The sequence below is a fragment of the Nothoprocta perdicaria genome, unplaced genomic scaffold (genome assembly GCF_003342845.1).
Source record: "Nothoprocta perdicaria isolate Ctin4 unplaced genomic scaffold, notPer1 scaffold_5, whole genome shotgun sequence".
Classification (NCBI taxonomy): domain Eukaryota; kingdom Metazoa; phylum Chordata; class Aves; order Tinamiformes; family Tinamidae; genus Nothoprocta; species Nothoprocta perdicaria.
In genome coordinates this window covers 3,423,662-3,492,549 of record NW_020455754.1, presented here as the reverse complement: position 1 = coordinate 3,492,549, position 68,888 = coordinate 3,423,662, and the positions used below count along the sequence as shown (strand labels likewise).

General features: G+C 56.4%; 2 protein-coding genes across 2 annotated transcripts in view; both read left to right on the top strand.

Annotated features, from left to right (window-relative positions):
- Nucleotides 1–27,822: 27,822 nt before the first annotated feature.
- Nucleotides 27,823–49,779, top strand: PPARGC1B (PPARG coactivator 1 beta). The gene is made up of 12 exons (XM_026047501.1): nt 27,823–27,858; nt 34,785–34,958; nt 37,145–37,357; nt 39,248–39,364; nt 40,740–41,886; nt 42,274–42,310; nt 42,770–42,834; nt 43,640–44,423; nt 45,390–45,465; nt 46,421–46,542; nt 46,986–47,137; nt 49,053–49,779. The coding sequence occupies exons 1-12, from the start codon at nt 27,823–27,825 to the stop codon at nt 49,154–49,156; spliced, it is 3,027 nt and encodes a 1,008-aa protein (XP_025903286.1). The 3' UTR covers nt 49,157–49,779.
- A 14,560-nt stretch (nt 49,780–64,339) lies between these two features.
- LOC112954524 (E3 ubiquitin/ISG15 ligase TRIM25-like) overlaps nt 64,340–68,888 on the top strand; it is a 6,583-nt gene continuing 2,034 nt past the window's right edge. Inside the window, exons 1-5 of the mRNA XM_026047712.1 lie at nt 64,340–64,981; nt 66,530–66,625; nt 67,526–67,759; nt 67,918–67,940; nt 68,762–68,888. The exon at nt 68,762–68,888 is cut by the window's right edge and continues 10 nt beyond it. Of these exons, the coding sequence (XP_025903497.1) occupies nt 64,361–64,981; nt 66,530–66,625; nt 67,526–67,759; nt 67,918–67,940; nt 68,762–68,888 (1,101 nt within the window). The 5' untranslated portion in view covers nt 64,340–64,360. The remainder of the gene's footprint in view (nt 64,982–66,529; nt 66,626–67,525; nt 67,760–67,917; nt 67,941–68,761) is intronic.

The following is a 68,888-nucleotide window of genomic DNA, read 5'->3' as shown; positions in this document are numbered from 1 at the left end:
CACCAGCTGGATGGCTGTGGCCCCAGCGCCTCTCCCTGCACAGCCCGGCTCTGGAGCGCTCCGGCTTGGCATAGGACGCGGTCAGTTTGCCAGGGGCAGAGAAGGGGGAGGCGGCAACTTCGGCTGTTAACTAAGAGCTGCTGACAGGTTGATTACAGAAGAAGGCTCAGGGAAGGTGAGAAGTGGTGAGAAGATTTTGTAAGCAGTTYGTGCTTTCTCATATGGAAGGATTTATTATTATTGTTGTTATTACTGGGGGGAATTGCTGGCCAGGGAATAGGAGGCTGCTCTTGTGGGATGTCGTCCTGACAGAGTGTTTCAGGAAAGCTTCGCTTCCCACCGGCCTCGTCGCTCTCCGGGCAGGTGAAAGTTCCTGGCTCTGTGTCCTGGTGATAGCATGTATGTTCCTTGGGTGTTTGGCACCAAATGAAAAGCTTGTGGGATTGCAGCACACGTCTGAAGAGTTGTTTCATTTTGCTGCTTTCTTTTGGAATCTGATGCATCAGTTCAAAATCTTTTTTTCTGCAAGGGAGCAGAAGGAAAAAAAAATCCTCAAAACCATCATCCTTCCTTGGTGCAAAACCACCATATTGTGAACATCTCCTGCAAAACTGGGGACCATGAAATGGCCTGTGCTGAAATAAAGCCATTTTTTGTGGCGTCTCTTGAAATAAGGTTTGCAAGGTTTGTCCCCTCTCCTCCTCTCCTGTCCATGCGGTAGCTTAGAGGGAATGCTGCATGCACAGGCACAGGGCTAGTGCTAGTCTGACGTCTGCTGGGTGTTTAACGTTGAGAGCAGCACACGGATCGGTGCAGCCTGCCGCAGGTTTCCTCAGAAGTGCTGGGCAGCCCCTGTTTGTTTTACGGCACGGAGCTTGCTCTGGATAATTGCGTTTCGTCTCTGCCCCCACGTGCACAGAAGGGTTAAGGGCTGGTGCAAGAAGAAAAGAAAAAGAGAGGGAGGAAGGAAAAAAAAAAAAAGGTCCTCCAGCTATGATTTGCATGCCTTTGCTTAAGAAATGATTGAAGTTGTAAGTGTGTTGGGCTTGTACCTTAACCTCTGATGAAACTGCAGTGGAGGCTCCAGTCCTGGCTGCTGTCACATGCTTTCTTTATAACTATAAACGGGAGGCGGGTCCCAAGCCCGTGCTGACGTTTCTCCCCATTACTACCGTACTAGCCTCTGCTTACAACTGGGTTACTGACTTCTCAATGAAGCCTGAAAGCTGCTTCCGCAAAGGCCCCAGCGCTCCGGCGCGGGATCAGATTATCTGGAGAGGCTACAATGTCAGGAGGCCATGAGATGATGAATATTATCCATTTCCTTTGCGGAAATCTTGAAGAACTTGGTTCTTCCCCGCTGTCTTTCCTCTTCTCTCCCTGTGCTCCTCCCCTCTCTTTCCTTTGCAGCAGACTTATGGAAAGGCACAGTTAGGGACACGCGGGTGCCAGTGATCCTGGCCTCGCTGTCGGAGTCCTCCGGAAGGCTCATGGGGAGGTGCGGAGCGAAGGTTTAGCGTGAGCATTTGCACTGGGCTCTTGACTATTCAGGGCTGCGCTGAGGATGCCTGCTATCCCCTATTTACATATTGAGGACAGTCATGATTCACGTGGTATCTGCATTGCTACAGAAAAAAATCCTTTTTTTTTTTTTTTTTTTTTTTTTTCCACTTGAAACGCGCCTTCCTCCTGCCACCCCTTTTTCCTTTTTATCCAGAGCAGGGCTTTACTTCACAGCGTGTCCAAACATGCGATCCCGGGGCCTGCTTGCTCCCTTCCATGCCCGGTGCAGCTCCCGGGGGCAGCGCGGGCTGCAGCTGCCTTTGCAGCCACCCAAGCTCGTGCTCCTGCGCGCGTCGCGGCGCCCACGTCCCTCCGCAGCCCTGCGAGCGTGAGCAGCGGTTGACGCTTCTGACTTCCATTTGTTAGAAACCCCCAAGCGAAGTGCAGGGGGGCCGGGAAAACGGGGCCGCTTCGCAGAGAGATGCTTGAGGATCGCATGTGCTGAAATGCAGTATGGCCTCGTGTGCCTCTCAGCCTCCTCAGCCCACCGAGGAAMTGAGAATGAACTGAAATGCCACGTGCCATGTGGATTGTCACCCTGGTAAATGAGGTGGACACCCACCCCTAACTCCAGCTCCTCCCCACCAAGGTCCCAGGGCCGCGTTCTGTCTCCCCGTTGTTCCCGCTCTGGCAGGGCCTTGGTGCCGGCACCGCGATGGGGACCCCCTCGGTGCCACGATGGGGCCCTGGTGCCTGCACTGCCATGGAACTCCCCTCAGCTCCATGATGGGGCTCCCCTCGGCTCTGCCCGCACACCCACTTGGCGCCGCGTGGAAAGGCCCCTCTCCAACAGGTGAATAATTAAGGTCTTAACCTGCCGCCTCCAGCAAAGGGAGCTTTGTGAAGGAGATGGATTTCTCTCCCACATTAACCTTTCCAATGTCAAAAGCCTCTTTGTGGCTGGAAACTTGGCTTGCTCCGGCACTTAATGCGCTGTCCGATGTGCCATGAAAAATGCCCCAGGGCCTGAGGAAGCCTGTGTGCCTCCCCTGTGCCTTATGCCCCCGAGGAGAGGGTGCATGCGCAGCAGCAAGGGACTGTCCCTGGAGCTGAGGCCGTGCGGGCCCGCCGCGCGTGCAGCTCCCGCCTGCCGCGCTGGGACAGCCAGGCCACGTGAGCCCCGCTGTCCCTGCACCTGGGCACCTTGCAGCGCCAGGAACCCCGGTGGGTAAATGCATTTTTCAGAGGAATCCGCTTCAAGGCTCCGCTGCCGTGGCTTAGCCTCGCTCCATGGCAACCCCGCACAGCTTACATTGCTCGTGATTGTTGGCAGCACGAAGTGGTTTAGCGGGAGGGCTGGAAGCCCCGCGCGGCTGCCGGGACGGCGCCGGGGCCGGTGGCTGCACCGCCTGGCCGGGCAGCACCGGGTCCTCGCGGCGTGTGCGAGCGCTCGCGCCCCGCTCAGCAGCCCTCCCTGCCCCAGGGCTGGAGCAGTGCCCGCCCGCAACCTGGGCGCCAGGGGGAATGTGCTTCAAACCGCCTCTGCCTGCAGGAAGGAGCCAAAGACTAAAGGTTAAAGTTAATGGCGCAGATGGTCAGGTGAGGCAAACTGACCTACTTTTGGGGACAGCAGCGCCGCTGTGCCAGGGGCACCAGGGAATGGGCTGCCCAGTGTGCTTTCCCCTGCTTATCACGGGGCTGTTCTGCTCTTCAGCACCTTTTTTTTTTTTTTTTTTTTTTTTTTTTTTCCTCTGGGCTCTGGCCATGAGACCACACTACTTATTTATCTAATTTATAATGGGAACTTCCAAGAAATGCCAAGGACTTTGCACAGATCTGGCTCTGCTCGCAGTCCCTCCAGCCCCATCCCTGCTTCTCCGTTTCCTTGCGCCTCCCCGGGCAGAAGGCGCTGGGTTTGAACTGCTATCAGTAATCTTGGGTTAAAGCAGTTTGCTTTAGAATTGAGRCAAGGCAAAATAAAAGCTGGGAATCTCTCCATATGCCTTTGGCCCTGTAGGAGAGGGAGAAATCCATGGAGGAGCAGCTTCCCCCATGAGTGCTGGATGGCATGCAGGTGGAGGGGCCGGGAGAAGGTGCCATAGCCCTCGGGGCTTGCGGGATGACCCCATCTAGCAGCCGGGTAACCTTTGATCCTTGTGGCCCTGCAGGACTTAGGGAAGCCGTTTTCCTTATCTTGCTCCCGCTGTGTCCGAAGACCAAGCGGTGGGCGCTGCATGGTGGGCACCTCCCGGCGCAGGGCTGTGCTGGGGGGAGACCTGCGACAGGAGCTTCTCCTTGTGTGTGACAGACCACAATGAGGGCCCTTCCGCCCGCACTCTGCTCCGCACGGGCCGCGCGGAGCCGCCAGCTCCCGCGGCCGAGGCGTTCCCGAGGTCTGCCTCCGTGCCGCCTCTGCRCTGGGGCTTTGCCGCCCGTGGTGCTGCCGGGCTCAACGGGCCGYGAGGCGGCCGCGCTGGCCGGACACCTCAGTTCCTGTGGCAGTTTGTGGCGGGGCCGCCGCCGCTTCCCCGGCCATTGTGTGGCGGCCGGAGGCGGCTGCGTGCGCGAGGGGCGGGAGCGCGCGGTGTCCTTTCGCAGCCCCCAAATCTGCCCTCCTGCCTCATTCCCGCGGAGCCCTCGTTTCCGAATTTTCGTGCACATCAAGAGCAAGGAAATCCTGTGGCGGGGGGAGCCGGAGGGCAGGGGCAGAGCGCTGTGGGGCCGGCCGGCTGTGCGCTCGGGGCAGGCGCAAGCCCGGCTGCCTCCGGTCGCCGTTTTTTGCCCGCTTGCAGACTCGTGGGGCTCATTGCCCAGAAGGGCTCCCGGCTGTGCCCTGTGGAGCGGGGATGTGTCAGGAAYGAGCCAAACCTGGTGGCTGAAGCGAGGGTGGCCTCAGACCCAGCAGGCATCTTGGGGACCTTTTTTGCAGTGTTTTCAATCGAGGTGCCCCACCGGAGTGAGTTGCGCTGCTCTCTTCCGACAAAAGCGCAAAGGGGACCGGAAAGCGGGACATCGCCACAGCCCTTGCGCGCATGCAAGGCGAGCGGGGCTGGGTTAGCACAAGCAGCAGCCGGGATCCAGCAGGAGTGACGGCTGGGTACACATGCGGATAACACTAACGAGCCGAGGGTTTAAAGCGTCGTCCTGCTCACAACTACAGTTGGAGGCCGGCGCGTGCGGAGACTGCGGCTCTGCCTCCTCCCCAGGGCAGCCCCTCGCTGGGTGCTGGCCCGGGACGCGCTGCTCCATGTGGCCCTCCGCTCCCCAGCMCGGGAAGGAGGCGCCGTCCCCGAGCCCGCGCAGGGACATGGCRCCGTACGGGGTGATTTAAGACTCTGCAATGAGGGCTCGCCTCTGCTCGCTCCCATTGAGCGCCCGCTCGGGGGCAAACGAGGACAGCGCGGAGCGCGGCGGGTGATTTGTGCCGGCGCAGCTGCCGGTGCCCTTTCCTGCCACGCAGAGGTTGCTCACCTGGCACCGCGCGCCCGGCCTGAACTTTGTTCCAGCTCCAGTCTCTTGCTCCTGTTTTCCTGGGACTCGCACAGCCTCAATGCAAATGTTTGCGACTTTCGTGGTCCTTTGATTTGAGCTAATAAAACTTTGTATTGCTGTCAGCTGCCTTTAAACTGCATCTCCCGAGCTGCTTTCGCCGCCGCTCGGTGCTCGGGCCTGCAGCCCTGTCTGCAAGCTGCACGTTTTGCAGAGGCACGCTCTGGCATCCTAATGGCAGGAGGGTTTTTAAACCTACCTTTGAAAAATGTAAACCACAGAGCTCTGCTGAGCTGGAGCTGGAGGCTTGAACCCACTCGCATCATATCTGCTTGCGAGCGGGCTTGTGTGCAGGTAGCCACAGCCTGACCGTGCTAATAGTGAAAAGAGAGAAATTGCAAATGCCTTTCTTGAAAAGACAGCTTCTGCGTGCCTGCAGGTCCCACCCGGAGACTGGCACACGTGTTTTGTTGTGTGCTGTAACCCATTTCCCAGGTAGCGGAGCTCGGGCCTATGAAAACTGCGTCATTTGAGTAGCTGAAACTGTTGGATGTTGCTAAAGCTTTTTCTTTTTCTTTTTTTTTTTTTTTTGAGTCATGTCCTTTTAGGAAGGACTATGTATGTCTATTTATATGTGTTTTGAAAATGAAAGCACTTTGTACGTGTCCCCAGAAACTGCTGCTATGAGTGTCAGCTGTAGAGAAGAAGTTGCCTTTCTAGTGGCTGGGCACCCAGCTCCAGCAGCTCACGGGTGGGCACCCTGCACCCGGCTGCTCTGGAGCAGGGACGGCCCCGTCACCCATGGATTTAGGAGCAGGAGCTCTAGGCATACGGGAGAAGCTGGTGTGTGTGTCCCTTCTCCTTGGTGGGCCCGGAGGTTTCCAGAAACTCGATGCAAGAGGAAGGAAGTTTGTAGTCGCGCTGAGGGGTGTGTGGGGGAGCTGCTGGGGCAGTGCAGCACAGAGGCTTGCGTTTGTTCTCTGCCTGGTCTTTAGCAGTGCCCCGAGTGCCTCTCCGGCTCCGTGCCCTCCTCCTCCTCTTGCTTTGAGGCAGTCTGTGGCTATAAGTTTGCAGCTTCTGACTCTTCTTTGCCCGGTTTGTGCCTGTGTGGGGACAGGGCAGCAGCTCGCAGTACTCTGCTGCACACGCGGCCCTTGTGCATGTGTGAGCTGAGCCCGAGCGGTGGGGCTGCCGGGGATGGGGTGAGAGGGGTCATCTCTATCCCCCCAGCCCTCACGTGGTTCCGCGATGGGCCCYGGGTGCGAGCAGCCGGAGCAGCGCCGCAGGCACCACGAGTTCCCTCGCCGCTTCCCGCGGGGCCGCGTGGCGACCTGGGCACAGAGGAGGGTCCAAGCGGGATGGTCGCCCTGCCCAGGCGCCYGCGCTGCCACCGCCACCCTGTCCTGCACGGGACTGGGGTGGCTGAGGAGCAGGAACCCACCTCGCTTGAGAGCTAAAGCAAACTGAAGCAGCTCTTCGAGGGACCACCCCATTTCTGCTGCTCTCTCATGACAGTCCAAGGACCTGAAAACACGGCCTTTAAGTGCCTCTCTATTTACATAACCCACACTAACTTTTTTTGGAAAGGACCATTCTGTCTCATTTATATACCTAAATATAGACGCTGTTCTTGAGAGAGGATTAGCCYGGGAGTGCACTGGAGGATATGGGACCTTTGTGGAGGGGCGTTAATGGAGTTTAAACCGCTTTCAGTCAAACCCTTTGGAGTTAGTCCCTTGTCGTGAGCAGGGCCTGCTTGCAGCTGAGCTGAGCTCAGCTGTAGGGCAGAATCTCCCAGTCCTGTCCAGGGGGSCTCTGGTGACACTGTGACATCTTGGGAGGATATTTCAGGCTCCTGGGATAGAGCTGCTGTGTGTGACATTGGTTGGGCAAGGAAGAAGGAAAGGCAAGGAAAAGCCAAGGTGCTTCTTTTCTTCGGTACACGGGGTACTGAGCATGCATCAAAGTACACGGAGTGCATCTGATGAAAAATGTGTGATTTTTCCCTTTCATCTTGGCATTTTCAAGGGGCACCTTTTTAAAAGTGCAGTTTCCCTCTGTCATGGATGTCCTGCAACACCTTGGCCCACAAGAGCAGACCACAGCTCTCCTTGAACCCTGGATTCACCACCAGAAGGTGGTGCTTGAAACGCAGGGCTCTGCCACCTGCCGCTGAGAGGCTCTTTGAACCCCTCCTGTAGCCAGGCCGGTTCCCTGCCCCACCAGCCCTGCTCCTGCCCCAGCTCTGCGTGCCTGGGAGCATCCTGCACGCCCGGCAAGGACGTACGTTGTGTCAGGATCTGGGCRCTTAGCAGAGCTCATGGACCAGCTGCTTGAGATGATCCATTGCTGCCTTCTGGGTGAGCACAAGCAGAGGCTCGGAGGTGGGTTTGGCAYGAGCAGCCCGATCATCTCACTAGCTTGCCTAGTGTCTCTCATTGCCTGGGCATCCAGAAGGGTTTGTGGATTGCACCAAATATCAATGGAACTGGAATTTCTTGGAGCAGCACAGAGCTGCCCTTGCTTTTGCTTCTTGTCCTCCCTGCACTGGTGTGTGATGTGGGAGCCAGGGTTGCTCCATGGGCTCCTTCAGAARAGAGGGGCTGCCAGTTGTGTCCCTGTGTGCGGGAACTTGAGGCATGAGGCACGTGGTGCGTTGCTGGAGGCTGCGGCGGCTATTTATAAGTATAGGGAGAGGGACACCCTCACGCGCCCGCTCCCCTCTGCCACACTTCACAGTGCTGGCACTGRAGCCCAGTGCTGGCGCTCAGCAGAGCTGCTCCATGTGCTAACGGAGCTGTCCCGTGATTCTGCTTCCAATGGGGGCGGCGTGGGGTGAGCCTGCCGGACGTTTTCTGCAGGAAGGTGCAGGGTCCCTCCGCTGCTCGGCTGTTTCCCTGCCCGGAGCCCTCCCTGCTGCCCCATGCTCTCCCTGCTGTGCCCCTGGGGCTGGAGCAGTCGCACGCCTCCAGGGCATGTTGTGCACCTTGGTTTTGTGCAGCACCCTCTGTAACCTTGCAGCGCCCCTGCCCTGGTGTCCCCTCGGCTTTCAGATGTGCGCAGGTTTGGCCATGCCCCGTGGCACCTCACAGCTCCTCGGTAGGCTGAGGTGGCCTAGGCCTGGGGAAGGACCCTACATTTTGGGTGACGCTCTCCCCAGGCCCATGTCACCAGCCCCACGGAGGCTTGGCCAGAGCACCCCAGGGAAGGCAGAAGCTGCATGTTGTGGGAGGTAGCAGCAAGATGRGGATCCAACCTGGTAGTTAGCGGCTCCCCTGGACCCTCATGTTGTGCAGCCAGGTGACTGAAACCACTGCGCTCTTCTCTAGGGAACGCAGATGTGCACCAGGGACAGCTGCCCATCCCCAGGGCAGCGTTCGTTCGCTCTGGATCAGTGTCGCAGCCCGAGCGTGCGCGGGCAGCGCTCAGGTGGCAGCCCAGGCAGCTGCCAGGGCTGTGCCGGGCGCCGGGGCCACCTGCCCGTCTGTCTGTCCGCCCCGGAGCGCAGACGGAGCCCGCGCCGGCCGCGGCGCCTGCGCCGCCTCGCCGGCTCCGTCAGGCGTAAAATGTAATAAATAGGGCCATAAGCCTTTTACGAAGTCTATTTCCACTCTTGGATCTGGGATTTAATGCATGGCTGCTTAGAGCGGCTGAGGATTTCAGAGGTCAGCAGGGCTAATTGCGCTGCTGTAATGAAAGGGCTGCAGGACGGTGCCGGAGGCAGGGGCTGCACGGGCGCTGCTGCGGCGCTGCCCGGCACGCGGGCGCCCGGGAAGGGAAAGCCTCGCGTGAAACGCGGGCTGGGCGAGGGATGGCTCCTGGCTAGGGGTGCACAGAGCTCCGAGGGATTTTAAGCTGGGAGGCTGTGCTGCCTTTGAAGGGTGTTTGGTTCCCCCTCGCGTGCAGGTGGCTGGGAATCACTTTGAGAGCGTCTTGCTGGAGCTCTTGGTCTTGGGTTAATGGCAATCTGGGGAAAGTCTCCGTGGGATCCTGTGCAGGGCTATGGGATGGCAGGATCAGGGCTCTCGTGAGCTGCGAGCATCCCACCCCTGTGCCTCTTCCCACATGCTCCCTTGGTGCAAAGGCYCAGCTGGGGCACAGGGCAGAGCATCCCTCATGTGGGAAGGGGAATTGGTGCCCAGCCAGCTGAGCTCTGTCTTTCCTGGGCTCTGGCATCCTGCCTTTTTCCCTTCCCAGGGCAGCCTGGAGCCGCTCCTCTCCGTGATCCCGCGATGCCGGGTGCTGCACGTGGCAGGAGCGGGCGGCCGGGCCCGCTGTGGGCAGCGGCCGTGCCGAGCACCGGCCCCRCGCTGAGGCCGGCGGCAGACACGGCTCTGCTCCGCCGCTTCCCTCACCGATCCCATCATCCCCATCTTGGAGCGGTGCTGTCGCCATGGCAACGGGTGCAGCTGCAGCGGTGCCGGGCGCGCGGGGCCAGCGGCTCCGGAGGCGCTTGCCGGTGTTGGGGTGATTGGTGGTGGGACCGGTGAGGGCAGCAGGTGGCTGGGAGCAGGGTGGCACTTGCTCCCACGACCTGCTCCGTGTTGGAGTCCGCCAGCCTCAGTTTCCTTAGCAGCTCCGAGGAGCGATGCTGCCCCCGCACACGCGCCCGCTTCCTTGGAGTTGTAGCAGGCCCTAATCCATCAGCGTTTGCCAATCCCAGGGAGAGCCTCGCAGAGAGCAGCTCAAAAAAAGCATAGTATTGCTATTAATAGCGCCTTTGCACAGTTATCTTTAGCAGCACTGTTCCCACCTTCATTCATACTGGCGCTCACGCGGGTCTGATCCTGCTCCTGTGGAGAAACCCCGGTGCCATGACACGAGCTTGCCCRGGTGCGGATCCCCTGCTCACCAGGCTCGCTTCATGCTGCAGCCTCTGGCTTCCTTGTGTGGGAAGAGAGGCCTAGATGTGAGGGGCCTTTGAGGATTCCTGTCATTCACCCCATAAAATTTAAGGCAGGAGCTCGTAATATCTGTAGAAAGATTGCTTATCTTTTATATACTTGGACTCTGTAGTCATAGAGGTTCCTAGGCTGATCCATTTGTGGGTTTAACAAGCTGCATCATTAGACTGTTTTTCCCTAAGAACCAACCCTCCAGGCTGTCCTAAAGGCTGGGGATATTAGAYTGAAGGACAGCTGGAACCTGCAAATTGCAAAACTGGCCTATTCTATCCCCTTTAGAGTCAGGGGTGAACATCCCATCATGTTGACCTGCATGATGCTAGTGGTGCTTGCTCCACACAGAGCGGGCCAGGTCCTCTACCAGCGATGGGCTCCTTTCCAGCGTAGTCACAGGGGTGGTGGGGATGCTGTTCTGCAGCACAGGACAAAGTGCTCCCTATGTGATGCCTGTCTTGGTCTCTAGTCATGGAGCTGGTCCCTGGAGAATCTGCCAGCACCCAGGCTGCAACCAAATGTTGGGTCCGACCAAAACTGCAGGTCAGCTGTGGAGGAGGAGGTGAGGATGGGGGATGGATAATCGAGGGCAAGGAGCATCATGCCTGGAGGTGGAGCACACGGGGGATACTGGACCAGAACTGTTCTGCTGCCCATTGGGCACGTTGGGCCACAGCTTCTTGCAAAGTGTCCTTATCCACTGAAGTAGCACATTCAGATGATTGACGTGACCTTCCATCAGAACCTACTGGTGTGCGTCCCAGAACGGGCGTGTGGGGGTGTCAGGCCCTGAGCTGGTCTGTCAAATCTTAATGATGCATTTTGAGCTTGTTGCTTGTTTGCTTAGGAGCTTAGGCAGCTCACTCGTTTCAGTAAATGGAAATTTAAATCCCTTTCCTTGGGGCCGGTGCTGTGCTGAAGAGTCCACAAATGGTTTGGTTTATTCCCAGCGTTGGCCTCATGGGAATGTCTGTCTTGTAGATGTCAGTCCCATCTTGGCCGCCACTGCCAAGCTGGGTGTGCGGGGCTGAAAGCCTTTGGGATGATTGCTCTGGAGGAGCAGCTTGAGCGGCTCCGAGGCCCCAGCAGCGTTTCATGTTTGCCCCAGCACAGGCTGAACCAGCCTCCGTCTCGAGGCCGTGGTTTTTAGGGTGGCAATGATGCAAGGCAGAAAGCGGCCTGGTGCCCAGAGTGCTCCGGCTGCTCTGTTTATATTTAGCCGACCCACTTGCAGAGGCTGTGCCTGCGCGGGGGGCTGCCGGCGAGGCGGCGTGGAGAGAGGAGGGCCCGGCAGAAGCTGGYGCTTCTCAGCAGCCCCRGGGCCTGCTGGAGGCCGGGCCTGCTGGAGGCCGGGCCTCGCTGAGCCARGYCTGCTGGAGGCCAGGTCTGCTGGAGGCCAGGTCTGCTGGAGGCCGGGCCTCGCTGCTGAGGGGAGCAGCGCGCGAGTCCCATCCACGCTGCTCCTGTCACTGCAGCCCGTGTCCCGCCGTGGCTGCTCTCCCAGGGCCTGCTGAGACACAAGCCGGTGGGGCCGGCCCTGTCTGTTTGTCCCGTCTGTGCCGGGGCAGCAGCCGCCTCTGTCCCCCAGGAGGGGCAGGCGGCTCCTGGCGCGGTGCCGTCAGGCCGCGCGCTGCTCTGCGCCTCCCGGAACAGCAGCTTGGGCCAGAGGCGGCGCGGGGGCCTGGGCTGCGTCTGCGGCGGCCGCCCCAGCGCGCTGGGGCTCTCTGGAGCTCTCTGCTCCGCAGGGCAGCCTGGTTTCCCACCCGCTGGGCTCCTCTCTGCCCCTCCAGGCCAGCCCGGCCGTGGCGGCTGCGAGGCCGGGGCTCGGAGCCGGGCTGGGGTCACACTGTGYGAGGCACCAGGCTCGAAGGCGAGTCTTTGCATGCACGTGCAAGACAGGAGCTGTACGGGAAGGCCCTCTCCTGCGTGCTGGGAGCCGCGCTTCCCGACACACGCGGAGTGGGTGTGCAATTAAACATGCCCTCCGGCCACCCTCCTGACACACGCAGCCCAACCCGCTCATCTTCCTGCTCTGCCCCTTGGCAAGGGTGAGGGATCCTCCCAGCCGTGGTCCTCTCTGCAGCCCGGCCTGGCGAGCAGGCAGGAGGGCAGGGATGGATGAAATGGAGAGGAAGAGGCACGAGTACCTTGGTTGTCTCTTGCATCATCCCTTGGAGGTCTTTGGCTTGCCGCCCTCCTTTGGCATCCTCTAGCGATGTGTCCTGGCCTCGGGAATGCCGTGCTGTGTGCTGAGGGTCACATCATCTCAAAGGCACAGCCTTGTAGCRCGCCGTGGCGGCACCCACGGATCGGATTCCCAGAGAGGATAGATTACAAAGACGAGGACTAGCAGAGTGATTGGAAACAGGAGGGTGGCCTGTAACTAAGAGGTGGGATGGATGCCCTGCTCTGGGGCTCAYGTTTCCTTGGGCTGCTAATGACCCAGGAGGTAGGGGAGCAATAACCTTGTGAAATTCATGCCCTTGACAACTCCCAGGACTGCTGCCTTGTCTGTTCTCCTGCATGTTGCTCACAGTGTTGTTTGGTCACTGGGAATCCCTCCTGGCCCCTAACTCATCGCTTCTTCCTCCTAGCTGCCACTCTGCCTCTCCCATCAGTACCAGGAGCTCCCTGTCTTCTCTCCCATCCGAAGGTGTTGGGACTATCTTTGAAAAACACTTGGTTTCCAAACCAAGTTTGTCGGTGACAAGTTTTTGGAAGTTACCCGTTTTCCCATCACTGAATGGAGTTATAATGAAAATCTACTTTAAAGTAATTCGTGGAACTCCCTGCCACAGGTTAGGTGCAGCTTGTGGGTTGCCGAGCCAAGGGATGGGTAGGACACCATGCTCACGAAGGAGAGACTGTTCTAAAATGTGTGTTTTCCTGGGTGTTGGCTGGTGTCTTCCGAACGAGAAGTGGCTTGCCCTTGTGCAGAAAGTTCCCTGGGGTGTGTGACAGTCCTCCCRTTCTGTGACTTTCTTGGTCTGTGCAGGACAAGATGTGAAGTCTGGGCGAACTCATGCCGCCAAGCAGTGCAGAAGGAGGCCCTGGGCACGCTGGGTTCTTTGCCTTGCCCAGTCTTCACCCGCTGTCCTGGGGCGTAGGAAAGAGCCAGGACACGTCTGCTGGAGCAGGGATGAGAAAGCGTCTGCCAGGCGGGATGCGGTTTGGTAGGAGAAGGCTGGGCCCTTCCCCTGCGGAATTTTCTGCCTTCCATCTTTCTTGTGGAGAATTCAGAAACTATTTGGGTGTGAGCTAAAGACAGCTCTGCCCTGGAAGCAGCACCAAGGCAGGACAGGGTGTGAGGAGACCCCAAGGCAAAGGCTTCTGAGCTGCTCTTGGCTGCTGGGCAGCAGCATCTCCTGTGCAGCCCCAGGGGACTTCGCAGCGCCAGTCCCAGGCTTAAGGACAAGTGCAGGACCTGCTGGAGGAGCCCTTAGGTGCTGAGCGCCAGTGTGCAGAGCAGCTCCCTGCTGTGATAGGGTTCACTGGGGCTGTGCACGACGGCGCCATCCCCATAGCTTCCTCCCACCCCCTTGGCTGTGGGGCTCCTGCGTGCTTCCCCAAAGGAATGAGCTCCTCAGATGTGGCTAGTCCCGTCTGGCGGGCCAGAGGGGACATTGTGTTCTGCAGACCTGGCTGACGCCTCCTTGAATACCCTTCGGCTCTGTGTTTTTGGAGCTGTTGTTGGCACACCTGGAGAAAGGGAAGTCCCTAAGGTAGGTCAAAGTAAAATGTTTGCTGCGGAAAAGGAAATTAATTATAGGAACTTTGCTTCACTCTGAGCGATTGGAAGGCCGATGTTTTTACTGTTGGCTGATAAAATAATTGCAATGACAAAACCTCAACAAAAGCAAYGCTCTTAAGTACCTTCTTAATTAATAATTCTTAATAATTATTTGACGTCAATAACCAATAAACATTTCAGAGAAAGGAAGCTGCAGTTAAATATCCAGTAACTTTGCTCCTGCTGTCACTGTGTTTGAATTCCTGGAGCTCTGATGAATCCAAGAAAACATCTAGGAGAGGCCAAGACTGATTAAGCAGGAAAAAGCACGTGATAAATGTTCCCGTCCGTGGTGAGGAGAGCTGGGGAGCTGGGGAAGCACACTGCGCTCTGTTGGGCAGCTCGGGAGGGACAGCAGTGTCCAAAGGTCCTTCTGGAGGGCTTCCAGGGACATGATTGGGTGGCACGGGCCACTGTGCCCTCCTCCAGGCCACGCTTCCCTCCTCCCGCTGTTGTCCTGGCTGGAGGTGGCCCTGGCCGTAGGTGCTGGGTGGCAGCTGTGCCCTTCAGCTGCCACCCAGGCCCCGAGTGGGCACTTGGGAAGCTCTCCTGGGAGCTGGTGCTGAGGGTGGGTTTGGGGCCATGGAGGTCCCTTTGCCCTCACCAGGCTGCCTTTGCTTGGGAGGGCTCTACCTCCAAAGGTGGGGCCTCCAAGGGCTGCGGCGGGGCAGCCGTGCGCAGCGGGGACTCCCTGTGCCCAGCGCGCGCGGAGCGGCCGGCAGGCGGGATGCGGTTCCCGCTGGTGTTCCCGCCGTGCAGCGGGAGCAGCTCTGCCCRCCGGCGCTGCCGCTCGCCCCCTCTGCTGCTTCCTGCCGCCCGTCGCAGCGSCTCGGCGCCCGGCTTGGCACCCAAACGTGCGGCTGCCACGAGGCGCTTTGCGGCGCGGGAGTCGGGGCCGCCGCGGGGCTTGCCTGGAGCTCGGGAGCGCCCTGCCCGGCGTGCCGGCAGCAGCAGCGCAGCCTCTGCAGGGTTAACTGCCTCCTCCTCCTCCTGCTCTCTGCTTCCCAGCCATCTTGCAGCAGCCCCAGCGGAGCACGCAGCCCCGTTCCCGCTCCTTTTACAGTATGGGCCGGCCGGCCGGCGGGCAGMGCGGCCGTCTCCTTGTCCCGCTCCTTTCCTTCTTTGGTTGTCCTCGGCGCGCRGGGCCTCTTCTCGCCCGTGCCGGCCGCGCCGTGGCCAGGGCCCTGCACTGGGGCTGTGCCCACAGCCAGGCTGGGCTCGGCGCTGGCGGCCGCGCGGGCAGYGGCGGCGGGAGGGGGATGACCATGGTGCAATTCCCGAGGAGGTTCCATGAGGACGGCTCATGGAGCCAAGATGGAGGCTCCGAGCCGGCTCCCCGGCACTTAGCAAGCCTGTTATAGCTGCAAATCCCTTGACAGGCATTAGCGAAATCCTCCTGCTGGGAAAGGTGGGAGAGGGCCRCTGTCACGAGCAGGGGTCTGAGAAGGGGAAACCGAGGCCCGGACAGGCAATGGGATCTGCTCGCGCCTGGATGGGGCTGCCATGGGAGGGTGCGCGGGGATGAGGAGCAGGCGAAGTCGTGGCCGCCRGTAGTGCCAGGCAGAAGGGGGACGCTGGGACCCGAGGCAGCAGCGCGGGACACAGGCGGCCGAGCTGCAGAGCCCTCCCTGGGGAGGGCAGAGACGGCGCCTTCCAGCAGGGAAGAAGCAAAGCAAATGTCAGCGTCCGAAATAGACTGCGCTGGGGCCCGGCTTGGAGGGCAGCAGCGGCCGATCCGCGGGAGCCCCTCGGAGCAGCCAGCACGTGGGCACGGGGCCTGGGACGCTGCTGCCCGCCGGGGCCCTCGCTCCTTCCCAGCCTCCTCCCGCCCCCCGAGCATCTGGCTCGCCGGGCGTCCGGGGATGTTTACGCTGGCCGGCCGTGGGAGCGTTGCTGGCGCATGCGCTGCCGCTGCGGCCCGTGGCCCTGCGGGTGTCCCCCCAGCCCGGCTCCGCTCCGGGGCCTCGCCTGCCTCCGGAGCCCTCCAGAGGCCTGGGCAGGGAGAGGAGGGAGCCCCGTGGCGGGCAGCGCAGCGAGAGGAGCTGCGGGCAACGGCCCCGCCGYGCGTTCGGCCCTGTCCCCTGGCCACAGCCGAGCTGGACCTGCCTCCTGCCAACTCTTATTTCAGAGTGTTGCTTCCCAGCTGCTGCTGGCTCTGTGTGCTTGGTGGCCTGCTACCCACATACCAGTGGTCACGCAAGGGTTTATGCCCCTGCAAGCAGGAGGACAGCAGGGGAAAGGCCTTGGGGGCCTTTGTGGGTGGGTAGGAACACGGACCTCGCTCCCCAGAGCACCACTCGGCCCGCTGGGTGCCACGTCCTTCGCTTTGCTGCTTCAAGCAGATGTTGGTTCAGGGAGAGGAGAGGCGCCCAGCTCAGTGTCCCTTGCGTTGTTGCAAAGCTTTTGGCTTGGGATCGCGAGCACGGGCAGAGGGGCAGCAGCCCGGAGCCCGAGGAGGCGCGGGGAGGTCTCCTGCTGCGTGGGGGCTCAGCCAGTTCCTCCTCCTCAGCCTCGTTCTGCTGCATCCGCTACCTCAGTGATGGCCAGCAGCCAGCTGCACCGTGTGGCTGAGGAACATGACTTCTGAGCCCTCGCCTTGGCCCAGGGGCAGAGGGGCAGGAAGAACCTCATTGAACGTTTCCGTGCAAGCTGGAGAACAAACAGTGCTCTGGCTTGTGAGAAGATTGCAGGATGAGGGGGAAAAGGGCCAAAAACCTATCCCCTCCCTCTACTTCTGAAATGGGGACTCAAATGGAGTTTCAGCACTGGGAAAAATCCTGCTCCTCAGCAAGGTCTCTTGGTCCCAGAGGTGCTGTGAGCTTGCCGTGGTTACAGTGGTTACAGGCTAACGGCTTGGCCTTGTGCAGCGGCTGAAGCGCGGGCAGGCTCTGCTGCGGTCGGCACGGAGCGGGAAGCAGCCCCGTGTGTCCCCGGGAACAGGGAGCTGCAGAGCTCCAGGTGTCCCTGGCCGCCYTTGTCTGGACAGCGTGACGGGAGGGCTGTGTCCATGGTGGGAGAGGACTGGGGTCCCCAGCTCCCTGCGGACACTATTTCCAGTGTGAGATGGGAACGGGGAGGCGTCACTTGCAACTCCTGCCGCTGCCCTGGGACACTCYGTGGCCTCTGTGGGCTCGGGATGCACAAGGGAGAGGAGCCGTTGGTGGCTGCGGAGATGGGGAGGCAAAGGAGGCCAGCGAGGGACACGCGGTGCGGGGGCTGAGCAACAGGAGGTGTGGGTGGTGGGAGGGCTGTGCCATGGGACGGGTGTGCAGTGAGGGGTTGTGCCACAGCGGGAGCGCGGCAGTGCCGGGTGATGGGCCGGGTGCGCGGTGGGAGCGGGAGCAGCAGCGTCGCGCGGCCGGCACGGAGAGCATTGGAGCAGCGGGAGGCCGGGCAGCCTCTCCGAGGCCGGTCCYGGTGCTGCGCCCGGTGCAGCGTGGGCGCCGGTGCTGCCTTCGCGGCCGCTCTGCAAGGAGGCAGTGGAGCCGGGGGGCGCGTGGCGGCCGGCACGGGGGCTGCGGGCACTGGCTCCGCTCCTTGGTGTGGGGCTGCCCRTGCGGGACGCGGCCCGGAGCCGGAGCAGCCGGCAGGGCGGCCAYGCGGCCCCGCTCACTCTTTGCCCATGTAGGTGGCCCTGGCGCCGGTCCCCAGCTGGCCACGGCCCTGCCAGCCGCTCCTCCAGACCTCCTGGTGGGGTGGCAGGGGCTACACGACCTGCCCTCTGGCACCCTTGGGCTGCCTGGGTGCAGCAGAGGTGGCGAATCCACCCACACCTGCCCTCCCTCCGCATTCCCRATCCGGGGCGGCGCTGGGGGAGAGAGCGGGCGCGCTGGGCAGCCGAGGGCGGTTTCCCTTGGGCGGGCAGCCCTGGCCGCTGCCCTGGTCACGAGGCAGGTGTCCCGGGAGCGGAGCCGTGCGTGGGGCGCAGGTGTCCCGGCGTGACCCGGCCGTCTGGGAGCGCCGGCATTCGGAGGCAGGATGCCTGGAGTTCCCGTCCTCCTTGGCCCCGTCTCAATGGCGCTCGGCGCCAAGCACAGCACGCGCGTTTGCTCCCAGCGCCGCTTCCAGCCCAGGTTTCACGGCCGCGGTGCAGGGATAGGGGCTGCCATGCTGGGGATCCCGGGAATAGGGGTCCCCGGCAGCAGATGGGGTCAGGACAGTCTCATGGGGTCGTGGGACCAGCTTGGGGTGGCATTTAGTCCTAGTCCCCTCTAWATGTAATTTTGCTTGGCTTTAAAAAAAGCCCTGCACGGTGACAGGGAGGCAGTGTGGGGACAATGTGGGGAGGATGATGCTCTGCTGCCCTGCATGAAAGCACAGGCAAAAAGCAGCATTTTAAGACATCCAGGTCTGGATCTGTCCTTCCTCCCACTTATTCCTTGGCCTCAGGGCAGCTTGTTCTGAGGCTCTCTGTCCTCTCCTGCCTTCCTTCTTGGCTCAGCCTTGAGGACTGACCCCTTCCCATAGGACAACCATCTCTCCGCAGAAAGTCGTGACAAGGGCTCCAGGAGGATGCAGTCTCCAGCAAACTGGGCAGCGCTTCCTTCCCCTCAGGGAATGTGGAACAGGGCGGCAAATCCTTGTGTGACCTGAGGGTTTGGCGCAAATGGTCCCTCGCCTGTAGTGCCAGAGAGGCAGTAAGTGCAGCCACATTGATCCCTGGCACCCTTTGTGGTTCTGGCTCGTGCTGAATACCTGCATTTCATCAGCAGGAAAGCTCCAGCAAGCTCCATCTCTCTGGCACTGGCTCAGCATCCTTGCTTAGATTTAATGGATGCTACGGTTTGTCTCATGAAGAGCAAAGGGAATCCCTTTGCACCAAGGGAGCGCTTGCTCACTACAGGCATCCCTAGAAATCCGCTGGGATGCACGACTGGAGGATACAGAGCCACCAGCACCGCGGCGCCTTTCCTGTTTCTTGGGATGCATTCAAAAAGAGTAATTTCATAGTAAATTTTGTTTTGCATCTCATTGAAACCAATGCAAGCAGAAGAAGGAGACTGAGGGATCCCACACTAATGAAATGCTGAGCACGAGGAGGAGGCTGCCTGGCTGCACCGAGGCGTTTGCATTCAGTGAGCTTTTTTAAGAAAGCTGAGCTTGGTTTCAGCATTCCCTATGGGATCCGACTGTAATCCAGGCCGGTGCTCTCAGCAGGGATGAGGCAGAGCTGATTTTGCCCGCCCGTCTGGTGGACGGTGGCAGGTCCGATGCAGGCGCAGGAGGCCGGCAGCTCCTGCTTGCTGGGCGCTCTCCTTTGCTACATCAGCGAGGTGCTGCGCAGGCTGTGCCGGCGTCGCCCCTTTGCGCTCACATGCTCTGGAGTAGCCGTGCGGCTCCTTCCGCAGCTGCTGCACCTGCTGGAAGCTGCTTTCTGCAGGGCTGGTAAAAAGCAGAGACAAATGACCAGCCTGCACAGTGGACTGCATCCCTCCCAGCTGGGACTGGCTTCTCTACCCTGCTGTCACTGTGACCTGGGGCGTGATGCCCTTCTGGTTACTGAGACATCTTCAAAGAAAGCAGGAGCTCTGTCTGATGTCTCTCATGAGCATGTGGGTTTGTGGTTGAAGGGCCAAGTGGTCAAAGGCTTCTGAAAATGGGCTTGTGGAGATAGCAAACGGCTCCTTCCTGAACCCTCGCTGAGGAGGCCGGTTATCCTCCAAAGCCTTTTCCCATCCTGCTTAACTGTCCTTCAGGTTAGACCAACACCAYGCTCTCTGTGTGCAAACCTCAGATCCTGTTTCCAGCAAAATTTGGGCAGCTTTGCAGAGCCCTCAGCTTCCCCCTGGTACAGCTGGAATGCTGGAGAAGCACATGGCCACAGGGGGATATTGCAGCCGCCGACCTGCCCCTCTTCCCCGTCCGCTCCATGCGCTCCAGGCTGCCCCGGGGGAGCAGAGCAGCRCGGCCGCCCTGTGCCCATCGAGTGCCTGGTGCCGGGGGTCTGGCAGGGGCTGCGGGCAGGGCAGGCACCCTGGCTCCCCTCGCACCAAATCCAGCAGCAGGTGACGGAGGAGCGGTCTATATTTAGATGCAGCGTCTGGAGAAGTGTCAGCGTTGCCAGCGTATTTTACTATTCCGTGCAGGCAGGCTTCCCTGCTCCTCCAGCTTGAGGCCACCTTTGCGGAGAAGCTGGTCAAGGRCATCCAGCACCGGCTGGAAAATCCCCCCARCAGCAGCAGCAGCAGCCGCACGGAAAGGAGGAGCCGGGCAGCGGCCGAAGGGACTGCGGAGCAGAGGCTGGCGGGGAACTCGGCAGCGTGCGGCGCCGAGCCTCTGGTTTGGCAACAGCCTCCTCTGGTTGCACGCAAGTTTCTCGTACAGAAACACGTTCCAGGGACGGAGCCATCCTCTGTGTCATCCCAGCCCGGTGTGAGCTCCTCTCCTGGCAGGGGCAGCGGCGCAGCGGGGTGTAGCCGTCGCCCTCCCCGCGCTCTGCCACGAGCTTTGCTGGCTGCTGCSTCTCTCTGTTCCCAAGAGCAGTGCGGAGGCTGCGCGTGCAGCGCAGAGCCCTCCTCGTGCTCCAGCTTCCCGCTGGGCCGCCCCGCAGCTGCGGGGGAGCCGCGGGGGCCCCGGCGTTCTGCGGCATTCGGGGCGCTGCGCAGAGCTGAGCGCAGCCTCGGGGTGTTCGGCTGCCCGCAGCCGCCCCGCCGAAGCGCTGCAGCCCGCGGGCGCTCAGGCAAAATTCCCCTCTTGGAGCTGGGGCTGCCAAGGCCCCCACTGACTCAAACRGGGGCATGGGAACTTCCCTGCAGTCCGTGTTGAAATTTAAGGAGAGGCAGAAGTGTTGTGCAAAGGAGGAAGCTGGCGGCTCGCACAGAAGCTGCACGTGGCTTGGGCTGCAGCTTTCCTACTGGCCCCGGCCAAAGGGAGACTGGCACTGGCATGGGTGGGATGGGATTTGCATGATGATGCATGGGGCTCAGTTCCTGGGTTTTTCCCCTGTTCTGCAATGCATCCATCGGAGGCTGTTTGGAACATATGTTCCGCTGTGCTGGATCCTCTCACCTCTGAGAAACTTGGGAAGTATTTCTGCAGGGAAAACCAAATGCTGAGGCACAGCCTGCAGAACTAAGCGTGGCTGAAGAGGCCAGTGGCCTGTCTGGCCTGTGACAGCTCTTACAGATACCTCCCTTGCAGCGCAGAGCACCTCAGCAATTCCTTTACCCTCGCTGCTCTGCCCATACCCCACACGCTCTTGCACCCCTCCAATTTTGATCGCACCAGATTGCAAGAAGGTTCCTGCAACCTGCCAAGAGTGCAGACAGAGTGGAAAATCCCAGCGTGGCTGCAGTGACGGAGGCTTCATTGGGCACATGGCAGAGAGCCCCCTTCCCGCCCGGGCTGCCCAGCGGGGTTTGCGTGGCCCTGGCTCTGCTCGCGGCCGGGCGCGGCGAGGGGTGAGTCTGCAGCTCGCCGAGGAGGCGGCTGCGCGAGGCGGCCCTGCAAGCGGCTGCTGCGGCTCAGCCCGGCTCGGCCTCCTGCACGGCGAGGGCTGCAAGCCACGTTTCGGGAGGCACCAGGGCTGCGGGGGTGCCCGGCGGGGTCCGACCTGCTCCGGGTTGGCTGCAGCAGGGCGCGAGGGCGACAGGCTGCCCCCGGCTCCGCGCCAGGCGCCGCGGCCGCCGCGCTTCTCACCAAGGTGACATTGGAGCCGCCGCCTCTGCCCAAGGACAGCCGGCCGCATTCCCGCCCCGCATGTCCCCGACACGGAGAGCGGAGGCAACCGAGGGAGACTGATGGCCTCCTTTGAGCGGGGAGATGGATCGGATAAAAGCGAGGCAAAGGCGCAGCGCTGCCGCGTCCCGAGGGAGCGGAGCTGCTCACATGACGGGAGCCGCTGCCAGGCRTGGGAGCCCGTTGGAGTTTACGGAGCTGGCACGTTGGGCAGTGACCTTACCCCGTCCCATGCTCGGGCCCGGGCGGGAAGCGCAGCCGGCAGCGCCTGTTGCCTCCCGCATGTGGCCCCGCTGCCAGGGTGGCGCTCGGCGCTCACTCCCTCTATCCCGCAGCGCCGGAGCCTGTGTCCGGAACGAGGCGGCGTCCCGGGGTGTGAGGCTGCAGGGCCGGGCTGCGGGTCTGGGTTTGCAGGGCAGCCTGGCCCGGTGAGCGAGACGCGGTGTCAGAGCTGACCGCGTGGGTGGGAACGGGGGCCGCTGGGGCTGGGTGATCCCCCAGGTCCCCTTTGCCTCGGACACTGGGCAAGGACGCCTTGGCAGGGGGCATCACAGCGGGGAGCTGCCACCACATAAAGGGGGCACTGAGGCACAGGGGATGCCCCGCAGAGCCCCGCTGGGCCYCGCGCTCCCATCGTGGCCCTCGCCGCCCTGGCGCCTCCCCAGCGGTGCCTCCTCGGCTGGGGTTTTTGGGGAGAGAGGTGTGGTTCCTCACAGGGGATAATTGCGGACAGCGCGAGGCTTTGTGTGCGTGTGATCGCCCTGGTTTGCATGTTCTCCCAAATTAGTGTTTTACCCTCAGAGGGATTTCGCTATCTGGAGATCTCGGAGCGCTTGTTTTCTGGGGTGAGTCACTTCTGTGGAGAGGAGCGCGTGGGACGGCRGCCCCACTCCGACAGGGCACGAGCGGGGCGCCCTGCTCGGCGCTGGTGCCCGCTCTGAGCCCTGCTCCCTTGCTCAGTCCTGCAGTGGCTCCCCGCAGAGCGGAGCCTGCAGGACCCCGCGTATCCCCTGGGCACCTTGGTGCAGCGCTGGGAAATCCCTGCTCCCCTGGAACGGGTTGTGCGGGTGGAACGCAGCGCGCGCGGCGCTGGAGCTGCTGCTCGGGGATGCGGCCTCCAGCACCGGCCTCGCGGGGCTGTGTGCGCAGCTGGGGCCAGGAGGCCCTCTTAGAACCTGCTCTCCTGTCACCTTAGCTCCCCCCGGACACCTGGACAGTACCATAGGTCAGTAGAGCTGATGAGTTCACACCATGGGCTTCTCAGTTTGGATTATCCCAGCCTGGAAAGCACAAAGCCATGTGGCATCTCCTCTCCCTAGGGCTTTTCGATGCGCCCTGAGCCAGCGCTTTAGGAAAGGGAGATGCTGTGGACTGGCAGCAGGCGGGGATGCCAGAGGGGTGCAGGGCATGTGCAGCACGGCTGGCGTCTGGTCCTCCCACGTGTCCCTGCATGGAAAAGCAGGCAGCAGAGGGGCTTTTTGTCCTCCCCTGCGAGCCCCTTCCATGGCAAAGCAGGCTGCAGGATAGGGGGAACGGTCCCGATAGTCCTTGCTCCATGCAGGAGAAACGGCGGGATCAGGGAAGGCGCCAATTGCTCAGGGGAGTCAAAAGCTTCGTGTAGACGGCAGCCCTAGACCTAACAAGTGATAGCGCCGGGCTTTGCTGTGCAGCACTCAGCAGATCGTGTCCCCTTCTCCCGTCAGAAATGTATGTGAAGGGGCAGCTTTAACCTCAGCTCCCGTCCCAGGGCCGCCGTTCTGCTGACCCAGRGTGCTAAAACTTGCTGCAAATCACAGCCTGCCCCTATGGCAGCAGCCGCGGCGAGGGGTGTGAGCCGAGCCCCTGCCCGCGGCGKCGCGCCCGCAACGTCCCACGCTTTGTGCCCCAAGCCGGGCGAGAAGGGCGGTCCGGTTATTACAGCTCACACTGAACCGGCCTCCCCTTCTCCTGTCCTCTGCCGGGCTAAAGAAGGAAGCGCTGCGACGAGCGCCAGGAGCAGGGTGCCCGTGCCTGCGTCCCTGAGCTCGCATGGCTCGTTGGGCCGGGGCAGAGCTGCCCTTGGGGCAGGGGCTGTGCAGGGCTGAGCCAGCCGTGCCCCACGGGCACAGCCGGGCAGCGTTTCACAGGCAGGACGAGCCCGGGCAGCCCGACCTGCGGCTCCGTGCGGTGCCATGTGGAGGAGCGTGGGGAGGGCTGCRGCGCTTGCCTAAATGGTGATTTCTACCACTGTTCCCTATGGGAAACGTCTCTGGTTTCCTCCTGGTGCTATTACCGGTTCAACCTCGCTGGTATTCACAGTGCTGGGCTCTGGAGAGCCAGTTGTTCGCTGCCTCCTGGCAGGTTTTGCCCTTCGCTGCTCAGGCCAGCAGTGCTGGGGCAGAGGAGCCTGWGGGGCTGATGAGGAGCTCTTGGTATCAGGGCTAAAGTGCCCATGGAGCTGAACTGGGCCAGGCTGGGGAGCGCTGGGCAAGGGGGGATGTTTGCAATACCCTCAAGACAGAAAAGGCCTGGGCAGGTTGTGTGGAGCTCACAGCAGACAGCAGTGCAGCAGGCACAAGAGGAGGGATGCGAGTCATCCCTGTGCCCCAAGGCCGTTCCTGCTGCTGGAGGGAGCCCTCAGGATGGCCGTAAGGGCTGGAAAAGAGCCGCTGGCCGCGGAGTGGTGCTGCCCCTTTCTCACCTTCCTCTCCTGCCGCAGGGGCCGTCCCGGCATCGCCTTCCCACAGCCGTCATGCAGCTCCAAGAACAACACATGAGGAAGGGCTGAAAATAATTGCCCGGTCATTTTTGCCTTTCAGAGAAGGGAATTGCTCTTGTGGGGAATTTTTGTGACAAGCGGAGATGGCTAATGGTCAGCAACCCAGTGAGTCAGGCCCTGCGCCCGGCCCTGCCCCGCTCTGCAGCCWGCCTGGCTGCAGCCCCGACGCTGCTTCCCAGCGCGGCCAGGACGCTGCTGCTCCAGTGGGATAGGCACCGCTCGGCCGGGACACTGCTGCTCCCGTGGAGCAGGCGCTGGGGAGATGCCCAGGTGTCTGCTGACCRTGTAGTGCCAGCTGGGGGGCTTGGGGAAGCATCTCGATCCAGCAGGATCCACCACCTGCTGGACGGCAGTTTGTGGTCTCCGGATGGCTGGGCATGTGTCCTGAGCACTGCTGMACCCTGCTCCCGCCGGGAGTGAGCCCTGCTCCCAGTGATGGGTTTTGTAGCACTGTGGAGGCATCTGCAAGCCTCCCAGGCCCATGGAGCACACCTGCGGTTTGCAGAGCCAGCCCTACACAGCAGATTCCTGGGAGTTTTAATTGGCTTTTTCCATCTCCAGCTGAGCAGCTCTCACCAGTGAAGGTCTCCACTCCTCCCTGGCSCTGTAGGTATCATCTGTGAGGAGCTGCTGGGCCAAAAGACCCCCTAAAGCTGCTCGGCTGTGTGGCCTCTTGCTGCAGTCCTTCCTCTCCTGCTGCCATAGCCCAGGCAGCCTGTGCTTTCCTGCTGCAGAAGTGCTGCTAGAGGAGGTGAGTTTAGGGCTGGAGCTGCCTCCTGGCTCTTTCTCTGTTTCCAAGGCTCACGGGCTGCACACCCTGAGCTGGTGTAGGCAGATTCCTCCTCCCATGTCTCGTCCTTGCACAGGCGTTTCCAGGCAGGCTTGAACCTCTGTGCTGCGCCTGCTGCCCCTGGCCTGGCTGCCAAACCCATCTGCTCCCGTGGGAGATTTCCGTCCCTGCTTCGCCTTCATGTTTTCCCTAGCACATGCGACMGCTGCTTGCTGATGCTGCTTTCTGTGGTGTGGCAGAGAGCAAGGAGTTGTTAGGAGGTGGCAGCAGTGCCTGGCAGCCAGGTGCCCGCCCGGCCGTGCTGTGGTGCCTGGTGTCCTYCTTGGAGGACAAGGGAGCACCTTGGAGCGGCGCAGGGAGGCGCCCGGCGCCACTGCTGCCATCCCGCGCATGCCCCGTGCCCTGGCGCTGCCCAGGCGCCCGTCGGCAGCACATGTGCCCGCCTGGCCCCTTCCATGAGCGGGCGTTGAGAGACGARGGCTCTCCTGGGGCACACGGTGTTCCCGGGCGCACGCCCAGCTCGCCTGCGCCCTGCGTAGTGCTCCGCAATGCAGCAGGGCCCCGCGGGACGGGGCGCTCCGCAACCCCGGTGCCACGCGGAGGCGGCGGGGGTTTTGCAGCCGCTGCTCTCTGCCCRGCTCGCGGGGACCCCCCGGGTCTCGCGGGGCCCCCCCGGGTCTCGCGGCCGGCGGCTAGATGGTTCCGGAGCTCACGGGSCGATGCGGTGGACTCTGAGATTCGGAGTCCGAAAGAAAGGGCTGCTGAGTCGAGTGCCAAAAGGCGCCTCCATAACCTGCGCTACGAGCCCTTCGCTACCGACTTCTGCCTYGCTCGGCACACCTTTGTTTAAAACCTTTGTTTATTCAGGGCCTTATATCCAGTATCGCAGGCTCCTTTTTCTGGCTCCGTGCTGTGACTCAGGGATGGGTTCCTGCAATTTCTTCCATCTTTGCTCYGTATCAAAGCCATCCTGGCAAGTTCAGGTTTATTGTTTGCAGTTAATGTTTAATATTCCCTATTCCTCACATCTCACGGTTGATCTTAATTATACCCTGCTAAGGTAAGAGAAAGGCACAGGGGGAGAGCCCTTGTGTGAGGGAGCTGCGCCTCGGGTCGGCCCCCGTGCCCGCCTGGCAGGCGCAGCGCAGGGGAGCAGGGTGACATGGAGCTGTGCCCAGCGCGGCCCTGGGGCTCCGCGCCGTGCCGGCCGGGCGGCCGCTCCGCACGCTGCCGTGCCATGGGGCGCCCACGCCGCCCGGGCTGGCAGTGCTGCCTTCTGAGCAAGGAAGGACGAACCTCGGCTTTGTGCATCCGGGCTTTAAATGGCAGTGGTGCAGGGGGTTTCTCCTCTTGCTGCCTGGGCTGAATCATGAAAACAAGTGAGTACAAATTAAGAAAATACTAAAGGAGGATGCACAGGGGGCTAGATGTTGGCCCTGGGCAGATGCTGCTGGTCCCTTGGGGCAGCTGCCATGGAGCAGAGCAGAGCCCTGCGCTGCTCCCGCTGCCTCCCCCAGCGTTTGTGCCGCACGCAGGGTCCCCTCCRGCTCCGGGGCCTCCCGCCGGCAGCCGCCTGCCCTCGGCTTTGTGCCTCGGGCTATAAATACCGGCGTCGCCTGAGGGGCGGCCTGACAAAAGGCACAACCCGACACGGCGTCTCCCTCCTTCCGAGTGACATTTTGTGAAATGCCAGTGGGGAGAGGGGCCGCTTATCTGCTGGCACACGCCGCGGTGACCTTCACGGCGCTGGCCAGGTGCCYCCACGCCGTATTTACCCTTATTTATAGCAGTCCCCTCGGTGCCCACCTCTGCCCTGCGCTGCTCCTCCATGGGGAGCTGCGGTCMCCTCCATGGTGCCTGGCCTGGGCCCTGTTGGTCCCTGGGGTGACTGGGAACCCTCCTTGGGAGGCAGCTCGGCTTGCCCTCCTCTTCCTCGCGCGTGGTGAGTGCTGCGTGTTGCCGAGCAGGGCTCGGGTGCCAGTGGGTGCGTGAGGGCTGGCGGCCGTGCCCGTGGTGCCACTGCTGCCACGCTCACCGTCCGGGCAAGAGTCACCAAGTCTATCTGCCTGCATGGCCCTAATCTGTGTTTCAGGCAGCCAGTGACTACGGATTTCCCCGATAAGCTCGGGCAGCTCCCTCCAAACCGCTGCCTGCGGATCTGATTTTGGAAATGCGTTTTGGAAAGAGGCCTGGCGTGCGGGTGGCCGTGGGGAAGCTGTGCAGGGCAGAGGGGAGAGCTGAGGGAGCCGGCGCGTCCCCCTCGCCATGTTCTCTCCCCTGGGGCTGGTTTGGGTCCCAGSCCAAACGCCGCGGGCTGATTAGGGGCTCTGTGCCGTCAGTGCGTGCRTGGATGTGTATTTATCCCCTAGTGCTTTGAGGAGGCATTTGGTTGTGGGGCGGGAGGAGGCTCTGCACACAGATGAGTCACTGCTGCTGTTCCCCTGCAAGTAGATGGCCTGCCTGTGCCTGGCTCCTGCAGCCTTCCGAGGAACCTCTGCTGTCCAAACAGAAGGGGGAAAAAGAAAAAGGGAAGAGAGCAGCAAAGTGACATGTGAGTGACAAGGCAATTGCAGAGCATCCTGAGGACACTTATGCAAATRGCAGCGTAAATCTGGCCTTCCAGGCTGAAATGGGATTAAGTTATTGGGAAGCTGCTCGGCTCCCTCCGCGGTGTTTCAGCGCCGGAAGACTTCAGAAGCTCAAACTTTTGCAGCCTCTCTACGCGTGAGCACCGGCATGTGCGATTGCCCAGGGTGCTCCCAGCCTCGCTGCAAAATACTTGGCCACAACTTCAAGGGGCTGGAAGCAGCGCTTTTCTAGATAAGGGAAATTTCCACCCGTGCTGCTCTAGGGGCAGTGAAACCCCTGCAAGTGCCCTGTGCAGTGACRTGGGGAATGTGCCCGTGGGAAGGGCGCGATGGAGGAGAAAGCCCCGGAGCGACAGGGCCTGCAGGTCTCTCCCTCATGATCCCAGCCCCTTGGACGGCTGCACTAAGCCAGCTAAGCACYTCAGGCATCAGACTTAGCTCTCTGGGCTGGTCTCAGTTTCAGCTTTGCCAGCCGTGTCAGAAAGGACGGGTTGCCTCTACAACACACGTTAGAGATCACTGCCTGATATCTCCTCATCCGTGGTGTCTGTGCCTTTTCATATATCCTCATACCCTCTCCATCCCCCAGGGATCTGGGCTGCTTGTAAGATGCCTGCTAAATGCCCAGGTAAGCGAGTGGCAAGGAGGCCTGAGAGGCTGCACTGCCCAGAGCAGCTGGCTTTGGCACGACTGCAATGCTGGCTTGCTCTCATTCGTTGCTCACGTCGTGGTGAAGCTACAGTTTTGCAAAGACCGTGTCCAGAGACAGCCTGTCTCCTTCCAGAGAAAGCATCACCACTCCGTTCCTTTCCAAGATGAAAACATGCTTCGTCTTGATGAGGCACGAGGTTAAAGCTTGACTTCTGCGGCTTGCCGCAGATAAGACAAAAACAAAGCCTAAGTGTTTGCCCTGAAGGCTGCTGTACTCCAGGTGGTAAATTCCCATTTTTAGCCTTGTGGGCAAGAAGACAGCCAACAGGCTGCCTCGTGTGGTGCTGGCTGCTCCCCAGAGCAAGCTGGTTGCAGCATCTCGGCAGGTTGGCTCAAGTACTGCCGTCCATGCAAGGTCATCACCCAGGCCCCAAACCCGCCTCTCCAAGCACTGCTGTGACTGGGAGGAGTGGTTTAATCCAAGGAGCCCAAGTTCACATTGAAAAGGAGGAAAACATTTCCTCTCTCGCTAATCCAATATTTGAATTAGAGTTGGGCTTGGAGAGAAACCTCATTTCGCTGCAGAGATAAGACCTCACATGYGCCTGTGCCCAAGTTAAAGCTCCTCCGAAGAAGAGGGAAGATCTGAAAATCAGCTTTCCAGAGGAATATCCCACCTGCTGTCTCCGTGACATCCAGGGCCAGCATTAAATCACAGCTCTGTTGAACACGGTCTCCTTGGCTGTACCAACGGCAGGTCTTCCCCACGGAGCGCCTTCCCAATCCATCGGGGAGAGGAAGCTGAACTCCGTGCCAGCTCCCCCGGCCTCATTTCTGCCAGGGCTGCTGCCAGCCTGAGGGAACGGGCCCGAGAGAAGGGCATTCCCAAAGACCCACAYGGTCTTGAGGGTGCCCTCCTGGGAGCCCCTCTGAAGTCCTGGTTGGTGACTGGCATCAGCCACTGCCTGGGCTGCTCCCTGCAAACCTCAGCCCCAGTGATACAGCAAATACCTGCCAAAAAGCTGCCAGAAAAACCCGGCCTTATTTGCTTTTGTGGGCTTCCAGGAGAAGGCCTAGAGACTTCATTGCCTGTAATGTCTAAGAAAAACTTACACTAACACTTGTCTGGAAAAGGTTAGGTACAGCCAATGCTTCCCAGGATAGCATATCAGCTAGATGACCTCTGGCAGTCCTTCAGAGGCTGTTTTGGAGCTTTGCCCCTTGTGCTTCCTCTCTGTTGCTAGTTTGGCAGCGGGGACGTGTGCGCGGTACCGGCTCGGAGCAGGGCGAGTGCCGCCGTGGGCGCCCAGGGGAAGGCTCCGGGGCTCGTGTTTTCCAAATTGCCCCCAGGGATTCACAAGGCGGGTGCTCGGAAACGCCTGCAGCCCCTGCTAGGGACACAAAGCGGGCGCAAACCTCTCAGCATGAGAGTCCTTGCTGGCCTCCTASAGCAAATCTCTGCTTTCATGATTTAAGTTATAAACTCCTCGCAGCAGGGAAGTGCTGTGCACGCTTAGTAGTAAATTAATAAAAAAATCTGATGCTCTGTCCTCTCAGTAAGCAAAGCCTACAGAATTGAAGCTCCTTGCAAAGACAAGTGCAGCTGCCTCTTTGTCCTATAATTGTGACTGCTTTTCTGCTAAAGCTGAGGTCAGAGTTGGTTCATGGTTTAAAGGAAGATGAGCAGGCTGTCTTTGAACACGTGTTGGACGGGGCTGATCACAGAATCACAGAGTGGTGCCATTGGCAGGGACCTCTGGGGATCCTCTCCAAGCTYGAGCAGAGGAAGCTCGAGCTGTTTGCCCAGGACTGTGTCCAGTTGGGTTTTGAGTATCTTCGGGGATGCAACCTCCACAGCCCRTTCCAGTGTTTGACCACCCTCACATTTCTCTTATGTTGGGCAGGAATTTTCTGTGTTTCAGTTTGGGCTTGTTGCCTGTTGTCCTGCCAGTAGACATTACTGAGAAGAGTCTGGTCCCATGCTCTTCACACCCCTCCATCCAGATATTTGTGCTCATTGACAATATCCCCCTGGGCCTTCTCTTTTCCAGGCTGAAGAGGCCTCTCCTCATATGAGATCCCTTCATCATCTCTGTGGGTGTTCACTGGACTTACTCTACTATGTCCGTGTGTCTCGTGTTCTGGGGAGCCCAAACCTGGACCCAGAACTCCAGATGAGCCCCAGCAGTGCTTGGCAGAGGAGGAGAATCTCCTCCTTCAGTCTTCTGGCAATATTCTTCCTAACGCAGCCCAGGATCCTGTTCCTTTGCCACTAGGACTCATTGCACAACCAYGTTCAACTTGGTGTCCACTAGGAACCTCAGTCCTCTGAAAAGCTGCCATCGAGTTGGTTATGGGCTCCCAGCCAGTCATAGAATCATTATGGCTGGAAAAGACCTTCCAAATCATTGAGTCCAACTGTGAACCCATCAYCACCATGCCTGCTAAGCCATGTCCTCATCCATGGGGTTATTTCTCCCCAGCTGCAAGATTGTGCATTTCCCTTTGTTGAACCTCATGAGGTTCCTGACGTTTGTGGGGARAAGCCATGTGGGGTTTCTGATGTGGGGAGATGCCATGTGCTATGAGGAGCGACACTCCATGCCCAGCCAGAGCACAAGCCTTAACAAATCTGCGCCCGGATGCCCTCCTGCTTTCAGTTCTTGGTTTCACATCAAGTTTTCTGCGGGATGCAGCCTGTGGGTCACTCCTGCTCCAGGAGGTGTTCAAGCCTTCGGTCCTGTGTCTCCCCAAAGGATGGAGGTGTGTGGCTATGGTACAGCGTCCTCGTCACTTGGCCTTGCCCCTGCTCTGCCAGAGGTGATCACACAGGTTGCAGATTCGCCTGCAGCTCTGGGGGTGCAGCCGTGCTGCAGCGCGCACAGGCCAGGTGTCCGCGCTCACGGATGGCTCCCAATCTCCAGGCGTGTCTCCATGGGTGTTTGCTGGCTGCACACCAAGAACCCATGGCTGATTTTCCTACAAAGTCCCGAGTAAAATTAGAACAAAAGTTCACTCCTCTCCCAAGGCAGCAGGAAATGGAAAGGGTGGGAAAAGAGAGAGTTAGAGCAGATGAGATCTCGTGCCCAAGGGCAGCAAGGTCAGCGCTCAGCATCTCCCGTGCCACCCTGCCGTGGCAGCRGGCCAGGAGGCAGAGCTTTTCCTGCTGCTGAGCGAGCTGCATGCCAGGCTAAAGGTGCTCCAACCGATCGATCCCCCTGGGGACTGGAGTCCTCCCGTGCGGGGCTGCTGCAGGATCCTGGCAGGATCAGCTTTCTCTGCCCCGCCGAGCTGCTCACCTGAGATGACCCCGGCGCAGGGAGCTCGTCGGAGCCGCGGCCCTGTCCTGGGTGCACCTGTGGGCTGCCCTGTTTCTGCTGGACTCCCTGCTGGACTCCCTACAGGCAGACATGACTTTTCAGGTGCTCCTGGTCCGTGCTGGATGGGAACCGGGATTCTCCTCGGCTGGGAAGTGCATCCAGCCGTTCCATTGGGATGGGCACAAGCGGCACCCTGGTGCCGGGGCCCCGGCCGCCGTCCCCAGGGTGCCGAGGGAGGGCAGCTCCGTGCCTGAGGTGGCCTTGGATTGCGGGAGTTTATTTTTACCAGCTCTGTTGCCAATGGGGACGTGTCACATCTGTGGAGTTGATCAAAAGACGTCCCAAGCACGGGTGTCAGCTGCTCCTTGTGATCTCAGCACCAGGATCTTTTCCCTTGTGGCATATCAAAAGGAGCAGGAGAATTTGACTGCTTTGCTATTTTTAATTGAATGCACACACACGCACACATATATATATGCACGTATGTATGGCTCTTCTAAAAATAAAAGCCTCTGCCTCTGTTCCCATGGGAAGATTTGGGGAGAAGGGGGAGCAAAGTTGTTGCGAGACGTTTTCTGGGGCGGGCGCGAGCGGGATGGAAGCAGAGCGGGACGTGCCACGACAGGTAGCAGGAACGTCCAGAAGGCCAAAGGACATCTGAGCCCAGAGGAGGCGCAGGATTGTTCCCCGAGCGGAGGGGACAGAGGGGAGAAGAACAGCTGGGGTAACAGTAGCGCTGTATCTGCAGGCCTGGGAACGCGGAGGACGGCGTCCACGGGCCGCTGCTTTGGCYGTTCCTTCTCCTCCTGCATTCCAGCTGCTTGAGAGCGGGGAGAAGCGTCCCACAGGGGAAGCTTTGAAAGCCTTAGCCTGGGAGCGTGCATGGAGCGTGCAGATCCCGGCGCTCTTCCGAGGCTTTGCTCTGGACGTGATCCGTGCCGTTATCCCTGGCGGCACGTTGCACGCTCGCTGCTGCCCTCGCGCCTGTAGGAGGAGCTTCYGCCCGCCCCGTCCCGCGTCCTCCCTTGCGCACACTGGCCACTCCGCAGAGCAGGGAAAGGCAAAGAGGCCCTTTGGCACGGAGGGCCTTTACCTGGAGAGCCCGAGGTGCTCTGGGCGGTGCTGCGGGCGGGCAGGGCRCTGGGGAGGGCGACGTGCCCGGGGATCAGGTTTCCCGGTCGGCTCCTGGCTGGCGCTTTGTCCTGCGCTGGCTGCTGGAGYGGGTGTCCGTGGTGACCGCGCGGAGCCCGCGGTGCCAGCCGGGCCCGGGGCGGCTGCGCGGCACTGATGGACACCGCGCCGGGCCCCTGCCCTTGCAGACCCAGGGGCGCCCGTCCTTCCCACCGCACTCCCGGGGGAAAGGGAGGAAGGCGCAGGGTCCGTGTGGGAGGTAGAGAGCACCTGCATGTGCACACAGCGCCCCGACCCCACAGGGAGCAACATCAGCATCCCCAGAACATCCCAACTAAAATGGAATAGAAAAGGAGAGGAAGAGAGAAACGCTGTCTTGTCTTTTCCATTTTTGCAGCTGATGTGAAATCGCTTTACCCTCCTGTGGAATTGCAGAGGAGACCCTTTTAGGGCACTTCAGAAGTGGAGGCCACAGTGTTCTTCTCTCTTTGCAGCCTCTCTTACGTGCTCAGATGTTTGTCTGCTCGAAATCCATTTGCTGTGTAAATAAACTTGCTTCCCTCATCACCAGAGAACTCCCTCTGGGCAGCCAATACCAGACGCGGGTGCWGCAGACCTTTCACCTCAGGGTTTGGACCCTGGGCTTGCACGTTTGGGGCAAAAGCAGCGTCGAGCTGAGGGCCTGGGGCCGGCAGGGCGCAGCGAGGGGCCTAGAGGTGCCCCCGGGTCTGTGCCCTRCCTCCCGGCCCTCCGGCATAAGGGTTTGTCCCTGGAAAGCTGGCACGGAGCGCCCAGCAGCGCTCCGGCGTGCGGYAGTGCCGCAGCACAAGGCGCTGTCACCAGCGGCACGTGCGCCGGCGCGGAGCGGGCGCCTCCCGCGCGCGCACGTGTGATCTGGGGCACGCAGGCTGGGTGGGAAGGCTGCAAATGAGCGCTCGCCCAGGGCCGCTCCTCGCTTCGGAAGTGATTTCCTCCCTGTGCGTTGCCCCGTGCTGGGGTCTGGCCCCGGCTGTCGGCAAGGGGCAGCGCTGGCAGCGCGGTGACGCGCGGGCGCCCGGGCTCTGCCCTCGCGGCTCCCGCTCGGGTGCTTAATGCAATCATTTGTTCTGCTCCTCAGAGAGCCGTGAAGCTTTATGGCAAGGCAGCAGTTGGGAATGAGGTAGAAACAGAGCAGGTCTCAGCTGCTTTCTGTGATTAAATGGGTATTTTTAGCTCGGTTCCTAGAGCTTAGATCTCCCCGTGTGCACCCAGACATTGATTCTTTTCTGTGCCATTCTTCTTCTTCTGTGTGTGCATGGGAGGTGGAAGTGATAGGAGATTAGTGGGGTCAGGGTCTGCACTGCCTTCACATGCCTTTGGGCTGGCCGGAGACCCACCTTCCCATGAAGGGTTTTCCCTGCGCGTTGGGCGTTCACTGCGGGATGCCACGTTGCAGGGATGGGGTCGAGGAGCCCGTGTGAGGGGACGGGGGAGGCTGAGCTGGCATCTTACGAAGCCCCCACCCCAAGGCCTGCCTCGTGCTTYGCTGCCTCGCGTGCTCCCCAAGTCTTTTGCCTCCCCCTGTTACTGCTCCAGGCAGCTGGGTAAGCCCTGCGTGTCACTCTTACCTCACCAAAGGCTGGGGTAGCTTAAGGTTCATTTAATAGTGCAAACAGCTTTGAGCTCATGCTTAGCAGAGGAGACAAGGCAATTCCGCTTCCAAGCTCTGCTATTTCAACACCTGCCACAGAGGGACTCCGGAGGCTTTGCTGCCAGCTGCAGGGCAGCTCTTGGTAACAACCCCAGCCAGTGTCAGGCTGCACAATCCGACTGGCGAAACGCACAGTGGAGAGGTGCTCTCCGCTCTCGTGACCGCCGGGTAATTGCCTCTCCGTGCACCATTTATCAAACATTATTTTAAAGAGCTGCTTCTGGGGTCCAGGTAATGGACTTGAGCGGTGGAGATGGTCACAGCTCCGGCTCCTTTCATGGAGCTCAACCCTTGGCTCACAGYTGGGGCCTCCGATTGCCACACGTTGCTCTAGAAGGAAGCTGCAGCCTGTGGCCGTCAGCCAGTGTCAGCAAGGGGGGCTCTGTCCCTGTGGGAGGACAGCCTGGGTGCCCCTGGGTGATCTGCAAGACCCTGCATGTGCTTGGGTCCTCCTCAAGGAGAGAGCGGCCGGGCTCACCCCTTTCTCTTCTCTCCCCAGTACGAGGTGTCTGGTGAGGAGCACCTCTACTCCGATTTCCCTGAGATTGACTTGTCCCAGTTGGATGCCAGCGACTTTGACTCCGCCAGCTGCTTCAGCGAGCTGCAGTGGTGTGCGGAGCACTCCGAGACCGAGTCCAGCCAGTACAGCACGGACGACTCCGAGCTCCTCCAGGTACCGCAGCCGCCGGGGCCCCACGGACAGTCTRGGTCTCGCTCACGGCGCTGGCTGGGGGCCACACTCGGTGCCCGCGCTGCGCCCTGCGCGTCCCATCAGCGCCCGCTGGAGCACGGGGACGTCTCAGCGTGGCGCTGGCTTTGGCGTCGGGTGCGGAGCCCTGCGGGGTTCTGCAGGCACCCGTGCAGCACAAGCCCTCCCGGCGCCGGCCTGCGCCCAGGGGCTGCCCTCTGGCTGGCGGTGGCAGCCCCGCACGGGGACACGAGGACACAGGTCAGGGGATGCGAGGGGAAGAAGGAGGCAAGGGAGGTGGCAACTATTAATATCCCTTCCTCTGCTGATTAGCACTCCATTAATTTGCTCTGTGTCTAAATGGAGCAAGTGGAGTAAGGGTAATGAGGAGGCGGCGGAGCAGGGGAGGGCTGCTGAGCCAACCCTCCTGTGATGTATTATTAAAAGGGAACGGCAGCAGCGCGGCCTGCTCCATTCCCCAGCTGGCAGGTTGTGCGGGGAGGCGGCGGGGGCGTCGTGGGGCTGTGGCATTGGGGGCATCGTGGGGCTGTGGCATCGGAGCAGCGCTGCGCGGGAACCCATGTGTCCCGCGGGCGGGAAGCAGCCCCTTTCCCCGGCTCCTGCGGGCCGGGCACCTCCGGCAGCCCTGGGGAAGGCGGCACTGCCGGCCTAGGCACAAGCCGGAGCTGGGCCGGGGTGCCTGGCAYGGGTGCCGCGTCCCTAAACCAGCGCCTGGCTCCATAGGGCAAAGCTGCCCTTTCTGCTGGCGAGAGCGGCGTGGGATGGGGGCACTGTGCAGGCCCTGGGACCAGGCTCGAGCGAGGGGCTCCCCGGGACCAGGGCCAGCGGTGCCCCAAACCCCACAGCCCTCCGTCCTCTCCCTCCGCGGGCCCCTCTGGAAGGTGCAGGAGAGCAGCTTGCTGGTGCCCGCCAGCCGCTGGCGCTGGGGCTGGGCACTGCTCACACTCTGACATGGAGGAGAATTTATTTTTAAAGCAGAAAAAAAAAAAGCCCTAATATTTGCTAACCTGGCCATAATAACAACCCTCTGGCTTTTGTGCTGTGCTGATGCTGTGCTTGAAAATAGTCCAGTCCAGCTGACGGACCTTCATCACGAGATGCATATTTTCCGCTGAACTTCCTGGGGAAAAGATAAACAGAGAAGAAATGCAAAAGGCAGGCCCATTAGGAGGAGCGGAATATGATGAAATGTATCCCACTGAACTTGTATGCACAGCAGCCTCGTGCCAATAGCAGGAGAAAAAGACACGGAGCCAAAAATGGAGTATCCTGCTGCCTTTCCCTGGAGCCTGCTGTAGTATCTTCAAGCAGGGTTAGGGCATGGAACAAAAGATATTTAATTTTCAAACAAAATAAGGGAAATGTGGGAGGCCATTTACAGTCAACAGTCCTCGCGGGGAACCTGAATTTATAGCCCCATGCTAATTTTATATCTGATGGCATCCTGCTTCTTGTTGGATGTGGTTTATATTAAGGCTGCTATGGAGGAGGACCAAGAAGCACTGGGTGCAGCCATTCCTGCGCTCCCTGCGTGGTGCCGTTTCTGCTGGTCTTGCTCTCAGGCTTTGGGGTCTGGTTGCCCCAGCTCCACGGGCCAGGCAGGGACTGGGAGTCTGTAACACATGAGGGCTGGGGGTCCCGGGGGAGCTGAGAGAGCGGCCGCAGAGCCCGGCTCAGCGGGGACGGGGTGGCCGGGAGCTTGTGCGTCTGCGACCCAAAGGCAGCTGGATTTGGGCAAGGAGACTTCTCCCTACACTCCTGCGGCCCCGTACGCTCTCCTGATGGCCTCGTGGCCCGGAGGGTGCCTGAGTTGTTGCTATTCCCACCGGAGCTGCCGGCAGGGTGGGTGGGATAGATSGAGGGATGTTCCAGCCCTTTTCCAGTTGGGCTTTCCCCCCTCTAGCCCTGTCTTATTGCATCCTCTGGGAATACCTCTCGCAGTAACCCTGGGCTCACGGCGGGACATGGGTGCTGGTGGCACAGCCGCCCACGTCCCCCTCAGCCCCGCGGTGCTGGGTGCCACCAGCCTGGGCCACCACTGCCACGCAGCGCCCGCCCCTGTCCCCAGGGTCCCTCCCCAGAGAGCAGCCTCCTGGCTCCCTCYGCTCAGCCTAATTCCCTCTCTCTTGTTCTCTGCCTCCTCCTTGCAGATAATAGACAGCGAGAATGAAGCGCTGCTGGCAGCCCTCACCGAGACACTGGACGATATACAGGGAGATGACGTGGGCCTGGCTGCCTTCCGCCCTATGGAAGAGGGGGACACGCTCCACCATGCCTACACCTCGCCCACCCCCTCCCCCAAACCCGCCGCCCCGCTCGCGGGGGGGCCGCCCCCGGCCCCCGAGGGTGATGAGCTGTCTCTAGTAAGAACCCACTTCCTACTGTTTAAGGTGGATTTGGATGAGCCCCTGATAAGCCGGCTGCATGGGTATGATAGGAAGCCAAGGTCTGAATTTTTTCATTCTAGGCTTAAAACTCTCTTTAACCGTCAATACGAAAGCATATACTTGTATTGTATACGTATACATGTTCTGCATCATTGCTGTCACCTCCATCACCATCCTCATGGGAACAGGCTGATTGCTGCTGTCTATATACAAATATCTGTACATTAAGGGGGAGGGGGCTGGGCTCTGGTGCCAAATGCTTGGTGGCTGCTTTGGCATGAGCTGGACCTTTGCCTAACCAAAGCCCGGCTTTGGGGTTGGTTCTGGGGGTTCTCTCCACCACATCCCAGCCCCATTCCCGCGAGCAGCAGGGCAGAGGCAGCCCCGTGTGGGCCGTGCTGGGGAGGGGGTCGGCTCTGCCGTGGGGGCCGTAGCGCCCAGCTGCCCCCTGCACCAGCTGGAGGGGTGCAGGGCACCCGCCCCGAGTACCCCCATGGGGACCCTGCAAGAACAGGGCCCTGGCCCYGCTCCCGGCCAGGCCCAGACAAGCAAATGGGCAGGTGGCCCCGGGGACACGGGCACCCGGTGGGTGGGTGACAGCCTGGTGGCACCTGTGCCTCGCGTTCCCCCCTCGAGACCCCCCAGTCCTGCCCCAGGTCTCCCCAAAAGCCCTGGTTCCTAGCGGGGAGGAGTGACATCCAGTGGTGAGAACGTGCATTTCCACCTGCCCCGGCCCCGCGCGGGCGGGTGTATATATCACACGCAATATGTATGTGTATATATAGGATGTATACGTTACAGGGCGGGGAGGGAGAACGGCGCTGGTTGCTTCTCCCAACGGGAGCTGCAAGCGGCAGGYACCCTGTGAAGTGTCCCGGTTCCCTGCCCAGGAGCCTCCTCTTCCCGGGGCTCTTTCACAAGCCCAGGGCCTGACAAGGGGGTCTCCAAGCCAGAGACCAGGCCCTGGTCTAGATCCTAGATCCGCCTCCTCCGTGCAGCCCCATGGAGCCCACGCTGTCCTCTCGCTATCGATCTGTTGTCGCCTTCAAATTTTTGCACAACAGGGCTGGAATAAGGAATGCTGTTGTTGCTGCCTGTGCTTTTTTAACAAAAGAAGTTCTGAGCAGAAGAAAGTTATGCTAGCCTTGCCACCAGAAATAACTGTGCTGTGCATAGCCTAAGGAAAATTCCCACTCCGACCCTCTTGAAGGGATCACAGTGGAATTCTTGAAAGAATCACGTTGGGGAAGATCCTCAATACATTCTTGGCATWTCCCACAGGGGCTTGCATCTGCAGGATGCTTTGCAAGCTAATTAATGAATCGAGGCCCTCTTTGCATGTTACAGCTAAATGAGCCTTGCAAAGGGACCCAAGTGAGCTGTCCAAATCAGTCACTCATGCAAATGTAAAGTCTCTGTCACCTAAGGACAGAATTGATGGAGTGAGACGTTTGGAAGCCAAGACACAGCTTGTCTCATCGGAGTGGGGATGGTCCTGGGAAGTAAATTCCCCTGCGTGYGCCTCGTTTTCTCTCCCCCGGCCTGCCTGGGGGAGCTAATTGGAGATGCGGGTGAATTCGGCAGCAGCTGCTCTGAATTCCCCGAGCGCTGCGTGTACCTGCGGGCGCCGCAGCCCAGGGGCACCTAGGGCAGTGTGACGCATTCCTCCCTGCCCCTGATTTCCCTTTCCCTTTCCGAATCTGATGCCAAGCAAGGGAGATGGCCAGCGGTGGCGTGAGCTGTGGGCCTGTGACCCCTCCGGCCGTGGTGGCCGTGAGCCGGGCCACCGTCCTGTCGCTTGGGGGCTGCTCCTGAGCCTGGTTCTCACTGCAGTCCGATTCGTTTTCTCACCGCTTCTCTTTGCAGCTGAAGAAGTTGCTTCTCTCTCCATCGCACGTGCCTCCGAGCTGCGAGGCGCAGAGAGACGGCAGCGCCCGGCGCCCGGGGACCCCTAAGTCCAGAGCCACGCGGCCCTGCGCAAAGGTACTTGCTCGTGCTGGCGAGCGGGGCCCTGCGGGGAACGCTGGAGAGGCTCCCGATGCCCGGTGCTCGGAAACTGTCCTCCTGAAGGATGTCACCAGAGATGGGTGTTCATGGGGAGCATGAACAGCCTCCGAGCGGTGCCCATGGACCATGGGCTGCACCTGGCAGGAAAAGGGACAAAGCCAAGTCCCAGGCTGATTACAGGGGAAAAAAGCAGCGTGGGGAGCATGAAAGGGAAGAGGCTCCCGTGCGGGTCCACCACAGGCAGTCAGCCCAGTGCATTTTCTCTGTTCATTTCTGCTTTGGGCTTAGCTGGGTTATTAGCTCTTCCTCTTTACTTCCAGCTCAGGCTCAGCAAAAGTCTGGGCTTTGTTCTCCTTCAAGAAATGTTTCGATTTTGTTGTGACTCAGTGGGGTGAGGACTCTCCCCGTGTCACTGAGCACTGTCTGATGAAAATCCCTCGCAGCTCCTCATTCCCCCCTTCTCACCAAGGGACTCGCAATCAAACATGGTATCGATCAGCTGGGTAGCTTGCAGCACCACAGAGCCCAGCCTGGTCACTTAAGCTAATCTCCTGAAATCCAGCAGAAGTTGCCATCAAAGATTTTTCTACTTGGATAACGGTAATTGTGCAGTGCGTTAGGCCCAGCAAATTAGATTGCCTGGGAACAGCAGAAAAACCCTCCTACCAAAAAAGCTCATCATTTTGTGCCAGCTGCTATTGGGGAAGGACTTGGTGTGGTCCCTGCTGCCAGGCTGGTGTCTCCAAAGGAAAACCTTGGACATGGAGCAGGTAGCTCTGCCTTGGCGGCTGGTGAATCCCAAGGCCTGAGGGATCCCTGGGCCTGGGAGCAGGCTGGGATATGCTGTGATGCCAGGGAGAGGGAACCTGCCCCATGGATGGTTCGGGCAGGACAAGCMATCATGAAGACAGGTTGTCAAGAAGGGTTAGCTAGCGAAGGGCAGGGATGCCTGGCCCACACGTCCATGCAGCTCAGATCAGTTATTTATCACATGGGCTTGGTTTGCCATGTTTTTAAGAGAAGCCCAGTGCAACTCCAGTGCATGCAGCCCACTGGGCTCCTGGCGAGTCCTGACCCAACCCCAACCGGATGCCGTCTCAGATGAAGGGCTCAGAGAGATGGCCTGTTCCCCAGGGACTGTAGGCCTAGGAGTGAGGAGGAGTCTCTCGTGTAGCCCCGAGATCAGCATGTGCCCTCGTTGCGCTGTTGGCATGAGCACTGGGGCACAGGTGGTGGTTAGAGGGTGCTGGGCAGGTTGTTACCCTGGTGGCTCTTGTGTCTAGTGATCGCCCGCGTGCCGGGCGGCTCCTGCAGGGCTTGGCGCTGAGTTTCTCCTCTCTCCTCTCTGAAGGCAGAGGGTCCCCGGGACAGGAAGGCAAACCTGCAGCAGGCGCAGAGCCGCAGCTGCACGGAGCTGCACAGGCACCTCACGGCGGCAGCTCCCTGCATGCAGAGCAAAGCCCCCCATGGCCCCGAGGAGTGTCAGAGCAGCAGCCACCACCCGCCCCTGGGTGACTGCGCCCACCACGAGGATGACAGCGACTGCAGCGAGGACTCGCTGAGCTCCGGCGACACCGTCACAACCCCGACCTCCTCCTCCGAGGACAGCGCTGGCAGCCAGTTCTCCTGCGAGAGGGAGATGCACTCGGTGGTGGAGCTCATCCGCTACATGCACACCTACTGCCTGCCGCCGCGCAAACTGCCCACGCGCGACCCTGCCGACGCCAAGAGCCAGCCCTGCAGCAGCCCCTTCAAGAGAGCCAAGGCGGACGGCGCGTCGCCCACGCGCCCGCCGTGCGGCGCCGGGGGCCGGCCGGGCTGCGCCTGGCAGGCGGCTGGCACCTGCAAGAAGCCCAGGGCTTCCTTCTCCATCCTGAAGGAGCTCCTGGCTCGGGACCTCCTGTGTGACGTGAGCAAGCCATACCGTTTGAGCAAACCCGTGTACGCCTCCCTTACCCGGCCGCCTGGCGCGCGGTCAACAGGGACGGCGGCCCAGGACGAGGAGGACGCCAGCAGGTCCAGAGCCAAAACGCCGCAGGAGAAGGCAGAGCTGTGGCCCGGCCCCAAGGTGGAGGCAGAAGCCCTGCAGGAGGCCGGCAGCCTCGAGGAGGAGGCGGGGAGGCGGGCGGGCGCCGCGGGCCCGCCGGGCGCAGGCAAGGCCGCCCGCCGGCAGGACAGCGCCCTGTACGCCGTCCGCCGCTCCAAGAGACTCAACCCCGAGCTGGGCCACTGGCTCTCCTTCCTCGATGAGCTGCCCGCGGAGCCGCCTGCCCCCGGTGAGGCGGCTGAGAGCCGCGGCCCCTGGGAGGCCGCCAGGGAGCCGTCCCCGGAGAGCTTCTCATCCCAAGAGCCGGCGGCGGAGGTGGAGGTGGCGGGCGCGGAGGACGGGGATGGCGGGAGCGCCGCGCAGGCGGCCGAGCCCCGGCCGCTGCCCCCGGGCGATSGTGAAGGGGGCGATGGGGCCGAGAGCCAGCGCTGTGCCCTCCTGGAGCGAGCAGGTGAGCGGCGCGGGGCTTCCGCCATCCCGCCCGCGCGGCTGCCCCGTGTCCCGGCCTCAGTTTCCCCGTCCCTGTAGCGAGATGGGCTTCCCTTGGGCAGCCTTGGGCGCTGCAAGTGCAAAGCCCAAGACAAGCACGAGGTTTCGCCTTTGTCTGGAGGCTCCATAGGACACGTGTAACTAACCCAGCAAGGGACTGGGCCACCCCATCCCGCAGGGCTGCCTCTCCCTGCCTCATGCCCGCGCCTCGGCTTGGCTGCTGCCCCAAAGTGCAGCTCTCGGAGCCTTCCCCTACCGCCCGCGCTGCCCCTGCCCGAGCCCGCCGGTGCCCCGGCTTGGCGGCGAGCGCAGCTCCGTCGGTAATGCTGCTTCTCTCCCTGTCTTTCAGAAACACCGCGGTGTCTCACCCTGTCCTTGGCGCAAACGTAAGTGCCTGCAGAGCCTGTGTCAGCCCCGCACACGTTGCTGGGGCCGCGGAGCCGCCCCGGTGCGCCCGGCTGTGCGAGCTGGGCAGCTCACATGGAGCAGAGCGGGAGAGCTGCAGACGGGTCAGGGGCAGAGGCTGGCGCTGGGCTGGTTGCCCTGGTGCGAGGAGCTGGGGTGGCATCTGGGCCTGGGCTTGGGGCAGGCTTTTTGCACCCTGTAGGATGTGGTGCAGAGATGAGGCTGTGACTCTTCCCGCTGTGGTGACAGCCAGGGCACGCCGCTCACGCGGGGCCCTGGGCCCGGTTGCGGCCGTGCCCTGCTGAGACTGCTTGTCAGCTTTGGCCACGTCACAAAGCCCTTTTGCAGGCCCAAGGACTGCAAGCCTCTTTTTTTTTTTTTTTTTTTTTGGATTGTGGTTCGTCTAACCATCTCTTCTCCCATTTTCTTCTTCCCTCTAGGGACACAACCTTTGGGAAGAGAAACTTTGAGCCAATGCTGACTGTGGAGCTGTGTGGGACAGCAGGTAAGACAGTGCTTCATTCCTACATCACCAATATTTATCCTGGGAGAAGGTAACATTGCCCTAAATTCAGCCTGGAGTCACCCAGCTCTGGTTGTACCCAGCTTGGAGGAGCACCWTGTTAGTCTTTTCTGTGCAAGGAGTCCTCCCTATACAGTAAAGCCAGGGGATTTACTGTGTGCTGCCTCTGTGCTGGGAGCTCCAAGAGCAGCTTGCAAGCCTCTGCTTTAGCAACGCAGGTGCTGGTGAACACGTTTGGGACAGGGCACATCTCTACACAGTCTGGGAGTGCAGGGAGAATCCACTGATCCTGTTGGTACCAGACATCCTTGTTTTTCCCCAAATTGCTGTTTGAGGAATGAGGCCACAGAGGTAGAGGTTGAGGGACACATTAAGGGAGGGTTTCCAGAGCAGTCTCCTTCCCAGACACATCTGGCCCAACTCAGGTGTTGGGATCAGACAAGGTGTTAACACTCCATACAAGTTGTGTGGCAGAGGGAAGGAAGGGCTTGGCCAGAGGTGTGTCCCTTGGCACAGCTCAGAGTGCCCACAAAACACCTCGAGGTGGGAAAGGAGGGGGACTGAGAAGGGAAAAGCCTTCCCTGTGGTTGATGCTGGCCTCTAACTCATTGTTTCCGATGGGCCTTTTGAGGTGAGGAATAAGTAGCAGGCACTGACTCGCTGTGGGGCAGTGTCTTGGTCCCCTCTGGAGACTCCCTGGCCCACTTCTCCCAACACAGTGCAGTGCTGCATTGATACAAACTCTCCTTGGAGGGTTGACTCTTGTGGTTTGTTCTGGGGGATTAAGGTCTCACACCGCCCACCACTCCGCCATACAAGCCAGCTGAGGAGGACCTGTACAAGCCAGACATCCCTCAGGAGGCAGGGAAGGAGAATAGCACCAYGACCAGCCCCGGGATCACAGCAGATGCGGCAGCTCCCCGGAAACCCCTGAAGAAGCACCCTGAGAGGACGGAGCTCTTCGCGCACCTGAGCCGAGCTGCCGCGTGCCCGGCTCTCCCTGAGCAGCAGGGAGTGCTGAAACGGCCCTTCTCGCGCTCCTTTGGGGACCACGACTACTGCCAGGTCATGAAGCCTGAGGCCGCTCTCCAGAGGAAGGTGCTCAAGTCCTGGGATCCCCCAAGCCAGGTGGAGACTGAGCACAAGAGGAGGGTCCCCGACGCACATTACCAGGGGCTGGACCTCAGCGGCAAGGAGATGAGCAGCGAGATCTTGTGGAAAGATGGCTTCAAGCAGCTGAGAGACCAGGAGATCAGAGCCAGCTTAACCAAGCACTTCGGCTTTCTGGACAGTGCTCTTGATGATGAGGACATGGCCTTCTGCAAGACTCCTGAGTATGACACTGTCTTTGATGACAGCTGCAGCGAGAGTGGCTCTCCAGTGGAAGAGGAGGAGGAGGAAGATGAGGAAGAGGAAGAACACTGCGATAGTCCACTGGACACCAAACTTTGCCTACGGAGAAACCCCCTGTCCAGGAGCAGCTTGCACTACTGTTCTCGGAGCAGATCCAGCTCGGGGTCTTCGTGCTGCCGGTCCCGGTCTCCAGCAAGCAGGCGCCCCTTCAGGTACAGGTGGGCACTGACAGGGACTGGGGCCCTTTTGGCAGCAGGTCTCTAGAAGGCAGACGGGGACAACACTTCAATGAGAGAGATGCAGGACAGAGCACTTGACTGCCCTCTCTGTCCTGGCTCTGACATAAACTCTGCATGAACCATCTCCCATAAAATCCCTGAGGGGGGTAAATAAGGACTGACCATTCATTGTCCTTTTTGACGTAAAAAGTGTAAGGTAGTAAATGGAAATAAGAGGGTACAGGTTCAAACTAAGCGCAGCCAAGTGCTTCATCACACAACCTGCCTGCATCTGTGGAGGATGCGGAAAATTGGCCCAGGGTCAGGGGGAGGCTGAATCAGCAGAAACAGGAAGCCTGCCAAGAGAAGAGAAGTATATTGTGAGTGGCTAAATATACGGAAACCAGAGCAAGAGCTGCAGGCAGAAGTATTGGGGGCAGTTCTTCCCTGGTAGCTTCTTAGAAACCTGCTTTCGGTCACTGCTTGAGACAATGCTGGGTCCTCAGCATTACCCAGTATGGTCCTCATAGTCGAGGAGATCAGAGCTTTCCTGAAGGAGTATTGAAGGCTCCTGTTTTAGGCACTAGCTCTGAGGCAGCTTCACTCGGGTTTCTCTGTGCACCCGCACTAGCGTGATCCATGGTCCAAGCTCTAGCCAGAGGTACTGCCTGACTGTGCAGGGTGGAGCAGTTCCTGGGGCAAGGGCTTGCCATGGAGTCCCTCCCATGTCCGTAAATAAGGATTTCCCAGTGTCTTCAGTGTCACAGAAAGTACAAGAGAAAGTGGCCCGATCAGAACAGCGTCACCCTTTCTGGCTCATCCCCTCCAGCTCTCTGTAGCTGCCCGTGTTTCCCAAGCTCCTGCCTGCCCCTGCAGAATCCACTTTGCCTCAGTTTCCCTCAGGTGTTTGAAGCTTTCCATGCAGGATCCTCTTTTGGGGCTGAACTCCTCTCTCTCACTTCACAGATGTGAGAACAGCGAGCAGTGTCAAGGTGGCAACGCGAACCGGGGCCAGGTGGAGAAGAGGAGAGAAAAGGCCATTGTGAGTGACCTGCGGGCACCGCGCTGAACGTGGGAAGTGGCCCCGCTTCCAGGGGCAGCAGCAGGGAAATACCCGTGTCAGCACCAGGAAAAAGCAATTCACAAGCCCCAATTCATCTCCTGCTCCAGGAGAGAGGTGGTGGAGCACATAATTAGCCCTGGCTTCAGCATCCCTTGATGCAAGGCCAGTGCTGAACCAGGCCATGGCAGGGAGGAATCTAAAGTGAAACAGAAGCAATTGGAAATTGGCAATACACAGAGTCCTTGGCACAGGACTGTCCAGAGCATCCTACGTCAATGCTTCCACGCACTTGGAATTGGCAATTAGGGTGGTGAAGGAGGGGAATCCCTGAAATTGCTAAGCTATTAGTGATGAAAGCCATGCTGCAGAGAGAGAGCAGCAGAGGCACATGGCACCTCCGCGCGTGTGTGTGCATGAGTGGTGTCTGTGCGTGCAGGGAGAGAACGTGTAGTTCCTGTGTTCTCCTGTACACACATATTCACACACTCCCTTCTGGCATTTTTTCCTGGCACCACGATTGGATTCTGTCCCCAGAAATTCTCAAGAATATTTCCTGACATCTTAACGTAGGAAAACGAGGCTTCAGGAGAAATCTGCACAGGAAGAAAGGCTGTATGGCTGCTTCAGGCTGGCTGGAGGCCTGTCTGAAGAGACGTGTCATATGCTGAGCCCTACAGCAGAGATTGTCTCTGAGCCATACCTAGACTAGCCATGCACAGGTAGCATTGTGCATCTCAGGAATTACAAACGGGGCCAGTGCAGGGCTCAGCCTGCACATGGCAGCCCCGTTGAAGCCCGATTTCCATCGTGGGTGCAGCAGTGCTGCAYTGCCAGGGCAGGTGGGCTCCTTGGAGACCTGCATTTCCATCATCCGTCAGCAAAGGCGGAGGCTGGGCTCGGGATGATCCCTAACCACTTGCCTTGTGTTTGCCAGGGGGAAGGCAGGGTGGTCTATATCAGAAACCTCTCCAGCAACATGAGCTCCAGCGAACTGAAGAAGCGCTTTGAAGTGTTTGGGGAAATCGTGGAGTGTCAGGTCCTGTCCAGGACCAACAGGTAGGCACTGGGAAGCCTGCAGAGCATGGGGCAGCTCTATGTCTGCCCTTCTGCTCTCGGGCTGCAACAGCAAAATGCAGCCCCTCTCTCCTGGTAGCAATAGCAGCAGCTGCTTGCAGACTTTGCATGCTCACCTGTGCCCTCAGCTGCAGTGTGTGAAGCTGTCAGGCTGCTACCTTTTTGCAGCTGGGATGAAATGCTCTCAACAGGTCCAAATCCAGAGGCCCTTAGTGACCCAAGCTGTGCTGCACCCAGCTCTCTTCCATTGCAGGAGGAGGAGGCTCAGCATGTCCTTCTTCTTAGGGCAGTTTTCCCCAAGTAGTACCTGTCCCCACAGCAAGACTGGCCCTGCTCAAGAGCTGGCTGGTGCAGGAAGGCACGATGCCAAGAGATGAGGGCCTGTGGGGTCTGTTGCATCTTGAATTCTTTCTCTGGTTGCTCAGGGGGGATAAGTATGGCTTCATCACCTACCGGTATTCAGAGCATGCCGCCTTATCTCTGAAGAATGGCCCCTCACTAAGGAAGAGGAATGAGCCTTCGTTCCAGCTCAGCTCTGGTGGCCTCGGGCACTTCTGGACCAGATACGTTGACTTGGGTAAGAAAACAAGAGCTGGTTTGTCAACAGTGTCTTGTTTATCAGTACAGAGTTGTGATGGCAGGTTGTACTTTTGAACCCTTGTCATGAAGGATCCCCAACCTCTTTAGAGACTGTAATTAAAGCCCACCTCCTCTCATATGAGTCATGTAGCTGTTCTTAGTTTCCAGACCCTTAGAGGCTGAGCTAAGGTGTTGAGAAGAAAAGCAACTTGCCTGGAGACCCAGAGTGCATTTGCTGTAAATAACATCACACCCCAGAAGCACCAAGCTTCAGCTGACACTCTAGCCCATTCTTCCTCAGCTGTGTTTCTTCTGGGGTTTGGATATTTTCCAGCAGAGAACTCCCTTCCCAGTTATGGGGGAAAGCAGTTCTTAGCACAAGAGTTGATGTGTTTTACTGCCCCGTAGGACAGATTGACCACATAGGGAAGGTCCTTTTCACCCAGAATAACTACTTGGATGTGCTGTTTGTGCTCAGGCAAGCACATGCTCTGTTTTCACTGGAGTCCCTGCCTCATTCAGTCACAAAGTCAGCCAGGGTCTCATTTTATCTGCTCATTCAGCAGGTGATAGGGGCTTACGTAAAGCACAGGAGCAAAACCCTCTGCTAGTGCTGAAAGAGCAATGTGATCTAGATAGTGTTTAGTCCTTGTTACTGTGATCTTCAGGTGTTCCACAAACACCATGCATTTATTTTTATACTCTCTGCAGGAGGTGAAGGGGTTGTTATCCCACTTCATGGATGAGTAACCGAGGCCCAGAAAGTAATGCTATAAGGCTTGAATTATCTCGATGTCCATTGTGACACCAGTACTGCCTGATCCTTCAGCACCTTCTATTTCACCTGTTCAGAGCTGGTCTTGCTATGGTTTTGGTTGTGAATGTCCTTATTCATCCAAATAAATCCCAAGGTCTCCTATTTTGGGCCCTGAGAGATAAGAAACAGGTAGTGCTCTGTGATGAAAGTGTTGGCAAATGGTCATGCAGTGTCACTGGAAGGGTGGTCAAGGATGGCATGTACCTACCTGCCTTCCTGCTGCAGGAGAACCCCTTGCAGCCCCAGCCCTGCTCTTCCTCGTGGGCTGAGGGCTGCAAGGGCCACAGTCACCTCCTTGCTGCCCTCAGCCTCACATGTTCTCAAAACCCCATTTGTCTTGTGTATTGGATGAGATGGAAAAAGCAAAATGAAGTTACGGCATTAATGTCTCTATCAAAAATACACACAAACACAGAGCTGAAGCCACCATAAATTAGGCAATGTTATTCCTGGCATTTCCTAATTTTCCTGGGCTTTGTGATGGCACTATCTGTTTATCATTAGCCTCTGAAATGAGAGATGGGGGAACTCATCAGGCAGACTCTAGTGCTTGTCGCAAACATGGCTAGATGATATGAAAATTCCTATTTTTGGAGGCTCAGAACTCATCTGGATCTGGTCTGTTTCTTGTGATCCTGGGAGCAGGTGTCTGGCTGATATGTGGTTGCAGTGCTGGGCAGCAACAGAGCCTGTCTGCCAAGCAGCTGTTTGTTCCTTCCAAATAGGAGAGAAATGGCACATTTTTCTGCTTTAGCTCATTCTTGGACACGTAACTGTACCCAAATGTCCCAAGAAAAAGTCAGAGTCAAGCATCCTACTTGTGAAATTCTCATTTTGATGGCTGACACCACAGTTACAACCCCTGGCAGCGTCCTGCTGTGGGCAGCATGGGGAAGCTGTAGCTCGAGGGTTTGCTTAGAGGCTGCAAATATGTCCCCAGTGTGCCTCAGTTTCCCCACCTGCTGCAGCGGGAACGTGTTGGTGCAAGCCCAAGGCACAGGAAGCAGCTACTTTTCTCCCCAAAGATGCCCAGCCTGGCAGGGCCGGGGCGCCCGGCCTCCCTGACCTTGCCATGTTGTGTCCCTGTCATTCCCAGATTGCAGCGCAGAAGAGTCTGCCCCAGCTCCAGTGAAAAGCAAGTATGAGACCATGGATTTTGACAGCTTGCTGCAGGAGGCCCAGCTAAGCCTGCATCGATAACAGCCTTAACCTTGGAGGAATACCTCAATACCTCAGTCAAGGCACTTCCAATATGTTTACGTTTTCAAAGAAATTATTCAGTCTATGAAAAGCGCGAGAGAGAGAGCGAGAGAGAGCACGCACGCGAGAGAGAGACTGCTGTCCCTTTCAATCGATGTTTACATTGAACAAAGCTGCTTCTGTCTGTGAGTCCCCATGGTGTTGATGTCTCACTGCCACACATTAGTCTCCCTGCTTCTGACTGGTTGTTTTAGGGTGAGCCTAGGAGCCCTTCTGTTCCCTTCCCCGTCCCCTGCCCCGTCTTTCCCGGCCCGTGCTCCCGCCATGGAGTTGCAGCTGTGTTCACCATAACATTTTTGTCCGTAGTGTGTGATGATGAAATTGTTAATTGTGAATAGAATCAGGATTATAAACTAATTTTTAATAGAAGAAGAAAGAAAAAAAGTATATACTTAAAAAAATGTATTTATGGCTCAGATGTACTGTAATTCAGATTTATTGTATCGCTTCCTTGATTTTTAACTATGCACTGTAATGAGGCACTTGCCACTGAGCAAATGGGGGGGTCAGGGCAGAGTCACAGGGCCAGCGCGTGCCAACGGGTGGCGGAGGTGCCTGGCAGCGAGACGAGGTGCTCGGCACCCACAAACGGGCCCTTCACTTTGCCACTGAGCTGCTCTGCTTGGCGGGGTGGCCAGAGCCCCAGGGCAGCAGCTGGGGCGCTCAGTGCTGGGGCGCTCGGTGCCGCGGGGCTCGGCAGCGGGTGCAGGAGCGGGCAGCCCGGTGCCCTCGCGCCGTGCGCGGTAGGTGAGCGGGGTGCGAGCGCTGGAAGGCTGCAGCCCCGCGAGCCCTTCCTGAGCGCGGTGCTGCCGGCGTGCGCGGGGCTGCGCTCGCCTCGCTGGCAGCAGAGCTCAGCGCAGCGGATCTGGCTGCCCGGCAGCCCYGGCAGCCGTGGGGCAGAGCCGCTTGCTGAGGGCTCTCTTGCCCTGTGCGCAGAGAACCAGGGTGCCAAGATCCTTCTCGTCATCTCCGCCTGGCAGCAAGCCCCAAATCCACCCGCGCAGCCAGGGGGGGACACGGCAGCTAAGCTGAACATCTCTGCCCCTTCCTACGTGCTGCCCTTTCTCTAAAAGCCATACACTTCTCCAGCRCCAGGTTGGCGACCCGGCTCTTCCCCCGTGCCCGTCTTGGCCGCTCTCTGCTGTCCTCTCTGTCCCCTCGGCCAGGGCTCCTGTCTCACAGTGTGAAGGAAGCGTCGCAGCTTCGCAGTGTGTTTGTGGCTCCGGGCTGGCCTGCCCGCTGGCTCGCGCTGACCTGCTCTGCCTCCCGCCGGGGGCCGCAAGGCCGCCCGGCAGCGCTGGATTTAAGGCATGCCGAAGCAGCATCCCCATGAAATCCGCTTGCAAACTTGCCCTTCATCTCTGGCAGAGCTGGGAGGGGAGAGACCCCACCACTGGTTGGAGGAAACCCAACCAGGAGCAGACCAGAGACACCATTTCCTAGAGGGAAGTGGAAATCTTGCTGGCTCCTCAAGCCATCTCCATAGTTTCCATTTGCTTTCCAGTCACAGAGACCACTAGGGATTCAGCCATCCTATGTAGATAGAATATTATAGCCTTAACTCTGCCAATAGCTAGATTAGAGTCTTCTGGGGTCTCCCCTGTACATGACTTAGGGTTTTTATTTTCATTTCCTTGGTGGAGATGTTATTTCATCTTACAGGGAGTATGACCAAAGTCTGCGCAATTGCATGAGATTCAGCTCCAAGAACCTAACGCCYGCCCATGAGGTCCTTTGCTCTATGGACTTGTCTGTACCACCCACAGCATAAGCTACTGTAGAGGGAGAACGAAGACCAGAAGCAAAGATACCAGCACAATTACCTGGTGATTTCTCCCTTCTTTTGTGGAACCCATGGTTCCGAAAATGACCAGCTACGTGGCGTAGGGTCCCACGGGCTCCTTGGCGAGTTGCCCTGCTGTTCCCAGTTCTTAGCACCACTGATAGTCACTGTCAGGRAACAGCCCTTGTGCCGTTTCAGTCTCAGCCCAGCAGCAAGGTTCAACATGTCCCCTGTGAAACAGCCACAGGCTTCTCCCCTGCATCTCGTCCCAACTTGGCGTTCACCAGTACCTCTGGCCGAGACTGAGCATCTGCTATTGGCAATTGCCTCATTGTAGCTTTGCCTCTTTCTGTCCTAGTATTTCCTCACAACGATGATGTTTACATGTGATTGCTATAGAGCTTATGTAGAATGTATATAGCGACACATTTAGGGTGGGTAGTACTGTTCTGTGCTGTGCTGATGTTTTTCAGAAAACAATCAATCAAAAAAAAAAAAAAAAAAAGAGAAAACCATAAAAAAACAGCTAAGTGGAATTCTTCCATCTCCCTGCATAGCCCAGGGCTGGAGCTCAGCCCACGGAGCAGGGCTTGGTCCAGATGGAGAATGCATCAAGCGAGACAGACACACAAGGGTTGAACRCAGCGGCCAGGGGAGGTTTGTCCGGAGCACAGAGCAGCCTCCTCCCGTGTGAATCGCTCAGTCGCTTCACAAGCACTGCTTCCYGTGCAGCCAGATTTAAAATTTCACACTGTTTTCCCAAGGCCGGACTTCCCGTGTCAGCCAGCAGCCAGTGACCTTTGCAGAGCTTCTGCGCGTCGAGTAAGGGTCTCTTGAGGAGAAAGGAAGATTTTGTAATGCACAGAGCCCATCAGTACTGCAGGCCTAGGATAGGAAGAGATGCAATAAGTGGTCCTTGTGTTGCCTGAAGCCTATAAATGGGGGGAGGGAGTAGGGTTCTTCTTTCTCTCTCCCTTTCTCTTTCTCTCTTTCTCTCTCTCTCTCTCTCCCTCTCTCTTTCTCTCTTCCTCTTTCTCTTTTCTCTCTTTCTTTTAAATTGGATGGCTTATTTTCCCTCCTCCCTTGGGAAATTGCTCCTGTTGCAGGACGTGCCCCCTCTGCTGCTGCTCGGGCTCCAAACACAGTGGCTTGTCCTGGTGAATGTAAAGGCAGAGGGGTCGGGGTGTGCTGCTCAGCTGCGCGGGCTGCCCGCCGCTTTCAGGATCGGGGGTATGTAGAGGATGCCCAACTTAAGAAGCTCAGGCGAGAATATTTACTAGGTTTGGAATCACTCGTGCGAGGTTTGTGATGAAAAATAAGTTTCGGCTTTTGTTTTTTCCTTTAATATAAAGGCTTCCTCAGCTTGCAGTGCTCTAGTGTGCACAGGGTAAGGAAGGAGGGCTTTGGCACAAGGTGCAGACGGGAGTTTCCTCCGCGCGCAGACTCTGGCCTTGTTCTGGATCCTGCAGAGGACACAGGCCGGGCCCAGAGCCCTGAGCGCTGCCCCGAGCGGCGCAGCCAGAGGCAGGAGGCACCTTGCAGGAAGCCCGTCCTCGAGCGCCGGGGCTCTGCAGGTGCAGGAGGAGCTTTAAGCAGCGCGGAGCCTGGCCCAGCGCGGAGCGGGAGCCAGCGGCCGTGTCTGGGTGACGCTGTGCTGAGGCCGCCGCAGCTCGGTGCACGTGGGCGCTGCAGCGGGCATGGGGCAGCCCACGCCTGCAAGGCCGGCGAAAAGGGGCCTCTCCCTGAGACAAGATGGGAGCAAAAGGGTGCTTTATGGTAGGCAATAAGTAAGGAGGAGATTTATTTTTTTAAGAATACCTGACTATAGAATGTGCCCTGCTAGTTTCCTTGAAGCACTGTGGGGAAATGCTAAATGTGAAGACTTTAGTGGCAAAATGCCCGCTCACTTTTTTGCACAGATTTGCCCCATGAAATCTGTTAGTTTCAGGGTGGGATACGCTGTCTTGGCTTGGAATCCAGTGAATTCCTGGGACTTCTTTGGAAAGGAGAAAGTATCTCTGAATGTCTGGGCTGAATGCAGAGGACAATCCAGGGTTTAAGTGCGATGTTGCCCCAAAGAAAAGTCTTATCCCGATTCCTGCCCTGCGATGCTTTCCGAGCTGTGTGTCTTCTGTAAGGAAGCAGCAGCTCGGTCACGAGGTTAGGCGCAGTGGTGCATGCAAAGGAGCATTACAGAGGTACAGACCAGCTTTTTGCTTTTCATTTTTGTTCTCCTTTTTTTTTTTTTTTTTCCTTCTGTTTGGAAGTACGCTGAATGCTGAACCACATCGTTGTTCACAGCTGAGCTGCGAAACCCTTTCCGTTTCAAGCATCTTCGTCCCTCCCTGACAATCTCAAGCAATATAGAACCAAATAAAGCCTTCTGGTTTGCATTCCTCTTCCTTCATCAGGCCTGGAATCAGGGAGTAGCTTAGGAAGTCTGGCTGTGACACGCCAGGTGGCACTGAAAGGGGCATTATTATTTATTAGAAGCCAAACTGAGTTCAGTACCAAGGGGGGAGGGAGTGTGTGTATGCATGCGAGAAGGAGAGAACAATTAAATTGATGCATTTCTTGAGAAAGGTGTAAGAATTTCACCTAAAAGGGGCACATCTGCTTTGTTATTTATAATAAAAGCTAATTCTTTTTTTTTTTTTTTCTTTTTTTGAGTAAAAGGACACTGCTATTAGGGGCCAATTCTGCCTCCCTGCCTCATGCTGAGTAAGTACTACTTAACTCTGTGATTCTTTTATTTGCAGAGTAAGTAAAACTAGCAGAATTGAACCCTCTGTGATTAAGAATCAAGGTTTTAGTTGATTTTTTTAGTTGGTAGCTTTTTTTTTATATTTCACTTAATTTTTTTCCCCCAGTTACGTTCCGTTGTGTCCTTATTTATGTAATATACTTTAACCTTAAAAGACGGCATGGATTCTTATGCCTTTCCTTTATTATTATTGTTATTATTTTTAAAAAGAGATTTATTTCTAGTGTGATTTAACTGTCTACCTTCTAAAACAAGAGAACGTTTTCTTGTATTTTTACATTGTCAGATTCTATAGTTTCATAGATAATTTAACCAAATCGCTCAATGTATTATCTATATCTATCCAGTGGGTATAAAAGTTCTATTTTAAATTGTGTAAATACTTCAGAACTGGCTTCTTTTTTCAGACTCCCCCTGCCGTGGAGTTACTTGTTTACATCACAAAGACTGTAGAATCTCTACGCTCATGTACTGTAAATAGTGAAGTGATCTGCCTATAAATAAACTATAACATATATACTATAAAGTGGAAAAAAAAAAAGCAACAGGTCTGTGCTGATGATACTTCAGTTTCCTCGTGCACCCTTTGTTCGGGCAGGAGGCGTTCGGGGATTCACTAAGTTCCTTCTGCTGCCGGGACGGTCCCTGTCTCCCCAGGAGGGTCGGGTAACGTGGAGCCTCCCTGGCTCGTCCCCTGCGGAGCCTCTGTCCCTGCCCTGCCTCCGTGAGCGCGGGAGAGCCCCGTGTTCTGCTTCTCCCAGTGCCGCTGGCTCGGGTTGCGCAGGGATATTCGCTGTTCAGTATCCAGCTTCACGTGGGCGCTCGGGACCCGCACTGCCACTGACGGGGTCCCGTGGTGGAAGGCGCCGGAGGGAGGAGGGCAGGCAGCCGGAGCCCCTGGGATGCGTCGCAGCGGCCAACAGGCTGGATCGCAGCAGAGCCAAGGCTGGATCGCAGGGAAAAATGCAACTGCACGGAAGAGTCCCCAGGTGAGGCTGGAAAACCATTAGGCTGAAGAGCAGCAGTCTTTGAAGGCGTTTACACAGTCCCAACACAACGGCAGGAGAAAGGTCTCCTGGGTCCCTTCTTGCTGGGGCGAGGGACGGATGAGATGAGCGAACACACTGGATCCCTGGCAGTCGTATGAACAGAGTGCAGACCCTTGCAAGAAATGATACTTCAAGTGGCGCTGCCCAGCCGAGTGCCAGCACAGCCGGGAAGCTGAAGCCAACGCCTGTCCCCAGCAGTGCCCGGGATGAGGCTCCATGAGGCTCCCGGGATGAATTTATCCAGCATGTTACACCGCCAGGCGGGAGTGCACAGATGCTGAGCTGTGCCTATAGGATTTATAGGAGACACRCTGCTGTGTAGGATCTGGCCAGCCCTCGGCGGGGAGCAGCTCGGAGGGCGCAGCGGGTGCAGCGGGGCGGGCGCTGCCTCCCGCAGGGCTGGCACTCTGCTCGCCCGCGGGTCACAGGCTGCCCCGCACAGCGCAGCCTGCCCGGACCGCGCCTCGCGAGTCCCTGGCCCCAGACCTTTCTGCATCTCTTGTCCCCTGTCCCTGAACGCCTTTCTGCATCTCTTGTCCCCAAGCTGCAGGTCAAAACTCTCCTCCAAACCCAAAGCTGTTGCATTTTCCCTGGGGTTGAGGCCGCGCTAATGGAGCGTGGATGGGAAGAGGGTTTCCCGGTCTGGAGGCCGAAAAAGGGCTTCAAGGCCACCAAGGAAATGTTCTTCCAAGATGTGGCAGGGTGGAGTTATGTTGCCAGTGCCACAACACATTAAAACATGCAGTTGTGAAGAGGAAACCTGGGAATGCAGCCGGATGCATGTGTTGGAGGCAGGAGGCCGCGAGGGCTGATGGAGGCCGCAGCAGCTCCGTGCAGGCCAGGACACGGGGCTGTGGTGAGTGCTGGAGCAGCCTGTCTGCTGTGACCCAAATCATTTCATTCCCAGGCCGCTTCCTGGAATGCAGAGGCCTGCTGCCGTTTCTCAACTGTTATCTGTCCATCTGGTAAGCTGCTCTGAGGCCTGAAAAGGAGCTGTTTATGGACACTTCACTAAATCAGTCTGGCAGATCAATTAATCCCAACAATTACTTCCATCAATTTCAGGGGGAAATAAAAAGGGACGACAGTGCTTCATGCTGGCATAAATTTCTCTCTTAGTTTCTCACTAAGGAAGTTCAAAATATTTCCTTCTGCTTATAGAAAAGGCAGCAGGCAGTGGGACTTCTGCTAACCCCAGAAGTCCCTACTGGGCCTGTGTTCCCATCACTACTGCCAGGGATTCTTCTGTAGGGAATAAAGATGCCTTAGTCCGGGTTGCACAGGAGCACCCTCTGCTTCCCCAGGCAAGTGGCTCTCCTTAAAAACATCGGGGCCAGTACAGATGTGCGCTTGGATGTCTCATTCCCAAATCAGATTTTCCTGGAAAATAATGACAGTGTTTTCCCTCTTGTGTGGTCTAAGTCTCAACCAGCTCCTGTCCTTCTCCGACAGGCTCTCCCATTTCTCTCTGCTCAGGAAGCAGCCTCTAAGGGCTGGGATTGTGCAAGTACCAGAAGTTACTCTTGTCTGAAAATTATTTTCAGACCTAAGTTCAAGGTGCTACTAAATCCCACTGCTTCTCAATGTGATTTATTTCACTGTTTGCCTCTGTAAAGCTGGTCTGGCCTGGTCTTTTCGCTTCAATTTATATCACTGTCTCCTGCGCAGACATCCAATATCTAATCCTTCCTTCAGCTTTGTCAGGCCAACTGCTGTCTCCGCGCTGGCGAATGCACAAGGACTCCTGTGGCAGGAAAGCACAGCCCTCTGCTCTAAGCAGACATCAGGAGTTTTCTGTTTCTCAGACATTGATTTTAGCTGTTGTGTGACACGAGTTCCCGGCAAGGAGGACTCTGGAGGCCTCGGCTATTTGGTGTGTGCACAGAGCAGAGAGGCCTCACCCAGACCAACGTGTGCACTTGCCTGCTCTCAGCGGACATCGATCCGTGCTTGCTGTCTACGTCTGCCAGGGCTCTGCAGGAGTGAACGGCTAAAAGGTTTCGTTTCCTTGCTTTGGCGAGCTCTGTGCTCCTCTCTGTCTGCCCGTCTGGACTGATCTCTGTGCCCTGCTGCCTGGCGTGCCTAGAAGCAGTTCCTCACAGCTTCTGCTTTCTGTGTTTGCCGTGCTGCTCTAAATTACAGTGGGGAATTTTCTCTAGGTGCAGCCAGTTTTGCATCCTGCAACCCGTGTTCCCTCTTTTTCTCTCCCTCAGTCTGTGGCTGGATTCATTTTAATTTTTCAGTCTCGGCATCCAAATACATTTTCAAACTCAGACATGGATCCCCTGTGTTCCTCAGCAACCTCCTGCAGGTAAGAAGGTAACTTAATCCTGACACCTGCTTTTCTAGCACCAACCCCACTCCTCAAAGACCTACCATGCTGCTCAGTCTAAGGATTTCTACCTCCTTATGTTTGCATGGTCTTGCTGCCTGCGTTACCTAGTGAGCCACAGTCAAGATTGGCCACAGGGGAGTTGACCCAACAGTTGTGCCAGGTCAGTCATGAAGAAATGGGCCAACTAGGAACCAAGGCAAAGGCCTAAGCGGCCAAAGAGGCCCTGTATGGCTACGTAGGGGGGCCAAACGGCACCCCAACCGAGGGATTTGCCTTGGTTGGGGTGCCGTTTGGCCCCCCTACGTAGCCATACAGGGCCGAGGAAGCTCAGAGCGGAGCTGCCTCCAAGCCCGTTGGTCAAGGGCCCCACGAGAGCCAGGCTGGTGGCCCCACAGTGGCCAAAGTGCTTTAGCAGGTCGCTGGCTCTGAGAGGGCAGCAGGCCCCATCTGCAGAAGCGGTGGGGCTCATCACCTCTCCCCTTTTCTAAGCATCTCTGTTTCTTTTTCAGCTTGACATCAATAAGAAGCCCCGGTCTTTGAGCTGGGACCTCCAGTTGTACCAGGAGTGCTCGGAGCAGGGGGTTGGTTGGCGGGACGTGGTCCTGCCAGCAGAGCCCCAACTGCAGGTCCCACCCCGACAACTCCTGGCCCAGGCCCCAAGGGGCAGAAGGACAAGTCAACACCAGAACAGGAGGATGAGGTCACCTGCTGTTCCTGCTTAACATGTGTGCCTCCCACTGCATCGGTGCTCCGAGCACATCCGAAGAAGCACGTTCCTCGGGCACTGCCTCTCAGCGGGTCCTAGCTGCTCCCGGACAGAAGGCAGCTTTGTTTTTCCCTTCTCAAGGACGAAGAATGCTCTGTGCCAGGACAACCCAATTATGCTATTTTGCTGACTAGCCTGAAGCCTTGCATCTCCAGGGGCCTGGAGGAGAGACCCCAAAAGCTGGAGTGAAAATGTTGCCTGGATGGCTGTGTGCTCTGCGGGGCTGGTCTGCAGAAGGGCAGCCCCTTGGAGAGCCTCGGACCCGGCTGCAACATGGTGCTCGAGCTGGCAGTGTTGCTGGCCAAATCTCTTCAACACTTCTGCACTTGCAGAATTTTTGAATTCTGCACTTTGCAGAACTTTGCCTCCATGAGCAAGCAGCTGCTGAGCAGAAGGTGATGACTGGTGTAACTGCAGGTGGCCAGAGCGGGCAGAGGACCTCAGTGATGCACGAGCAGGGCTGCCCTCGGGCTCGGCTCTGCCCACTGGTGGCCCCAGCACTGCAAACGTGTCCGAAGATTTTAGAGACGTTGAAAGGAGCAGCTCTGAAACAACGCGAGCAAAAATTAACGATAAAGTGAAGAGGCTTTATTGCAACTTTTGCAACAGGGAGAGGAAGAGATGGTGGTGTTAAGTGAGATTTCAACTGGAAGCATTTCTATGGGTTGCAGACTTTGTGGCAGAGAAAAAGAATCATTTTTCAGCCCAGAACTCCAGGTTTTGTTTTTCTAGCATCAGTTCGGATCTGCAGTAGGTGTTCTCATGTTTAAAAGTCCCAGACACAAAAAATATTGCTCCCTTGGCCACAATACCAACATTATTAATAGTTACAGCCCTGAACCCTGGATGTGTCTCTTTGTTCTGCTTGTTTTGAGAACAATTTTTAGATCCATGAAAATGAGCTGAGAGACTGTGAAGAATCACTCTGAAGAATCACTGCATTGCCAGCTGGGCCACACAAAGGAGCGGATCTTGGAGGGCATCACATTCGCAGGGGATGAGCCATTTCCCATGACTCTCCAAATAAAGCAGCTATTGGAGCAGAGAAGAGTCCTGAGATTTACACCACTTACAGGAACAGCAGATGCTCTGGCAACAGTGACGTTTCTCCTGTTTCTGGGGGTAACTGGTGCCTTTCATTGATTAGCATGACACAAAGCCATGGGCTGCCTCTGTATCACAACAGCGCTTTAAAAAATTATTTTAAAACAACTGCAGACAAATGAGTTCTTCCTCAAAATATTCTTTTTATGCTTTCAAATGTTTATATATCATTTTTACAAGACTCTGAAGATTTCCTCTTAAAAGACATGTGTGACTGCAAGGCTCACTGCGCAGCAGTGAGAAGATCACCTCCTCCTCGTGCCGTTACTTTAACAACAGCAATGATTTTAAAGGGAAAACACAGCAACACAGGAAGCTCCAGCTCCATGTGAGGAAAAACTTCTTTACTGTCCATCTCCATGTGAGGAAGAACTTCTTCACTGTGAGGGTGACAGAGCCCTGGAACAGGCTGCCCAGGGAAGCTGTGGAGGCTTCTTCTCTGGAGGTCTTCAAAATCTGCCTGGATGCCACGCTGTGCCCCATGTTCTAGGTGTCCCTGCTGGAGCAGGCAGGTTGGACTAGATGATCTCTAGAGGTCCCTTCCAACCTTGAACATTCTGTGATTCTGTGAAACTGTTCACACTGCATTAGCAGATGCATGTCTGGACCTCATCCCGACCAAAAGAGAGGACCTGGTGCCCCCAATGCTCTTGGTTCTACCCCAAGCAGATTTAACGAAGTATCTACTAGAAAAAGGCAAGATGCAGAATTAGATCTACACCTTCAGCCCGACACCCTGCCGTGCTGGGAATCTGCGTTTCTCTGGGTCTGCAAAATTTCAGCGTCTTGGTTTGCAGAGGGGCACAGAAAGGATTTGGCTCCCTGCTGGTAAGTGGGCAAATTCTTGTGTAAAAACCCTTGTTTTCATGATCTTCTCCACTCCGCAGTGCGAAGAGCAAAACCCATCTCTGAAACATCACTATTCAGTGGACCAAGATAATAAGAAAGCGTTAGGGAGCCGGTAAAAACACTCTGAAAACAAGCTTGTGCTCTGGTACAGAGGGAATTGTTCTTCTATCCTCAGCAGATGCATCAAGTTTCACAGGACTGGGAGGTCAATACCATCCAGGATGAGATTTGTCTGATGGATTTTTGTAAAATAAATATTGCTGCCACAGAGCAACAGATCCTCTGGGCATTTAACCAAGCCCAGAATCCTTGTGTGGACACAGGCAGAGGAGTCTTGGTTGGGAAAAGTAATATCTGTTTAACAAGTCCTCAGGAGCAGACAGGAGCAGCATGATAACATCAGCCTTTGCAAACACCACAGACAGCAAGTCCTGTCAAAGGGGTTTCATGGTGAGCATTTTTTGCTAGGATACAATAACTGACTGGGTGTTTTGTGCCAAGAGCTTCTCAGAATGAAGTGAGTGAGAGCTTTGGATTTTGCAGTCCAGTTTATGGACTAGCTGGGGAAATAATATTAGGGAAAGAGAAAGGGAAAGCAAACTATGGAAGGAGGGTTCTAGAAATATCTAAATCAAGTCACATGAAAGCAGCTAAGAACAAAGTGCTAACATCATTTTCAGTTTCATGGTAGTTAGCTGAAAAGTCACTTTTTCTCCTAACTCGTGAAATTATTTGTGGTTTTTTTTGAGAAAAAGGAGCAGGTAGACACCTAGATGTCACTGGCCATTGCATATTTTTAATACAGAAACTAAATTTAGCTCTCCCTTCACTTTTGCTGCTCCACTCACTATGACATTTTCCAGATCTTCCTCTGTAATACATTTTTATTCATCTCCCCAGCATGGGAATATCTACCTTAAAAATTCTGACAGAGCTAGGAGTTGAATGTAGGTATCCAAATTGTAGTTCATTCTGCTTGTACAACAGTAGTACTTGCCTTCCTCCACCTGCAGAGATGTTGTGACTAGAAGCCCTGGCCTAGGCATAGGAAATGTTCTAATGTCATCAGTGTCCTGGTAGTGCAGCTACTTTCAAACAATGATGGAGGTTTAGTGCAAGCAGTAAGCACATAAACTGCTTTTCTTCCTCCCTCTTTAAAGGAACAAAAGGCAATATATCAATAAAAAAATCCGGAGAGAAGGAGTATATCTGGTGGCAAGCATAGTACAAAGAACTACTACCTTTTCATCTACCATCTCTATATAGTATATAATAGTACATATAGCACCATAATACTGGTGCAGCATCATAATACTGGTGCTGGTGAAAACCATGAACCAAAGTCCCTGCCAGGGTCAGGAGATCATATCCTGATTCCTGCTGGCAGTGTTTAGTAGTCAACTGCCATATGTTGGGGAAGGCTAGTTATGTCCTTGGTCCCTTGGACATCTTGGTATGTTGTGTGGAAGGAACTAAGTTACTAATTATTTCAGTCAGTGCAGAAAAGCCAGGTGCTTTTCTGAGTGAAACTTAGGATGTGGAATGCAAGATCCTGCCCCTGACAGCTTTGAAAACTTTTTATTTTAGTTTTGAAAGATGAGAGATGCAGAGGAATCAACTGGCAAAAATCTCCAAAGAGATACACAGGCACCTAGAAAAGAAGGACCAGAAGAAAATCCTTGGAAATCTTCAGTCTTAATGAGGCACAACAGGTTTCTCACATTTGGATGGAGATACAGACTAGAAAGAAGAGAAAGTGGCAGGCAGTCATGATAGACAGGAGCTGGAGGCTCTAAGAGGGCAAAGAGACCTCATTATTTTCATTAAAGTACCTAACAACATCTCTCTTCCCTGAGATACTCCAATTATTTGGGTTGGCCTTTGTGCGCACCACAGCAATTCCACTTTGAAAATGTCTTTTATAGGTTTCGGAAGCAATTTGGGATAGGTAAGCTCTTCACAAGAAGGTCTTTTGTTACATTTCACTTCCACTTCTAATGATTAAAAGTCCTGGGCGTCATCCCATTCTGCACACACTGTAGACACGCAGCTTTCCGTTTCATGCTGGTTGCCCATTCGGTATGCAGAGGGCTGCAGAAGCCCAAATATGTTAACTGAGGTCATGTGTGAAACTGAATAAATGCGGCTTATTTCTCTTTGCCCTCAACCTTTGAGACACATTCTGAGAGGAATTCCTGACTATTTAGGCTCCTGTGTGGGCATGCAAAAGATGAATGAACTCCGATATGCTGAATTTTCTTCCATCCTGCATTGCTGTCTATGTTGGACAGCTGAACATCTGCAGGATTTTCACTCTCCAGCTGCTTCCTCATGGTCCTCAGAGTGTTAGTCCCAAGCTGGAAGGGTAAGAGGACATAGTGCTGTTGCGCTGAACTACCCTGCCACTCCATGTGTTCATAAGGGCATGCAGCAGGAGCCAAAAAGTGTCTGGTGCTTCTGGGAGAGGGACAACATCCATGAGAGCTTTGGAGACCAGGAGTGGTACATCCCTCTGTTAACTGCTACCTGCCACATCAGTGTGTTCCTTGATGAAACAGTGATCACAGAACAGAACTTGCAAACAGCCCTTGGTGTGATGAGCATCAAGGTGGACCGCACAGGAAATACTGTCATTTTTTTAACGAGTCTATCAAGGATGGAATACCTGCTGGGAGCCTTTGGCTTATAAAAACTGTAGGCATTCCGTGAAAATATCCAGTTTCTGCTAATCCCAGCCTGTCTGCAGGCACTTTGGCACTCTTGTAGTGATGCAGTGGCAAGGCTGTTCTATATTACTGGGTCTCAGTTCCATATGTAATGGAATTGCTGCTGCACAGAGGCTCTATGGTAATGTGATATATTTGCATCTTGGGTTGCAAGTGAACAGGGAATGGTCTGGCCTGTCATGGAGCTCAGATGGTTCAGCTGTCCCAGCAACAACTGGCTGAATTAATGAGAAAAGAATTGGATAAAATGTTTGGAGGGCATCTTGTATCACTGAATATTTCTTATCAAGTTTCCAGAAAACCAGACAGGATCATTCTTTTGTGTTTGCCATATAACTAATATGCTGGCATAACATGTCTGTGTGAGGGCAAGGCCATTATGGAGTGTGTCATAACTCTCTGGGGCTTACTGCAATAGCTTATATCTTATTTGTTCTCATAATCATGATGGACATACTGTTAAGCTGTACTTTTTTGCTCAGCTATAGAGATTGCTGTGTTGGCTGCTTGCTATTAAAGTAATTTGCTTTGCAAATATCAATGGTAATTTAATTTATAAAAATGTTTACGGTGCAACATTAACTGCTACGCAGCTACCAAGTGACAGTGCTGATCTTTGCTCTTCTGGATCAGCTTTTACCTCTGCCCTCTCCCTCCTGTACTGCATAATCTAAGCCTTCCGTTACAGAAACTAGTCTAGCCTCACCATAGATACTAAGACCCAGTAAAGTTTTCTTTACTCTCTGCTGCTCTTGTTCCCTGTGAGCTCTCTGTATATCACTTACATAGTTCTCGTCTCAATTCTAACCTCTGTTGCTATATAATAATACTTATGAACTCTTGCTGAAGGACACCGAGATCTTCAGAAATTAAAATGTTTCATCAAAGCCAGGCACTAGTGTCCACCCAGCCCCTTGTGTGTTAATCGTGCCTAGGTGGACCCGCTTTGCGTGCGGGAACTGCTCTGTATGGATAGGAGCCCTCTGTGAAACATGGATAACTCAAGCATTACAAGGGTCTTGGGGTGGGTACTTCCAAAGTTCCCTGTGCCCTCAGTAAGGGTACGTGTATTCTTAGCTGGGCTGACCTTGCTGGAGACCTAGGCAAAACCCCAGAGCAAAGGGAGGAAGGGGACCTTTCAGCGAGGCCTTTTCCTTGTCGTCTTGACAGAGTGGGAGACCAGTCTCAGCAAGTCTGCCAAGCTTCTACAGTGACTTCCTTTTTTACCTTTGGGGGAACATTTGTAACTGCTGTGGAGAACAGGAAGAAAACGCCCAAACTGCCATGAGAAATTGCTAGCTTATCTCAACCAGGCCTCATAACGCTCTCGGTTGGTTTTTATCTTCGGTTTGCTTGTCTGGGCCTGCAGTGGGGGATGTTAGTAGGAGGTATTTCTATGTCTGTAACTGCCTGCCTAGCACCATGCTGCTTCCACCCCTGTGCTGGGGGCTCACGTGCGGAGTGGTACTTCTGGAGCAGTGCCCTTAAGCTGCAGAAATCCCTCTGCAAGTGACCGTAAAAACAGAAAGCACCTGTCAAAGCCTGGAGGTGCCTAAAGGTGTTCAGGAAGAGGACAAAAGTATCTGTTTAGGACCAGGAGGGATCATGCAGGAGCAGAGAGCAGGGCACCCATTGCCTTCCTGTCACGAGGGAGGGAAGGAAGGGAGGTCCTGCAGCTGCTGGCTGGTTCTGCAAGTCTGGCACAAAGCCACAGGTTTCTCTTCAGTTTCGTTTCTCGCAGACAGGCTAAACCGTCACTGCTGCAGCCATGGCAGAAGCTGAGGAAGAATTTGGGGAGAATTCTAGACTAGAAGATGAGCTCAGCTGTCCCATCTGCTTCAACTTGTACAGAAATCCAGTGTCCCTGAGCTGCGGTCACAACTTCTGCAAGGAGTGCATCCAGAGGACCCTCAGCGCCCAGCAGCTCTCCAAGGCCCCTTACTCCTGTCCAATGTGTAAGATACGGCTAGGGCCCATCCTGGAACTACAGAGGAATTTTCAGCTTTGCAGCATTGTGGAAACCTTTCTGGCCACCACTTCCAAAAGAAAGGAGACCAAGACTTCTCCAGTAGAGAAGAAGGAGGTGGTTCCCTGTGATTTTTGCCTGGATCTACCCCTGCCAGCTGTGAAAACCTGCCTCACCTGCAACTCGTCTTTGTGCCAGGCCCACCTGAACAAGCATGAGGCCAAGGCTTCGCAGAAGGACCACATCCTGGTAGAGCCTGGTGCAGGCCACTCTGCTGAGGCGAGGACGTGCCGGGAGCATGGCAGGCTGCTCGAGTGCTTCTGCGAGAACGACGGTGCCTACATCTGCATGTTGTGCCCCATTGAGGGCTCCCATAGGGGCCACCACGTCATCACCCTCAGGGAGGCCCACGACAAATCGCTGGTAAGGGGCACCCTGCCCACACCGAGCAGAGCTTGCCTGGCAAAGCCCTGCAGGGAAGGGGGCACCAAGGCTTGGGCAGGAAAGTGTTTGCAGGGAAATTGGAGGGATGGGCAGTGTCTTAGGGGTTATCAGTCTCTGCTTCAGTGGCTACTGGCGCACTGCAATAGAGTTTGCTTTTCCCTACTGTCTGTGGGTTGCCAAACTGGTTTTAATCAAGGGGATCAAGAGCAGAGGAAGGCCTTGGGGCTGCCTGGATCAAGGGTGGGGAAAGCCTGTGATGCCCGTGGCAGGCGGAGCTGCCCAGCGTTGGGGGAATGGGCGCGGAGCGAGTGAGGAGTGAGTGTTGCTAATGGCGCCGGAGCGCGGCCGGCCGCCGCCTTCCGCTCGCTGCCTGCAGGGGCCTGGCGTGCGGCAGGAGGAGCCGGGCTCCCTCCGGGCAGAGGCCACAGCCTCCTCGGGAGTTAGCGAGAAACATTCCAGGGGTAGCGAGAAACAGCCTCTGTGCTTCTCTGTTGCACAAACCAGCTTACGTGTTGGAAAATAGCCACCTCCTGTGTGCCCTGAGTTGCTGAGAGTGCAACGCTGCCCTGCTTCTGGGCGGCCGCCTCCCCGAGCCTGCGGAGATCTCCGTGGCAGTGTTTGTCCTTTGGAAAAATTCTTCTAATAGAGAAGGAAATCAAGAGTGCAGCCTCTCGGAAGGAAATGGAGAAGGGTTTTGGTGCAAGGAACCAATTGGATTTGATTAGCTGTCTCTTGCTTTTTTCAAAAGTTAACATTTTCAAGCTGTGACATAGTTCACAGAAAACCCAAGTCTTCCTGCATTCCTTTTATTAAAGGGAGAGGAGAAGCAGGAATGCGGCAGCTGTGCTTGTCAGTGGCCACTAGCAGATAGTCCTGGTGCTAAAACCCTGCAGTAGGCAGCGGAGGAGTAACCAGTCCCAAGCACATCACAGCCAAATGAATAATACTGGGAGATTAATCCCTGAAGTTTAAGATCTCTCCTGAAATGTGCTGTCATTCATTATAATAACATTCAGAGATTGTGAAGCCCATTAAAACAAACAGCTGTGCGAGTCAAGTGCCAGTGTCAGGCTGATCCTATGGAAAGATGGTTGCTTATCTTGTCTTCAAATCTCCACAAATGTAGACAGATGTGAAAACTAAGGATGTGGGTGGACACAGGTGCAGATTTTGGCAGGAACAGAGCTGTTACAGATGAATTAAAATGTCTTCACTGTATTATAATTAAGCATAATTTATTTATGCAAAGTGAAATTATTGCTTTATTAGCCTACTTCATCTTAAGTCACATATATATAAAAATTAAACATGGACTTCAAAGACTCCAAGAATCACATCAGATTTTCAGTTATGCTTGGTCTTTATGAGGCAGCTAAACACAGTTTATGTAGGTCTCATGCAAAGAAATGAGTGCTTATGAGAATGGTAAGATAAAAGTTGCACGTGCCACTCCATGAACCAATGTGTTTTAAAATACCTGTGTTGCTTGCCTGTTATAAATGTTAATGCTCTCTTTCCTTCTACTAGGGTGTTCTTTYTCACACTGTGAAACAGATGCAGGAAAATAAAAGTGCCATAGCTAAAGCCTTGGAGAAACTACAGGAAAGTGAGGATCAGCTCAAGGTTTGTGTCCAAGTCACAGCAAATTCAAGGCATCTTCTTTCATCATTTATAATAAATAATATTTATAAAAATACAGTATTTATAAAAATAAATAAAAAATGATGGCAACTAAAACACAGTGGCCTGTGCTGCCTTCCTTAGCCTGCCTCAAACCACTGGGGAGCAGTCAAATTCTCTGTAGTTTTACTTTAATAAAGGCTTGTTCGACTGTCAGGATTCATTTTGGCTCACTTACAATACTTAATTCATCCTTGAAGTGTTCCTTATAAAAAGTACTAATTATTATTAGAGCTACAATATGAATAGGTAAAGTGAGGAACAGAAAGAATTCTGAGCTAGAACATGGCTGATAAGGAAGAAAATATAGAACTTTTTGGACTATATGTGCAGCCAATAATTAGAGAAACAGATGAGCAGAAACAGAAGTGGTCCACAGTGAGGAAAACACTGTTGTAAGAAACTGGCGGAATTCAGGCTCTTCCCTGGCATCCCAGCCTGTCTATATAGAAGGAAAAGCTGGTAAATTCTATAATTTAATGTGGTTTCATGAACCAGGATGCAGACTTGGCAGACATTCAGTCGCAGGCCACGCTTTGTATATATCATTGCATATTTTTCAAGTTTTCTTATTTATAAAAGAAAAGCATCCTGAGTATATAAGTGGGTTTTCAGTGTGAATCACTGTGTTTCTCGCATTACTAGCTGAATTTTATCTGATTTTGTTGCCATATCAGGATATTTTTCATAATCCTATGTTTAATCTGACATTCTAAGCAAATGCTTGTTGTCTCCTTTCTAAATGCGATTCAAAGGACAGATACAACCCTAATTAACAAACAGACACACTAAGCTGAATTGCTGAGTTCCTGAGCCAGTGTTTTTTCTTAACTGCTCCTTTAGGTGAATACGAAAACAGTGACTTCTCAGTTGGTGAAGCTGTTTGAAGAAATCAGGGCACAGATAAATAAGAAAGAAGAGCATATGCTGAGTAGCATCCAATCCAATGAGAAAAAACAACTGTCAGACATTACTGAAGTGAAGAAGAAAATGGAACAGAAGAGAGAAGAGGCTGCACAGCATCTTCAGTCTTTACAGAAGATGAGAGAGCAACCAGATGCTTTACTCTTCCTCAAAGTATGCAGCAGCATTCTACTTTTTCTCATCAAAATATGCAGTTCTTAGCTGGTTGCCCTTTCTGGCCATCATACTAACAATTTCTCTCTCTCTCTCTCTCTCTCTCTCTCTCTCTTTTTTTTTTTTTTTTGGTTGAGGGGCACAATCTTCTTTTGTAGGAATTTAAGCTGATACAGGATAGGTAAGTTCTACATGAAAACATTTTTCTTCTTTATTAAAATATGACACTGATAAATGGAGTTCTAGAAAACACTGTTTGTGTCTCTCCATCCTCACACCCTACATCACAAACCTGTTTTTTATTCCAGCTGAGTTAATGCACCATGTCCACACAATTAATGATAATGGAGACATATTTGACTGTCACTCCACTGGTCCCTTTTAATTTTAATCATACTGGTAGCTACATATTTACTCATATGTGGTATCTAGCTGAATTTTAAGATGTCAGTTCTACACCTTGTACGAATGAAGGCTGAATTTGAACTTGGGCTGTGAGGATAACTTTGAATCCCTGCATACCTAGGGGCTCTGCTGGCGGCAGCACAGTTCACTACTCACAGCTGTGCTGCAAGTCAAAATGTAGCTTGTGGGATCAAAGTCATTTTCCAGAAGCCTGGACACTACTTAACACGTTTGACATTTTCTTTCTATCACCACGGTAGTTACTCTACCTACTGTAACACTCTAACTGTAACAGGTCAAACACTATTCACACAAGAATATTTGCAAAATGCCTCCCCCTTCCCCATTTTCAGCATTTAAAAATTCCCATCCAAGTCTAATAGGTATTGTCTAACAAATTGTTACTCACAAAAATTGTGACTTGTATAACTTGGATAAAGAGAATCTTTACGTGATATTCTGTCAAAAAATTGTCAAAAAATCTTAATTTTCAGAGTTCTTTCTAATTAATTGGGCTTGCCCAGCATTAGAGTTTGTTAATTGTCCAATGCTATTGCAATGGTTTTCATTGATGAATTGACTGTCTGTGTATCCCAGGATTAGGGATAAGAATTTCAAGCCTGAGCAGATGGAAGTATCAATAGTGGAAATGGATGCGAACAAAATCCACAGATGCAGAAACCTGATCGGGATGTTCATGAACCAGCTGGACTCGCTGATGCAG